General features: G+C 38.0%; 4 protein-coding genes, 1 long non-coding RNA gene and 1 other non-coding gene across 9 annotated transcripts in view; 2 read left to right on the top strand and 4 right to left on the bottom strand.

The window, feature by feature from the left end:
- The window catches only part of LOC113073204 (kynurenine/alpha-aminoadipate aminotransferase, mitochondrial-like), a 10,121-nt gene extending 1,426 nt beyond the window's left edge, over positions 1 to 8,695 (bottom strand). The window contains exons 1-12 of one of the 3 annotated variants that reach the window (XM_026246085.1): positions 8,541 to 8,695; positions 7,164 to 7,244; positions 6,913 to 7,081; positions 5,724 to 5,856; positions 3,915 to 3,989; positions 3,546 to 3,755; positions 2,635 to 2,700; positions 2,383 to 2,465; positions 1,194 to 1,290; positions 712 to 773; positions 510 to 574; positions 13 to 119 (exon numbers count right to left, since the gene is read on the bottom strand). In XM_026246085.1, the coding sequence (XP_026101870.1) occupies positions 13 to 119; positions 510 to 574; positions 712 to 773; positions 1,194 to 1,290; positions 2,383 to 2,465; positions 2,635 to 2,700; positions 3,546 to 3,755; positions 3,915 to 3,989; positions 5,724 to 5,856; positions 6,913 to 7,081; positions 7,164 to 7,230 (1,134 nt within the window). In that variant the 5' untranslated portion in view covers positions 7,231 to 7,244; positions 8,541 to 8,695. Of the gene's footprint in view, positions 1 to 12; positions 120 to 509; positions 575 to 711; positions 774 to 1,193; positions 1,291 to 2,382; positions 2,466 to 2,634; positions 2,701 to 3,545; positions 3,756 to 3,914; positions 3,990 to 5,723; positions 5,857 to 6,912; positions 7,082 to 7,163; positions 7,245 to 8,267; positions 8,290 to 8,520 lie in introns of those variants that run through there. The other 2 variants (XM_026246084.1, XM_026246086.1) reach the window with 2 other exon arrangements.
- Positions 8,696 to 9,292: 597 nt separating this feature from the next.
- Positions 9,293 to 13,424, top strand: LOC113073202 (INO80 complex subunit B-like). Of its 2 annotated transcripts, none has more exons than XM_026246083.1 (5): positions 9,293 to 9,575; positions 9,837 to 10,035; positions 10,913 to 11,064; positions 11,162 to 11,334; positions 12,231 to 13,424. In XM_026246083.1, the coding sequence occupies exons 2-5, from the start codon at positions 9,965 to 9,967 to the stop codon at positions 12,693 to 12,695; spliced, it is 861 nt and encodes a 286-aa protein (XP_026101868.1). In that variant the 5' UTR covers positions 9,293 to 9,575; positions 9,837 to 9,964; the 3' UTR covers positions 12,696 to 13,424. The 2 variants fall into 2 exon arrangements, with proteins under 2 accessions (XP_026101868.1, XP_026101867.1); XM_026246082.1 differs by having other exon boundaries at positions 9,293 to 9,652.
- A 5,731-nt stretch (positions 13,425 to 19,155) lies between these two features.
- On the top strand, positions 19,156 to 19,368 carry LOC113073206 (small nucleolar RNA U3). Its single transcript, XR_003280459.1, has one exon. It is a non-coding gene; the product is annotated as a small nucleolar RNA U3 (small nucleolar RNA).
- A 25,879-nt stretch (positions 19,369 to 45,247) lies between these two features.
- LOC113073200 (uncharacterized) lies at positions 45,248 to 45,876 on the bottom strand. Its single transcript, XR_003280458.1, has 4 exons — positions 45,763 to 45,876; positions 45,663 to 45,688; positions 45,414 to 45,507; positions 45,248 to 45,290 (listed from the first exon to the last, which is right to left on the bottom strand). It is a non-coding gene; the product is annotated as an uncharacterized LOC113073200 (long non-coding RNA).
- A 6,788-nt stretch (positions 45,877 to 52,664) lies between these two features.
- On the bottom strand, positions 52,665 to 54,789 carry LOC113073199 (permeability factor 2-like). The gene is made up of 3 exons (XM_026246080.1): positions 54,665 to 54,789; positions 53,740 to 53,875; positions 52,665 to 53,110 (listed from the first exon to the last, which is right to left on the bottom strand). Exons 1-3 carry the CDS (start codon positions 54,717 to 54,719, stop codon positions 53,002 to 53,004), a joined length of 300 nt encoding a protein of 99 aa, XP_026101865.1. The 5' UTR covers positions 54,720 to 54,789; the 3' UTR covers positions 52,665 to 53,001.
- Positions 54,790 to 68,000: 13,211 nt separating this feature from the next.
- LOC113073201 (interleukin-8-like) lies at positions 68,001 to 69,343 on the bottom strand. Its single transcript, XM_026246081.1, has 3 exons — positions 69,184 to 69,343; positions 68,889 to 69,027; positions 68,001 to 68,775 (listed from the first exon to the last, which is right to left on the bottom strand). The coding sequence occupies exons 1-3, from the start codon at positions 69,245 to 69,247 to the stop codon at positions 68,703 to 68,705; spliced, it is 276 nt and encodes a 91-aa protein (XP_026101866.1). The 5' UTR covers positions 69,248 to 69,343; the 3' UTR covers positions 68,001 to 68,702.
- Positions 69,344 to 71,642: the final 2,299 nt, after the last annotated feature.

Raw genomic sequence — 71,642 nt, 5'->3', positions numbered from 1 at the left:
GTGTGTGTGAACCTCTTTCTCTAACGCTCTCTCCATTATCAGCTGCTGCGTGTCTTTAATGCCCTTGAGTTTAATCCACAGGAACATGCCGGCCATGGGAGGATGCCATTCAGCTACATCTACAAAACACACAGGAGAGAAAGCCATCCAAGGTGTAGATGAGTTTGTTTCTTCATCAGATGTGGAGAAATGTAGCATTGCATCACTGCAGTGAATGGGTGCCGTCAGAATGAGAGTCCAAACAGCTGATAAAAACATCACAGTAATCCACACCACTCCAGTCCATCAGTTAATGTGAAGTGAAAGCCTCTCATTCTGACGGCACCCATTCACTGCAGAGCATCCAGTGGTGAGCGAGTGATGCAATGCTACATTTCTCCACATCTGATGAAGAAACAAACTCATCTACATCTGGGATGACCTGAGGGTACCTTCCCAGCATTTCTCATTTTTGGGTGAACTGCTGCTTTAAATACTAGACTAGAGTCAGTAATAGATGCGAGTCAAACCTTTGAGCCATTTGTCTGCGGAGGAGAGCATGCTGTTCCTCTGAGATCTGTAAAAGTCAATCACCCTGAGGAAGAGCCCAAACAAATGTCAGCCATATGCACATCTCAACAACGAGTGAATCATACTAAGCACAGAACCCTGTGGTAATTTCTAAAACGACACACAATTATTTGACTGATTTGTTAAAATCATAAATCTCACCCGTCAATGTGCTTGAGAAAACCACCTGGACCCCAGTTATGAAGCAGCTGCGAGACCATGAGCTGAAAACACCAAGAGAGAGGAGAAAAACAAACATATCTGAGACTTTGAGTATCATTAATCATTCGGTTATTGTACTTCAGCTTCAGTTTGATTCAGATGCTAGAGACACAATGTGTGTCTGTGAATCTTTTCCTCGCTGATCTCTTCTCCTGAGATTCACGCTTGTGAGAAAAATCAAAGTTCGAATTCATCTGCTCTCCGCTGGGAGCCGAAACACGCGTCCTGTACAAACACACCTCCTCCTGCTCATAAGAGCCTGTCCCACACGCAGACACACATCTCTGTGCTTTTACTGCACGTGTTTAGCAGCTGTGCATTAAAACCAGAACACAAGGCCTGTGATTCAGGGATTACAGCTGGAACGAGGAAGAGCAGATTCAGGACAGGAGAGTGAATGAGCGATGAATGAGACGTCTGACCTGTGTGAAGGTGCTGGTGTGCATCGTGGAGGCCTGGATGTGCAGCACCACTCGCTCCACCAGAGGCTTCGGTCCGGTGACGAACCCTATCCGCAAGCTGTCAGGAAAAACACAAATCATTCAAGAAACACATAAAATAAAATAAAAAAATAAGTTTTATGAGTGATTTTATTTTTTGGTACAATATAACAACTATTGAATAAAATTATACTTAATTATAATTTACATAATAATTAATCTAAATAATAAATTATTTATAAATATATAGTTAATTCAAAATAAAAAAATCATTGCATGTGTATATATATATATATATATATATATATATATATATATATATATATATATATATATATATATATATATATATATATATATTTATACACACACACACACACACACACATTTAATTATCTATATATAGATAATGTTATTAAATTATATTTATATATATATAAATGATTAATATAAATAAAAATGACAATTTCTTAAAGTATAATGAAATAATATCTAATTATATTTAATATTGAATAAAATGATAATAAATAAATAAATATATATATATATATAAATGAATAATATATTAATATTATAAATTATATGTATTAATATAAATGATTAGTGATTATATAAATAAATAAATATATATGTTTAACATACTAATATACTGTATTCTGCATAACTGCATTGTGAATATCTTTTTTTGTACGTAGTTATTTGTCACATTTTAAATACCTACCATTAATACCTACAAATAATTCATACAGATCTATTTTAATAACTATTTTATATATATATATATATATATATATATATATATATATATATATATATATATATATATATATATATATATATATATATACACACACACACACACATATCATACAGTCATACAGTGTACACAAATTATATTCAAATGTCATTTTCCCAAAAAATAATAATATATAAATAAAATGAAAGAAAACATTATTATTACCATGGTTAAAAAGTGTGGTAATAACATAAGAGGACATAAGTAACTGACAGGGTTTCTGGTGTATACCTCAGTGTTTCCATACACTTCCCTTACACAAGACTTTCTCACTCCCTGAGGAAAACACAGGCTTTTCCACACTTTTCTCTTTGAGTCAATACCATGAGTGTGTCTCGTAACAAGAACAGCACTGTCCCGCTGACAAACACCCACCCCGACGACAGGATCTTAGAGAAGGAATCCGTTCGTAGGACGCGGCCGTCTACGTCCATGGACAGAAACGTCGGAGCCCACGGCTGGAGGACAGCAGAGCAACAGAAGAAGAGAGGATTACTGAGTGTTATCTTATCACAGCAGCAATTCAGAGGCTATCAGAGAGGTCACAGTATGACTACTGCTACATGATTATAAATCACACAATACAAACATACGCCGTGAATAAAGCGATTAATCAGAGGAACTTACTTTTTGGAACTGCAGGAAATAGTATGGGTCATCTTCAATGATAAGAAAATCATATTTCCTGGCAAGCTGCAAATTAAGAACACAATAGTAAGCACATGCGACATTAGTCAACTGCCATTGGTCGAGAAAAAACTAACAGCCCCGCCCCTAAACTCACGCTATTGGTTGAGAATAAACAGCAATATTTACACTTTAAATACAAACTTTAATAGTTGTCTTTTTTTTTACATTAAACATGTAAAAATAATATTAAAAACAATATAGTAGGTTAGTAAACTATTACTAGAATAGTAAATTAATATTTTTAATTAGATTTCATTTGTATATTTTCATTTTAGTTTAGTATTATTTATATAATTGCATATCATATATTAACATTTTGAATTCACTTTTGTTTTTATATTTTCAGTTTTCATTGTAGTTTATCATATATATATATATATATATATATATATATTATATACACATACACACACACATGAGTATAGTATACACTAATATTTTAGTTTAGGTTTTATTTTAAGATTTTAGTTTAAGTAATACGTTTTGTGCTTTTGTAATCTTTTTCATTTTGGGGATTAAGTTTTCTATATAGTTTTAATTTATTTTTAGGAATTTTTGTACATCAACTTTATTTCAGTTAGTTGTCAAAGCAACATTTCTAATTTTAATTAACAATTTTTATTATTATTATTTATTTTTGTATTTTATTTCACCTTTGTTTCAATTGGCAACAACTGAAATAAAGCTGAATATTTTATGTATATATATTTAGTATAATATTATATATATATTTTTTAAATAACATAATAGAAAGAGCTGGTAAATGTCACACAAAACATCTGAATACACTGGTAAGGTTGTACAGGGAGCATTTAGGCCAGATGTACGTTGTGTGCAACTCTGCTTGCCTCATAGACTTCCTGTTTCCTCTCATGGGTCATGGACGCTCCAGTGGGATTTCCTCCATTTGGGATGGTGTACAGGACTCTCGGGATGCTGCTTCCTGGTTTCTGTGCCTCTGCGGGGTCCCACTGCCCCAGAATCTTCCTCAGGTCTGCAGGGATCATCCCGTGATGATCGCTCGGCACGTTAATGAGGTTACAGCCCAGCGGCTGCAGCTGGTGATCAAAGAGTTAATGTTTACATTTAATGGGTCGAGACAGAGATAGAGAGAGAGAGAGAGAGAGAGAGGGAGAGGGAGAGGGAGGGAGAGAGAGAGAAAGAGAGATCACAAGTAAATTATAAAACATGGTGAAAATGTGAAATGTGTTGCGTACGGCCGCCAGCGTTCCTGAGTATGTGGGAGCGTCGAGGAGGACGTTGTCTCCAGAACTGACCAGCATCTCAAAGATCTGATGAACAGAGGGAAAGAGAAAATTACCATGTGATATGATCTTCAATTATGGCACATATTTCTATATTCATATCACTAATAATATCAAGCACTAATAATATTCTCAGTTTATCAGGAACTTTATGCTCTTCTTATGTATCCACAAAAACATATTATTATATTATTAGCATATTACATATGTTATTTTAGTACCATTGAGATGTAGTTTTTGGTATATATTTATTTATTTTTACATTTTCTGCGTAAGTTAAAGTTTTAGTATTTTTGGATGGGTTGTCATTTTTTCAAAGATTTTGTTTATTTTATTTCAGCTGTAGTTATTTTAGTACATCAAGTTGAATGGAAACTAAATGAAACCAAACTTCAGTTCATATTTATAACGCTAAATTCTCGCGTTACAAACATTCAGAGGAACAAGAGCATTTATTAGAGACAGTGTTCTTTTAGTGTCATTATCAGTGTTGGGGAAAGTTACTTTTAAAAGTAATGCATTACAATAATGCGTTACTCCCTAAAAAAGTAACTAATTACGTTACTTAGTTACTTTTTATGGAAAGTAATGAATTATGTTACTTTTGCGTGACGTTCACGTTACTTTTTAAATATGAGCAGGGCTTGATTATTTTTAATAAAAGAAGTTATATTTATAAAAATATAAAAACCTTTCACACCAAAAAGTGTTATGAATAAACCTCAGACTGAAGGAAAAGTAAATTCACGTCTGCACAGATCGCAGGAGAAGCGCACAACGCCTCTGTACTTCCCATTTCTCCCAATATGGGGACAGGAGACTTGTCAGTCAATAAATGGGAAAACAAAGTAACTGGTGTTACGTAAAAAATTAAATGTAAATTAAAAAGTAACGCGTTAATTTACTAGTTACTTGAAAAAATTAATTGATTACATAATTTGCGTTACTTGTAATGCATTACCCCCAACACTGGAGACTGTTCTTATATTTTTATAACTATCATAGTTTTGAATTTATACTTTACTTTTTTTTTTTAAGTTCTAGTAATTTTGTGTATTTGTTTCATGTCTATTTAGTGTTTTCATTAAATTTATTCCAGTTTTAGTTATTTCAGTACACCAACTCAAACTTAATTAAAATCAGAAATGGTGCCTCGGCAGCAAGTTAAAATAAAACATTTAAGATAATGTTTATTTTAAATATAGTAAAAAAAAATTAATACATTTACATTTATGGTATTGTGTGTCTTTCAGTATAATTTATGTACTATTACATTATTTATAAATATATAAACGGGATTAGTTTTTACACTTTATATTTTCATTTTAGCTCTTTTTTGGAAGCTTTTATCTACATAAATGTAATTTATTTTATTTTAGTTTTTGTCATTTCAGTGTGTCAAATTCAACCTATTTTAGTAAGTCGTTAATTAGTTAGTTATTTAGTTAGTTTTTAACTTTTAAGGTAATTTTCAAATTATTTCACATTTATAAAAACAATGTTTTTTTATGGTTTCAGTTTACACTTATGCATGTGAGAAATAATTTTATCCACATCCACAACCCATTACGTTTGCGTTTCTACTGCAATGCTCTACTGTTTGCGCTACAGTTAATTATAATAACCCTGAATAGGGATGCATATGTATATTATATTAGGTGACCATATTATTATTAGCCACAAGTAGCACTTTAAATCATCTGATTAGTTCAAGATTGTAAAGGGATGATCTGATGTGAGATGTTAACGGTGTGGGTGTACTTTGCAGAGCCCCTCCTGACTGCCGGTGGTGACACACATCTCCATCTGTCCTCTCTCCGGACTGAAGCCGGCGGTGGGAGGATTGTGGAGGCTTTTCTGAAGATCCTTCATCCACGAGAGCAGCTCAGGAATACTGCGAACACAAGGACGCGCATACAAGCCATCTAGTGTTGTCGATACTTTTTAAAGGGATCATATGATGCTTTTTTAAAGTTCATTATTAGGTGTATTTGGTGTAACAATGTTGACATGCTTTAATGTCCAAAAAACACGTTATATTTAAAATACTGTGAATTAAAGTAGGTCCTCTAGGCTCCGCCTCTCTCAAACGCGTCGTTTTCTACAAAGTCTACGTCACTATGTGGGAAGATTTACATAATAGCCCAATCGCGAGTCAATGGTAAAAGTTGCTTTCCATGGGGGGCAAATACACGTTTTATGGCGGTTAATTAGCATTTTAGGGAATAAATATCATGTTCTTGTGGTCACTTAAACCAGCGGACATGAAAAACAAACTGTAAAAGTATCCCAAAACTGCAGACTTGGCAACACTGGACCGCTCCTGTATTTGCGCAAGCGCTCTGTGAATATAAATAGCATCAAAGATTTCTATGTCCAATGTGTTTACGCAGCGTTGAGCGCTGTAGCCAATCACAGACATGTTTGTTGAGCACATGAATGCAACAGCCAATCACACGCATCTGCACTGAATCATTGCGTTACCAACAAAAAAACCCCCAAACAAACAAAGTATGAACACTAATAAGATTCATTGTGGCGTATAGACCATTTTAGTATTAAATATTTTATAGACTTATTTTATAGAAACTTATTATAAGAGCTGGGTAGTGACTTATTACATGTAATCAGGATCTAAAAATTAGGTACTTCTCATTAGATTATATTACATTTTAAAATCTTCATAATCACACTTGCTTTTTTATTGATTACATGATAAGATATTATTCAAACAATCGCAATAAATTATTCAGAATTTATTGAGTCTCCCAAATTCGTCTTTTTTCATCTTTTAAATGTTCCTTTCTGAAATAGCCTACTGTTTATATACACTTCCAGTTCTGTGGACATCCACACAGGGATCAATATGCTGTAGTTCAGGTGTTTCAACATTTCTTCATCTACTGATGAACACATGCATTTTTTCAAGCCAGTGTGTGTTGTGTGGTACCCGTATGAGCCGGAGTACTGTAGCGCTCTCTTCATCAGCGGCTCGTCCAGCACCAGCGCTTCGCCTCCCTTCACTTTAATGGTAGCCGACTGGAACGGGAAGGTGTTGGGATTGGGAGCTCCTCCGGCCAGAGAGATCAGAGACGGAGGAGATCGCTGCTGAAGCTCCGCTGGAACACAACGACGCCACAAATCAGGCCACACCGCGGGTTACAAACAGTAAAATAATAAAACTGTATAAATCAGACTCACTCAGTATGCGAATAGGGGACGGTCTTCTCGCCGCGCTCACAGCTGTCAGAAAGCGAGCGTAATTCATGCTTCTGATGGGACCTAGGTGGAGAACATTTTATAAATTAGACATTAGAAATTGTGATTTTCATTTCTTTACGTCTGTATTACAGGGTTTGTTATACAGGAATGCAAGTTTGAAAATTCAGAATTTGGAAGCAATAAAAAAAAAAACTAATTAATTTAGAAGTTTTGAAACGCTGTAAAAAGCCCAAAGATCTTTGTTAGATATTAAATGGTTCCAAATTAAACTAAAAGTATTATTTAGATTTACTGGATTGAATGATATGAGCGTAACAGCAATTAATCACTTAGAAATTGTATTTGTAAAAGCCTAATAATGTGTCCCTCATTAGATAGAAATTGGGTCTAAATTATGATATAAACTCCAGAAAAAGAGAACAATGTTATGCAGCACATATTCATGAATAGAAAAGGCAGAGAAAAGTGATTGTAATCTTTGTAATCTTTTAATGGTGTCATGATGATAATAAAAGAAAGTAAACTTTCACTGCAGTCGCTAAGAAATAACAAAAATCCCATTAAAAGATCTATATGGATAAGTAGAAATTGGTTCCAAATGATGACAAACTCCAATATACATATATGATTAATATTTTGCAATCGCAATTCCTTTAATCCAAGTCCTTTAAATGATATTATTCAGATTTAATGGATTGAATAGTATAAATAGAAGAAACTGAAGCAATGCAATCAATTAGAAAGAAGTTAAAGGCCAATTAAAGAATCCTTGAAAGATAGGAATTGATTCCAGATAAAAAATAAAAAAAATGTAATAAAAATAAAAAAGAGAGAAAATGGGAATGTTGCACATATTCATAAACAGACAAAGTAAAGCGATTTATTGTGCAACAGAAGGCATTCAAGGAACATAAATTTGCTAATCTAAAAAAATACTGAGCCCTATTCTTGCTGATGAAAAGTTTAACCATGAGCTTTTACATTGTGGCCCATCAAAAAAGTATATGTTGCACACATTCTTATGTAAACAAGCAAATAAACGTGATTAAGAAAAAAAAAAACGATTATGAAAGTTTGGCTCACTTAAAACAGAATTGGTGTGCAGCAGGTTTTTCTAATTCTATTCTGTGTTGAAATCTCGTTATGTTGACAGCTCGTTATGAGTGAAACCATAGCACATGTGAATGGAAAACATAAGTGAATGTTCTGCCGCCTGGAGTTCATCTCAACTCAGACATGCGTCAACCCACGCAAATTATCATTCATATACTACAATACACAACACGAATCATCCGAAGAAATTCAAACTTTGCAAAACGAGGCGATAAAGCCTAACCTCTAAAGAACATTACTGACCCGTAACTTCCCGTACCGCAGATTGTCTGGCGCAATGCTTTCTGGGCCGTGTAGTTTTCTTTCTTTAGCGTGCGAAAACTGAATCCTACTTTGGACTATATTTATATTTAATTTATATTCGCTAAAAGCGTATTCGTTTACGTTTATTAATTACAGATGTACTTAAGATGCAAATGAACACCAACCCTTGACGCTTACCCGGTAATCACAAACGATTCTGATTGGTCCAGCCCCCAGCGGCGCAGAGAAAAGTAACAGCGAAAACGTGACATCGACACTATCTTTACATTTAGTCGTTTAGCAGATGCTTTTATCCAAAGCTACTTACAAATGAGGTCAATAGAAGCAATCAAAACCAACAAAAGGGCAATAATATGAAAGTGCTGTGACAAGTCTTAGTTGGTCTGACGCAGTACACGTAGCAAGGTTTATTTTTTCGTTTTTATAATAAATAAAAATAAAACAAGTAGAACAGAAAAAGAATAGGGAAAACTAGTGTTAGAGGGTCTTTTTAAATAATAATAAAAATAAAACAATTCAAAAGAATGTAAAAAGAACAAAGAATGGTTAGTGTTAGTGGGACATTTTTATAATAAATAATAACATATAATTTACAATGAGTAACAACTATTTGGTTTTTTATTCTATTTATTCATTGAATAACAATATAGAAACATTATTTAAGAAAGAAATAACGTATTAATGAAAACCCCGACAACTCCATGTGATGCGAACTACATTACCCACAATGCTCTGCCGCGAGGAAGCACATTTTGTAAACAATGCTAGAAAGCTAAGGGAGTAAAATAGAGACATTAACGGGAGGCTTTTCCATATTAGTAGTGTGTCATAGTTGATATTTTATTTTAATACAGGAGGTATAATTCTTTCAATAGTAGGTTTAGTTCATTAACAGAACTGTTTTATTCCGTTAATGGGCGGTTTGCACAGGAATTAGCATGTTAGCGTTCATCTGATGATCTGTGCTCTGCAGTTGAAGAAAAAGTCGTATATGTATTCGACATGCTTATTGAGGTGATTAATTAAGGTCAAGCTCTTTTTCGTGTCAATGGGGAAACGGAAAGAAATGATTCACCCCAGATTTCTCGCTGGTAAGAGTAGAAATGCGTTAGAATTTAGTTTTATTCACCCACGTGTCTCTTTGTGTGTTAAAACCGTATTCCCTAACATTCGCGGATGTAAAACCGTATTCCCTAACATTCGCGGATGACTTTGAGTTATTTAATTCCGTTTTTCTCATATGAAATGTGTGGTTGTTGATGTTTTTTTCTGCAGGGAGCGGGGATGATTATAACCTGCACAAGAAGAAACACAAGAAGCATAAGAAGCACAAGAAGAAGCACCATCATCACCGTGAAGACGGCCACAGTGTGTCCTCCGAGGCGCTGGAGTCAGACTCGGGGATGCTGCTGCTCAAACCTCCTCAGCTCAAGCTCAAGATCAAACTGGGAGGACAGACTCTGGGCACCAAGAGGTCCGGCACTCTGCCTGTTTCTGACTGAGACTTCTGAACATCAGCTTTCGTATTCCTAATGATCTTCACTGAGAAGAAAACGATTTTCTAAATGGTTATGATCAATATTGGCAGAAACAATCTACTACACGTCATCTTATTTATAGTTCAGACTTTTTTTGAGCAAATAAAAAGGCCTTTTATTGTAAATGTACAAACGTCCATCTTAAGCTCCTGCTTTTCTGTACTGATTTATATAGTAAACATATAAATAACTTTAATATTTGTATATAATATTTCAAGATGAACACTTGCTAGACTGAAGCAGCTTAGGTTCCCTTGGTTATCCAGACATCGTTATCCAAAATCACGTTCAAATGTGAGCATATAACTTCAAATAACTTAAAAATGGACTTCACGTGTAAAAAGATGCTCCTAAAATCACTTTTGCATTGAAAACCTTCCTTTATTTATTTCGTTTATTAAAAAAAAAAAACCTGTGTGCATTGAAAGCATCATCTAATTTGGTAAGAAATAAATTAGATTGAGACTTGTAAACACGAGCATCATTTGATATCAATTAATGCACAGTACAACGATTCACAGGTGTCATTTTCTTACTGAAATAATGGAGTGAAAACCAGAACCAATCTCTTATACACTGTAGATAATAATGCAACCAGTCAAATTAAATGCATTGAATGAATAGTTCACCCCGAAAAAATAACACATATTCAACATTCAACAGTGCAGTTTGGAAGAAAACTGCAGAGTAGATGATGACGGTGTTTGTTTTTGGGTGAACTGTTTGAAATGCATGCTCTGGTCTAAAGATCAAGACATCTGAGTGTTTGAACAGTGCATGAATGATCTGATCAAGTGTAATGTCTTGTTTCAGTGTACCCACGTTCACAGTGATCCCGGACTCTCTGCGCTCAGTGTCGCCTGTGAACGTGGAGAGCGATGATGATGAAGACCATGATGAAGACGACTCTGATGACGACGTGCCGTCAGAGGGAGTTCCTATCGAGCAGTACAGAGCCTGGCTGGGTGACTGCAGCACTTGGATATAGCCAACACACACATGTTTCAGTGAGTAGCAGCCGGTGTTAATGTGCATGAGTGTGTTTGTGTTGGTCATACCCAGATGAAGACAGTAACCTGGACCCGTCTCCTGTGCCCGACCTGGACACGGACTCGCTGCTGGGAGGCCCGATGGATGATGAGGAGCGCTGGCTGGACGCGCTGGAGAAAGGAGAGCTGGATGATAACGGAGAGCTGAAGAAAGAGATCGACGAGTCTCTGCTCACAGCCAGACAGGTGCCATAGAAAACACTATCAAACACCACACAGCCTTAATCATACAAAAACTGCACAAAACCTCCAAATGGAGATGTGCAAACCTCAGCATAACCAGACATGATGCAGGGTTATTGTTGTTAACTTTAAAGGTGAAATAACAGAAGATGGAAAAACGTAAATGTTACTTCGGTTATTTTTATTTCTAATTTTCATCTGAAGCATTAAGATAACTAACTGGAAAAACTGAAGGTATAAAAGCAAATTCAAATTATTAAAGCCGTAATAGTTTATTAATATTATTAAAGTAACACCAACATAATGCATCAGTTCTACAGTACCGTTCAAAAGTTGGGTGTAAATGCAAGTTTTTTTTAAAGAGATTATTGCTTTTATTTAGCAAAGACACATTAAAATGGTCCAAAATGACAGTAAAAACATTTATAATGTTACAAATTTTTTAAATAAATGCTGTTCTTTTGAACTTTCTATTCATCAAAGAATCCTGAAAATTAAAATGTATCAGTTTCCACATAAATATGAAGCAGCATGACTGTTTTCGACATTGATAGTATTCGGAAATGTTTCTTGAGCAGCAAATCATTATATTAGAGTGATTTCTGAAGATCATGTGACACTGAAGACTGGAGTAATGATGCTGAAAATACAGCTTTGATCAGAGGAATAAATTACAGTTTAATAAATATTCACATAGAGAACAGTTATGTTAAATAGTAATAATATTTCATTATTTTACTGTACCTTGATTTTTTTTTTTTTTTAAATAAATGTAGCCTTGTTGAGCAGAAGAAACAGTCCTTGTAGGTTTTATCTCCCTCAATATGATTTGATGAGCTAAAAATGTAAGTATTTGACATTCAACTGATCTGACCAAAGTTTCTTCTCCATGTAAACAGAAAGCGCTCTTACATAAGCAGCAGATCCAGCCATTACTGGAGCTCCCCATGGGATACAAAGAGAAGGAGCTGACGGCCGAGATGATGCAGAAGCGAGAGGAGCGCGCCCGAAAAAGACGCCTGCAGGCCGCCAAGAAGGCCGAGGAGAACAAGAACCAGACCATCGAGAGACTGACCAAGACCAGCAAGGCCAAGATCAAGAGCATGAGGGAGCGCAAGTCCAAGCAGGCGCAGCTGCCCATGGTGAGGTACAGCAGTAACGCTCAGGGCGCCGCCGTCTCGTACCCCGCCGGGATCCCCGTCCCGACGCCCGCGGCCCCGCGACTGCCTCCTCCCGCTCCCGTGAGCTGCGGCGTGTCCGGATGCTCCAACCTGAAGAAATACTCCTGCTCCAAGACGGGGACGCCGCTGTGCAGCCTGCAGTGCTACAGGAAGAACCTGACGCTGGTGCAGGAAGTGGCTTGAAGAGGTCTTTGTCAAATAGTGTACTTAAAAATAGTAGGTCGATGCAATTATGTTGAACAAAGATTATTTGATTAATGAGTGTAAAATCATGCTGAAGTTGATTCATTTGAGGAAACACAAGCAATAACACTTTACAGTACGGTCAAATTTTTTTAATATTAGGTTTTCTGAACTAACAATGAACATTTTTTACTGCTATTATTATTCAAAATTAATGTATAAATGCACACACACGTTGTTAACTCATTGTTAGTTTATTCATAACAAACTAATTAATATTAAATTACACATCATAAGCCATTTAAAATGTATTAGCAGTTAATAAATGCTGTAGACATATTTTCAATTGTTAATTTATGATGTCTAATATGTTAACAAATTTAACCTACTGTAAAGTGTTACCCAGTCATTTTTAGTTTATTTTGTGTTTGATTCAATTCAATGTGACAATTAAGAATTGCAAATTATTTACAAAGGGATTCTTGAATAATGAGGATGAGTTTCTGTGTTAAATGGTTGACAGAAACTACTTTGAATTGAATATATTTCCACGTAAATCATTCTGTAAAAACATTGTTGCATTGAATTTGAGTAAAGAGATGTTTTGTAGCACGCTCATGCTTGCATTTAATTATGTAACAGACATATTGTTGAAACTACCCAGACTTAAGCCTTATTTTTGTAAAAAGACTGAAATAAAGAACAGTTGAAGTAAATCTGTGTTCATTTATTTGAAAAATGAGGCACATTTGTTGGTTGAACAATGTATTACAAAACTTGCCTTCAAGAAATTACAAAAACATTTTCATTTCACAAAGTTCAAAAGTGTTGTTAAGGCTTTGGTTATAAATACTGCTTTTAAAAAAAAATCTTTCACTTGTTCCAGCAAGGAGAAGTCACATTAAAACCATCATATCATGATCAGTTTTTTACTGCTGCTTAAGTGTTCATGAGAAAGTCAGTTGTGCCTGTCAAATAAATCCTGCATAGTTTTAGATATTAAAGTTGTCTTCTCGGCTCATTCGTTTATTGCTACAGGCATTGGGTAAAAGCCCACAAAAACATTAAAAACAATCATTTTATTTCAAAGGTATATTTCAGCCAAAAATGAAAATGTACTCTCAGGTCATCCAAGATGTAGATGAGTTTGTTTCTTCATCATATTTGGAGAAATGTAGCATTATATCACTTGCTCAGCAATGGATCCTCTGCAGTGAATGGGTGCCGTCAGAATGAGATAAAAACATCACAATAATCCACATCACTCCAGTCCATCAGTTAAAACAAAAAAGCTGCGTGTTTGTAAAAAAAGCCAGAATCCCTAACAACACTTGCTCCAGTGAAGATGTGGTCTCGTCTGAATCAGGAGAGAAATATCAACAGATCAAGCACCGTTTACAAGGGAATCAGTCCAAAACAGATTTTGATGTGAGAGACTATCAACGCTTAATGGACATTGACAGTCCGTTTGTTTTATGAAAAGATTACAGACAATTAACCAAATTAGGTTTAACGCTTAAAAAAACTGCAGAATAATTTGTTAATGTAAAAACTATTGTAAGTCTGGAGGTTTTTCAGGAAAATAATCAAATCAGTCTGGCCGAGCGTTTAATCACGAGCCCCAGAGGCACAGAGCAGAAACCTTCTCAGTCATCTCAAGCCAATTAAGTCAAATTAAAACAGACTACAGCTCCCAAAATAGTTGACCTAATGTGACCCCAGCGTCTGTGAGTTTACTGGAGGTCAGCGGGCAGGAAAACTGAGCAACTGTCTGAGCTTTTCTCAGCTTTCATCCTCTAATGTACCTCCGGGTTAAACTATTTTATTGCTGTAGATGACTACGGAGCAAAATATAAATCATTTTATTCAGTTGAACTTAAAAAAATTCCTTTTGGCTCGGTTTTACAATTTCAAGCATTTCAAGCATTTAGACCTCAACTGTAGGGGAAAGATACAACATGATACAACATCTCACACTTACCTAACAGCTTAGATAGATTGTATCTAAAAACGAAAGCACATCAAACATCACCTCCACCTGCCTTCGGTAGATTTATACACTCTTCCCTTCAGGGCATGCAATTTCCCTCAGTTATTTCAGATAAATGGTCTAATTGCTTTAGTATGGAGGGGTGTTTGAGGAATAATCGTAAAAAGCTGCTCGGGAAAGAGTTTGGAATTTCTCTGGTCTGTCTCGGGAAGAAAATGCCTGCGGGTTCCTCTTAAATGTCCCTTTAGGACAATCACTGTAAATATGCTGCACAATCGAAAGAACAGCTTCCAATCATGGAACATAAAACAAGAGTGTTTGAAAAGCAGTTGTGAGAGAGAATATGAGTAAAACCAACCACAAAACCAAGCTGTAACTTGACTTAACAGTTTAATTTGACTTTAATTCATTGTTAATTAATTGTTCTGCTTGACAGTCAAGTTGGCACGTATCTGCTAAATGAAATATTCAAACATAATGAAACTTGAAACACGTGAACAACAGGACATTCTGGAGACCCCCACCAAATTACGTCCAATTCCACCCATAGGGGGTGCTACAACTGAAAAACTAGTGATGGAAGCTTTTGAAGTGCATATTAAAGGTGCCAAAAAAAAATCAAGTCATACTCCACATTCCATACCAGATGGGGGCAGTATGCCTCAATAAAGTGAATTGGTCTACTCTAGAGTAACAAACGAGAAACGGCATAGTCTCTGTGCTCCGCCCCTACTTTCACAACAACACTACAGCCATAGCCGAAGCCTAACTGTGCGTTCACACCGCCGGCGTCGAGAGCGTCAAAAATCGCTCTTGCCGCTCTGCTCACGACGCTGCAGAAAGATTTGTGAGTGCTCAGACGCTGTAACGTAGATCGAATGCTTATTTTGTATTTAAAGCGGCCGCAAAGCAACAAGCTTGTTGATCTCGTGCAGACTAACCACAAGGAGTTATAAGTTTACCTCATTAAAGGGGGGGTGAAATGCTATTTCATGCATACTGAGTTTTTTACACTGTTAAAGAGTTGGATTCCCATGCTAAACATGGACAAAGTTTCAAAAATTAAGTTGTACATTTGAAGGAGTATTTCTGTTCCAAAAATACTCCTTCCGGTTTGTCACAAGTTTCGGAAAGTTTTTTTTCGAGTATGGCTCTGTGTGACGTTAGATGGAGCGGAATTTCCTTATATGGGTCCTGAGGGCACTTCTGCCGGAAGAGCGCGCGCTCCCGTATAGCAGAGCAGAGAGAGGCTGTGCACAGACAATCACTGATCAGAGCGAGAGCGTCGCGAAATGTCACAAAAGGAGTGTGTTTTTGGTTGCCAGGGCAAGACAACCCTGCACAGATTACCAAAAAAAAAAAAAAACAGCATTAAAGGACCAGTGGATGGAGTTTATTTTTACAGAGCATCAAAGGAGTTGTGCAAGTGTTTGTGTTTGTTCCCTGCATTTCGAAGATGTTTGTTTTACAAACAAGGACCAGTTTGACCCATTCTTTGTCTAGCTGTGCTTACCGATAAGAATTTCTGCACACTTACTGTACTAGAGGGACTATGTGGGACCAGGCCAAGGATGATGAGTTTTCCCCCTTTTTTTCCCAGCATTTCCTCTTGAATGGTGAACGACACCCAGCAATGCCTTTAACAAACCGTCTCTTTCAGGAGACGGCGGTGATGAACCACCGAGACGTTTGGGCTCTAGGTCACTGTGATTCAAAACAAAGAGAGCAATCGAGAAACATGCAATAATACCCAATATACAGTGGCCTCAAAAAGTATCTGGACATGTAAAATGTCTGAATGTCATTATTCGCAGAACTACCTTTTTTTGAGTCAGCCCAGCTTCTTTTGCTAAAACCTACAACACATAACTACGTTGATAAATAAGAACTAAGAAAATGAAATCAGCTTCATAAGGTTGAAATCAACAGCAGGTTTTATTTAAGTATTGCTTATATACAATTACAGACTGTAAAAATGACTTAAAGTTGTAAATAAACAAAGATTAATGGAATAGGTTTTTACCATTTACATTTCTTAATTCACTGTATTTCCTGCTGTAAATGACTGTAAAATAGCAATTTCTATGTTATTATTGTTTTATTTTTAGTCTAGTTTATTAATATTTTAAATGCATTTAATATTTGTTTTCATTTAAATGTGAAAGTTTTGGTCATTTTTTGTTATGAGCTAAATTATTTCTATTTAGCTTAATTTATTTTTATTTCAGTTTTATTAATTTTAGCACTCCATCTTAAACTTATTTTTATTTGTTAGTGGCCAAGGCAAACATCTCATTTGCGTAAAAAAACGGGACATTCATTTTTCAACATCACAATTTTAGGTTCCAATTTAGAAGAAAAGAAAAGTTTACTAACTGTTTTTTTTTTTGTATGTAGTTTCTCAATTGATAAAAGCTGAAACTGCATGTAGACATAATAATTATACAACATTTTGGAAAACAGTGAATGATCTACTAGTCACTACTCACAAACACAATATTCCAGATAAGAAGACATTTGTTGTTTCTGTGGAAACATTGCAGTCTCTCACTTTTTGCTACAGACTACATTTCAGCACCACTAAGTAAGCAATAAATTATACAAGAGTAAGTACTGGGAAAAGCCAAAAATCCCAAAGCTTTGAAACCCAATCCTCTCCTTCAGTCCAGAAAAGCTCTGTTCTGTATTAAGCCAGTCATTGTTTTCTTCCCCATTTCTAAATTAAGCCACACTATTTCTGGTGGTCAGCTCTTGGCAACCACATCAATAAATTCACTAAATATGGTGAATATAATTTTTTATGATGGCTGACTTTCCAAATTGGAAACAGAAAATCCTCTTAACAAATGAGAGAGGGCTGAAAATTTTCCACGAGGCTAAATGTGGGTCAGAAGAGAACACTCAAACGAAATAAACCAAACCAGCTCCAGTACATGTATCCATTTCATTAGATTTATATATTAATAGAACAAAAGTATAGACATGACGTAGGCTGTTTACATACATACTGAATACAAATGCATGCAGATTGACAGCGAACAACAAAACGAATTTTTTATAGCAAAGTAACTTGAAGATATCTAATTGGCATTCCAGTTATTATTAATAATAATTGTAACTTGATGCATCAGAATCAGTTTCTCTCCCTCTATCTTCCTCCTTATTTTCGCGGATTTCGGTCTCGAAATCTGTTCCGGTTCCGTCTTTATAAACGAGTCCAAAATCTTGTTTTATTTATTTCTATATAAAAAAAAATGAATAGCCTAGCCTAAATGTCATATCACTTTCTTCGATCAAATAAAAACTATCTAAAACTAGTTTTGTGTTTTATATGTATATGTATATATATATATATATATATATATATATATATATATATATGTGTGTGTGTGTGTGTGTGTGTGTGTGTGTGTGTGTGTGTGTGTGTGTGTGTGTGTGTGTGTGTGTGTGTGTGTATATATATATATATATATATAGCCTATTTATTTACTTCTAAAAGTTGCCTGCCGTACGTTTATGTAAATATGCTTGTTTGTATGCCATATTTAATATTTATTTTACTTCAGTAAAAAATAAAATAAAATATTAATTCCAGTAAGTTCACACAGCCAAAACCTTAAAAAAAATTGACTTTGGTGACATCTGGTGACATATAATGACATAAAAAAAATATTAAAATGGTACGAAACAGATAAGAATAAACAATAAAGCTAGCAATCGCATGTTGTATGACTTAACTTTATTGAATCGAGTCTATTTGTGTGCGTGTGTGTGTGTTCAGGTTATTTGCTCTGTATAACTCTCCTACAGATATAATTCATACAGCAGACCAAACACCTAGCAGTGGGTAAAACATGTAACTGCAGCTTGATTTCCATCCCGGAGCGATGCTGGAAGTTGCATGACAGGACTTACTTATCTGAAGCACCAACATATGAAATCAACATTTATTTGTTGTTCCCTCTACAATTCAGATTTACTTTTATGTATTAACCTTAGTGTACTTGGTTTAACACCCATGACAAATACAGCCTGCTCAGCACGAAAATGAAGGTTGACACCGAGCGAGGAGGATTGTGGGTAATGACAATATGCACATCTTAAGTTGTACACTACATGCTTTATTAAACGAAATAACATTTAGTTCAGTTACAGACTGCTTAAACATATGATAATGAATGTATAGTCAATAAAAGTTAAGGGCTGATGGATTTCAACACAAGATGATTAATCACCGCTACTTCACCCAATATTACTCAAGGCCCTTTTAACGTTATCAAATTAATCCGTTTACGCCTTAATAGACTGAAGCGCCGTTCTCTACATTGATAAGCGCGAGGAGATAACGAGGGGTTTGGCGCGTTGTTTTTAGAGTCGCTTTAAAGTCGCCGCTGTGACGTCATTGCGCGCCACCGTCTTTGAGCCTCATGTACGCGCTGACGGGCTCTCCATGGAGCAACTTGAGAAATTAAGACTATACTTTCAGGGATCATTTCTATAGTTATTAACTAGGAAATGTGTTTCGAAAGAGTTTTGTCTTCCAAACCACGATGATGAGTGAGAATGTGCTTCTCTGAGCGTGAATCGGGTAGTGAACCGTGATATAATCACAGGAAACTACTATTGATGAACGTTCATGATTCATTTTTGGATCAATGAGGAGAAGTGCATGATCCGAGTGGTTTTATATATACAGATGTAATAACAAGAGATATCAATGAAAAACTAATGAAGTATTTAAGTCAAGTATGTGTTTCAGGATTTATATGAATGTATGTCTAATAATAGCTGATACTTTAATAAGTTTAAAATGTCATTCATTTAAAGTCATAATCGTGGTCTTAGAAATACTTCTAATCTTCGAATTGTACATAAAAATAAGTGGAAATTTAATTATGACAAAAAGCTTTATTTATGTAAAATTATCTTTAATTCATATATCACTTTAAAAAGGACACGAAAACTCGGGTTTCCTTTAAAATAAATGTCATAAACACACATGAAAAGGCAGTTGTAAAAAAAGATATCACCAATTAATTTTCAGGCTTCAGGATTTTTTTTTTTATGTACCATACTTTGTGTAAGGTTGATTCTCAACTGTATTATTAAAGATCTAACAAAAATATTTGATACACTATATTACTTTATGCAACACGTTTGTAAAATTTCCATTAACTCGTTTTCTCACTAAACACAGTGTTATCTATACAGTGAATAATCTGCATATTAGTGTGCTGTTGGGACAGTATGTTGAAACATTAAGTGTAATAACGGCCTAATTGGCCAGATTTACATGATAATTTCTAATATTTTATAATTATATATTGAAATTTTCCTATTCAATTTTTTGTATCTCCCAAAATGCATAATAAACATGCTTTTAGTCCTGGTGTCGATACAGTTATATCGTAACGAATCCTCGAAATCACTTGCCCCTGGGAGTTTGATACCTGTTTCGAAACAAATAATTGATCACATACAAGTCATAAATGAGAGTTCACGCCCTCTTGTAATTACCATATTTTACGAGATTCTGACTTGTAAAAGCGTTCACGTCCTTGTAGAACTCGTCATTACAACTTGTGATCTGGGAGTACCACGTGACCACCGCAGGCTCTGTGTAGGTGTCGATAGTGTTGCTATCCATGTGTCTATGTTGAAAAGCAATCATTCCTATTTAGAGAACGTGAACAGTTCGGAGTAGAACGTCATGTGCGTCATCTCGAAACTACCCAGGTTGTAAGATGTAATTCTACGAGGATGTGAACGCTTTTTAAACGAAACCTTGACTGAACGCACCTTATACCATCAAACATATAGTTTCTGTTTAAAATATATTTCGTTAATATGTAGCTTTTGTGCGTTATTAATCAGGACTTGGCAAGCTAAGACCCAACTTGAAGAAACTAAATATCATTCTCCTTTTCGAATTATTCATATTAAGTTTTAAACTTGATTAAATTAATAAAAAATGAATCTACATTATAAAACTGACCCCTGTTTTAAACACTTGTTCATGGGTTCACCAGATCTACTATTGTCAACTTATATTTCGGCACATTTGGATAAACTGTGAGTTTATGTTTAAATGGTAAAAAAAAAAAAAAATAAAAAAAAAAAAATAAACAAAAATCAATTCTAAATGCAAACAATCATCTTTGGTGGCAAACTAATTGTTTCCATTGGCAATTTTTGGTTACACTTTCACTACATTTCTTTTTTTAATTCACAGTATTCTTTATTTTTTACAAGAATGGTGTTTTGAAGGAATATAAGACTCAAGGTACTTAGTTCACCTAAAATAAAAATTTGCATAACTTTACAACAGTCTGATGTTAGAAACATTTTAATAATTGATTATTTTTGTGTTTTTTTTTTTTTTTTTTTTTTTTTTTTTTATACAAACATGCAGCTTTTTGTTTCACAGGACATTAACTGATGGACTGGAGTTTTTTAAAATTACTGTTATGTTTTTTTATCAGCTGTTTAGACTCTCATTCTCACGGCACCCATTCACTGCAGAGGATCCACTGTTGAGAAATTAATGCAAAGCAACATTTCTCCAAATCTGATGGAGAAACACACTCCACGTATTGGGAATTTTCGGCAAATTAATTTTTTTTTTAGTGAACTATATCTGTAAATAGTACAATCTACAGAGGGTTTTGGTGGTGGTTGCAGAAGGCAATACATTGTGCAGTTACAAACACCAGCCGAAAGGTTGTGCTGATGCTCAACTACATAACCAACACAAGTTTTCAGTCAAGAATGGTTATTACAAAGGTAACAGGCTTAATGTATTGTTGCTAATTTATTAGATTAAATAATATATACACTAAAATATTATCTAACTGCGTGTTAGACCTTTGAAAGACAAGCAAACACAGATGTAGTGGTTCATTTATCACTTATAATGTGATCCTTATCACACTGAATCATTATATTTCAAATATCACTGTTATCTAGTGGCTTTAATGCTGACAAAATATTTATCAGCTCCGTGTTTAAATGGTCTGTGGAAAGACCATCCCAGAGACAAATGAATTAGAGCATTTCAGAATAAATCAAACATGATACGCAGTTAAGTATTTTGTATATTATTGATTCAAGTAAGATAAAGTTATCCAATATAGATTAGTTAATAACACTATTACAGGCTCAAGGCTTTATAAACACTATAAAGCCAAAGCCTCTGAGTGTCTAAAGCTCTTCTGAAGGGTTTATTATATCTGTAGATGCTGCTGAAGCCACCATGTAAACTTTTCTAGGAAGGATACCAGCAACAAGTGCTTTAGTCCAATCTTTAGTTCCCCGAAATGTCAGTAGGATTTCAAACAATGAAACACATTGACACATGTTGATTATACACTCAGTTTCAAAACGATTATGAGGATTATGATTGCAGTATATAAAAGCTGAGTCACTATGAAACCTCCAAAACTCTGAAACACTGTGTGACTTTTGGACATTTTTTGTGGAGAAGGTAAACAGGTTGAGACCTCAGATTTCGCAATTTGTCTGATATCATCGAGAGATCATGAAGCTCTGAAACATTGTGTAACATTTCAACCTCTTACTATTTTTGCATGTAAAGATGCCATTGAGCATTTGAGATCCTCTATATATGTCCATATGATGTTTTGCCAGCTCACGTTTTTTAAGCAGGCTGTACACATTGTTGGTTATGATGTGTTAAATTTTGTTAATCTAAATATGAGTACCACAATAGTTTCGGATGGCCTGAAATGTGTCTTTATAACACCTATTTTTTATTGCATACTGAAACAGCCCTCTTAAAAGTTTTAGTTTTATTTTAATGTCAACAGATGCTGGAAATGCTATTGCTTTGATCTTACTAGAACAAAGCTCAGGTTTTGATTTAGTTGACTACAATTTATTATTTTATCGTTTAAAAAAAACTGTGTTGTCTGAGAGGTATTGATTTTAATTGGTTCCAGAGTTTCTTAATGAACAGAAAATATCTTGTACATACAGGACAATATACTTCCAGTGCTCCTGTTAACTAAAACGATTAAAAATGAATCGGTCATTTAGCTGAAATAAACTTATAATAGAAATAACAGATGAAAACAAACACTTTTTTCAATTCAAATAAGTTGACATACTTAAATTAGTAAAACTGTAATAAAAAAATATACGTAAACATAAAAAACTAATAAAATTACAAAAACAAATGAAAAACTTAAATTGAACTGAAATATAAATATAAAAGCAAACAAAAATATGAAAATAAAAGCAATTAAATATATTACTAAATACTATAATAATAAATAACATTTAAGTTGTTTCTTATTACATTAAATCAATATAACATTTTGTTTAAATTGCCACAAAGGCAAACATTTTAACCATTTGAAATAGTATGCACCAATAAATCATGCACAATAAACCCAGGACCGTGCAAAGTAAAGGTATGCAAATAGGGTACATTTGGATTTCATGTTAACTAATTCTTAACTTATTCTAAATCTTCCATGGGAAACAGATGAAACCAGCTCTCTTTAGTCACATCACTATCTGGGATTCAGAGACACAATAACAAAACTTGCATATGTCATTCCTATTTTTTGTTTACTATTGCAGGTTTTAAAGTCAAGATTAGACAAGCCAAATAACTGAGCAAACAGCTGACTGACCTCTTTTAACTCAGAAATGTAACTCAAGTCAGAAATATGTGAAATGACTGTAAGGCTTGTTTTATTTTATTTATAAAGGCACCTGATCTAACATGCAAGGCCGCAGATTTCCTGTGAGAAGAAAAAATAAAAAAGGTATGAATAAATAAATCTCTCATTCTATTTGCCAAGCAAGCAGGGTCAGGTATGAAGCTGCTAGACCTCCTTACATAAATGATTTGTTTGTTAAGTAAATCTCACTTCGGGAGACAGACAGTCAGTCATGCTGAGATCAACACTGACGCAGTCCTGCTCCTCTGGTCTCCTTTTGGTAATCGCTTTAATCATATGTTTACTGAGCTGCAGTTCATTGCAAGATAGATATCTAATCAGTTACGAGTCTCTGTTCCAAAACGTACTACAATAACACTATTGTTCGGAAATGGGGTCAGTTAGAAGTTTCACGAAAGGCTCACTAAAGCTGCATTTATTTGACCAAAATTACAGTTAAATATTATTACAGTTTAAAATAACTGCTTACTATTGGAATATATTAAAGTGGGGGGTCTAATGCGGTTTCATGCATTCCCAACTGAGCCTGGTTTCTCCCAAGGTTTTTTCTCCATTTCTGTCACTGACAGAGTTTTGGTTCTTTACCGCTGTTGCCTTTGGCCATCTCAGTCGGGACACAGTTTCTGACAATATTGTAATCTTGATTGCACAGACAATATTGGAAGACAGCTGAACATGATGATGACATCACTGAATCAACAAACTGACTGTGGCTGGAAAATGACTCTTTCTTATTGTGTTCCTGTCGATCAGTATTGTATAAAGTACTGTACAAATAAAGGTGACTTGACTTGGCTCATTTACCCTTGGCTCATTAAAAAGTTGGATTCAGATCGCCCCGCTTGATCCACTCGATGCCTTTTCGGCGGCATCCGTGATGTTCTTGACCGCTTTGCTGAGTTCAGTCCCTTCACTCCAAGCATCTTGAGGGCCCTGATGATGCACCTGACCTCGATGGGATTGCATTGGGTCCTCCACCCCCTTGCTTCGGCATTTGCTGACAGCTGTTCGTGCTTGCCCCTCTTCCTCTCAAATGCCTCCTCCATCTGGTCTTCACAAGGAACAGTCAACTCCAGCAGGAGCACTTGCCTTGTTATTTCGCACACCAGGACAGTGTCTGGCCTGAGTTTGGTCACTGCAATGGGAATCTGAGCTGTCTCCCTTGACCTTCAGCCGCCAGTCAGTTGTTGTTGTTTTTATACAGCTGGACATTAGATGGAGTATGTCTGTGCCAAATAAACCCCTTCAGTTTTCGTTTCTCAAGTTTCTGAAAGTTTTTTAAAACCGTCTTTTAAGACTTTTGAGACATGAAGGATGCAATACGATTAACAAGAGATTGACTTTAACTTTGCATGTCCCCTTTTAAATGTTATTTATTCCTGTGATCATAGCTGAACTTTAAGCATCATGACTCCAGTCTTCAGACGATGAGTGACGAATCTGATTACAGCATCTTAAAATGACTGCCTTAACATTTCTCTTGTGGCTTGTACATAGTGGAATAAAAAGAGAGAGGAATTGTTTTGTGTTAAACAGACTGTTTTTGAAAGCTGCTCTTAATTTTCATTGATGACTACAGTGTTAATATTTAAATATTTTAATTATAGGCCTATTATTCATTGTAGTTCACTGGAAAACATTTTCAATGGGGAGTAAGCTATTAGCCTAATCTTTTACTATCCTGATGCACTATGAAATTAATGTGGGGCAAATGAATTGTAATATTAATTTAATAATAAAAGCAACCTAATAATGAATAGAATGTAAAAGGCTTACATTAAATGGAACATTAATGCAAAATTCTCCAATAAAAACACGAATAACATATCAATTGATTTTCAGATGGTTTACTCTTTAGAATTAATTTGACCAAATTAGTGCTCAAAAAGTGTTTTTATACTTTGTGTGTGTTAGCTGCTACATACTTATATGCATATGTAGTATAAATCAGCATTACAAAACATTAAATAAAGCCATTTACAGGCAGTTCATTGCTAGTACTAATGCATTAATCAGCATTAATTAATAAAGATGTTAATGTGAAGAGCTGCATTGGTATATTTGCAAGCTAACACTAACAAAAAATAAGTAATGCTGAGCAGATGCATTGTTCATTGTTAGTTAATTTTAACTAATGCATTAACTAGCATATTCGTATGCATAAGTTAACATTAAAGTGCCCCTATTATGCCATTTCCAATATTGCCTTTCATGCAGTGTGTAAATTATGTAAACAATCTGTAAAAATGAAAAGCACAAGAAATAAAGTTAGTGTCTCCAAAAATAAATAACTGACTCTGAAGAGCCTAAATGGCTTGTTAGTACTTCTACACATCACTGGTAACACGTTTGCATAATTCCTGCCTTTTTTTCTACACTTGCCGGCCATTAACAGCTTGACCCAGCCCACAAACACTGTAGCTTGTTCATGTTGAGAACCCAGTGAAAGTAATTTAGTTTTATTTCCATTTAAAAAAGTTGAGGCTGCACAGAATCAGTGGTTAAAACCCACAACAATCCAACCCCGAATTTTTCATGTGTTGCCATCATGTTACTGATGAATGCTTCTCGATTCCTTGGAAGTTCAACCCAGGATCCAAAAATTCCTTGATCTTGAAAGATGAGCTCAGTGCCCAGTTTATTTGGACCAGCTGCTCCACTGAATCAAAGCCTGTAAGAATCCTAACTACAGGGGTTAAAGCTTTTTCGGGGCTCGAGGGTTGCATGCGGCGAACACATACACTGTGTTATTTGGCAAGCAAAAGAAGAAAACGATTTTCTTTGGAACTAGTAACTTATCTGCCATTGCCATTAGCCCTCGACAGTCTCAGACTACAGCTGGTGGGCTATTTGAAAGAGCAATACCAAAAAAGTTACTCACTAAAATATGGTGCAAACACATGTAAAATTAGGTAGTTTTTGATATCAAGTTTTGCTGGTTAGCTTTGTCCTTGACAGGGTACAAGATGACCTACAATCTAAAACATGACTAAAACATTTCTGAAATGGCTTTGTTCAAAAGAAATAATAGTAAATTTTATATTAGGAAATTAATATAAAATAGGACATATACAAACACAGTTTACTACAGAAAACTACAGTTCAGTTCAATTAACAACAACTAAAACTTTAAAATGTTCCAAGAAATGGTAACAAAAACAGGGTTTGTACAGATATTGCAAGATACAAATCCAGGACTTTCCAAGGAAATGCATTTCTTTTTTAAGATTTCAAGGATTAAAATCAGATATTACTTATTAATCAATATTGTTATAACAAAATGGTACAAATATAGTGCAGATAAAGTCTGCACACTGAAAATTACTGCTCCAGAAGAATTTAATCAATCAAGGCACAGTATCAATGTGAGGTGAAGTCAACTTTAAATAGACACAGGTGATACTCTTAATTAGGCACACCCAATAAATCTTGTTTTAAAAACTTTTGAATATGATTTAAAAATTTATTTAAAATAAATTTAACACTATTAAAAATAGAAAATTATTATACATAAAGTGTAATATCTTCATTTCATCACTACATCTACAGCGATATCATTGACTTGATTGCAAATAAATGCACATACACTATCTAACTGAACAGAGATGACATCACTGAATTCAATGATGAACGGCCTTATTATAACTATCATTTTGCATTATTGAGACACTGTTTTCCTAATGTATGTTGTTCAGTTACTTTGACACAATGTATTTTGCTTAAAGCGCTATATAAATAAAGGTGACTTTGACTTTAATAGATGTTCATATTTTCTATTGAGTGTTCAAAATACTGTACAGACCTATGTCAATGGGCGTATTGCTTCTCACACACGGTAGACCAATGAAATTGAGATGCAGCTGGCTTACTGACAAAATCAGGATATTATGTAGGTGAGAGTTAGTTCATTTGCCTCTCATTTTACACATGCTCAGGTTTATACGTCACGAAAGTTTGTTCACAGAGGAAGGTACTGCCAAACAGAGACACTTGTGACTGCTTGCACAGGAATCCACACACACAAAAAAAAATACTTAGAAACTGCCAGTGATTTTAAGTGGATGAATATCAATATTAACTCTATATTATCACTATTATGCTATATATTACTTTTTTTTCAAAGGTGAAGATATTTCAGCAGTATCAGCACTTGGACTTATCTGGAGGTAAATCAATAGCTAAACTTGAGAGGTTGTTGATCTGAATGTGAGAACTTGTCCTATTAACATTCGTATTTGTAAACTGAAATTTACACTCACAGCTCTGATGTGAAAACCTGAATCTTTCAATTTGCACACACAGACAATTATCAAAGCACCCGTGTTTTGAATTAGAAGTTGTAGATTAATAGTCAAATGTGTAAAATGACATACACAAATGTTTACGACATAGTTACTTTTGCACTTTACTTCAGTTTCGCTGCACAATGTCAAGTCGGCACTTACAACCTCTCAGATCTGGCATTACAAGTTCTGACGTTTGCTACTTATTTTGCGGTATTCCTGTTGCAAAACGCACTTGTGCACTTGTATATGCAGATGTGAGAGAGCCGAGCAATAATAATCAACATGCATAAAGCATAAAACACAAATTTCTTTCTCGGCAAGTCGTGATGGCTGGCGTTGTTCATTGGACAGGTATTGACCAATAAAATGTTTGCACCAAATCCCCGCCCCTGGCTCTGCTCTCTCATGTCTATATAAACAAGTGCACAGGTGTGAGGCAATAATAATTGGCCTCAAATAAAGTATCAAAACCAAGTACATGGTTTAATTGAACAAGACTGAGCACATTTACATTCACACCAGTAAAATTATAACTCACAAATATCAGCTTATTAAAATAACCAGTTTTCCCCGTTTACTTGCATATCTGACTCAGAGCATTCCATACATTTGTTCCCTATCATAGGTCACTTCGATGCTGCGGTGACGTCACCACGTATGGGAACACCTCTGGTGTGACGAATGTCTGAAGCCCTATACCATCCCGCCAATCCTATTGGCCAAATGGCGCATAGCACCACCCTGCGCATGCGCACGCATGATATACCTGGGTGCAGCGCGCCATTTCGCTCAGATTTCATTCCTTCAGGAATAGCGAATCATCTGTGCCCTATCGTCTCGCGTTCTCCAGCGATCTCTTCGAGCAGTGTTAACTCCTCTTCGCGGACGCGATGAGTTTTCGAAAATGTAAGGAGCCATGTACCAGGTACATCACGGCGGGGGACACTCATGACAGGTGCGTAGAATGTCTTGGTTTACATCACGCACAGGCGGCGCTTAGCGGCCTTTCTTCCTGTCCCCATTGTGATGGCCTGCGGCTCAGAGTACTGCGCTCCAGGGTGGAAGTATTCTCTAATGTCGCCCTCAAGTCTAACCCCCGTCAGGTCACCTCTGCGACTGCCGAGGCACCGCACGAGGCGAGGGCCTGGGGTGACACGTGCGACATGGATTTTGTGGACAGCGCAGCGCTGGAATATTCTCCACATCGCTCGCTCTCCCCTACCCTGCTGCAGAATAAAACTTATACTGAGCCCGTCGTCTTCTCTAATGAGGATTTACTTCCCACACCGGAGGCATGCGCCGCCATCTCCTTCGGCTGTGGACGCTATGACGACGATGTTTTATCCACCGCGGCCTCGGGGTCTGAGGACTTCGCGACTGACACTAGCCCTCTTCCTCCTAGCGGACAGGAGAGGCGTGTTTCCCCCTCCTACAGTGAGCTGTTGGATGTGGTTTCTCGTGCGGTGGGTAAATTGGGGCTAGACTGGGAGGTTGACAAGGCCGAGGCCAAACCTTCTTCCAAGCTGGACGACCGTTTTCATAACCAGTCGGACACCTACACAGCCCCGGAGGCCTTTGCCTTTTTTCCCGGACCTCCACCAGGAGGTTTCGAGGTCCTGGAAACAGCCGTTTTCGGCGCGGATTACTAACGCCGCGGCCGCGGATTTCGCCACCGTTTCTGATATGGCGAACCATGGCTATACTATGATGCCCCCGGTGGAAGAGACTCTCGCCGAACACCTTGCGCCTAGTTCGGCCGCGGCTTGGAAGTCTCGCCCCCTTCTTCCTTCGAAGGCGTGTCGAGTCACGTCTAGTTTGGTGGGTAAATCCTACATGGCGGCTGGTCAGGCGGCTGCGTCGCTCCACTCTATGGCGGTCCTTCAGGCCTACCAAGCAGAGTTATTGAAGGAATTAGATGAAGGTGAGGGCATCACACCGGAGGCAGTTAAAGAACTGCGTAGAGCTACGGATTTGGCGCTACGCACTACCAAACATACCGCTCGTGCAGTGGGCCGTACTATGGCCGGTTTGATTTCGGTTGAGCGCCACCTCTGGCTTAATCTCACCGATATTAAGGAGAAGGATAAATCTTTCCTTATGGATGCCCCTGTCTCCAGGGATGGATTGTTCGGTGAGGCTGTCACGTCAGTAGTGGAGAAGTTCAGGGCAGCGAAACAGCAATCAGCCGCTTTCCGCCAGCTGATTCCCCGCAGACCCAGGGAGGTCGAACGCCGGCAAGCGCCCGCACGTTCTCGCTCAACCTCCTCTCACCGCCAGCGAGCAGCCTCTCGAGAGGAACCCACACCCATGGCGCCTCCTCGTAAGGACTGGGGCCCTAGGGTTTTTCCTCCGGCGCACCAGCGTCAACGTAAGCGATTGAACCTGACCTCGACGGCTAAAGCCTCTCGTTCTCGGGTGCCGAATAGCAGCTCCTGATCTTTTTGCTGCTTGCCAGGGACTGTGCCCTCCGCTAGAGAGCGCTGTCGGACCGCTTTCGCGCATCCCACACTCTCATTGCAGTCCCCATGCTCAAACATTGATTGTCTCGCCGCTAACAGCGCCTCGAGCAACATTGGATCGAGCTGTAATAATAGACGCTCCCTCAGACACTCTGCGCAATCCTGCTTTTGGAGTTCGAGGGACGACTCAAGGACCCTGCACAAACGGCCCGTTTATGACGGCTCGCACAGCCGCCGCTTTTTCGCTAGCGGCAGAGCCCGATGTTCCATCTGTTGGCCTAATTCCTGCCGTGGACACGTTTCAGGATTATACTCAACGGAACGCAACGACTCTGGCGCATACGCTTCCCCGGTGCACGAACACCACGAGTTTTTCGTGTCCGGTCGTTTTAACGCGTATGACGGCGTTGCAGGGAGCGGAAGTTTTGAAACCGCTAATATTGTTTCGGGCCGCGTGGGAACGCTTGCCCGGCATTCCTCAATGGGTGTTACGCACGGTTTGTCACGGATACACCATTCAGTTTCGGAAAGGCCCGCCTCCTTTCCGCGGAATTCTTCCCACTACGGTGAAGTCTACGGAAATGGCGGTGCTGCGACAAGAAATGTCAGCTCTGCTGAGCAAAGGGGCTATAGAAGAAGTACACCCCTCTCAGATGGAGACAGGTTTTTACAGCCGTTATTTCGTGGTACCGAAAAAAGACGGCGGGTTACGACCCATTCTGGATTTACGCCGTCTGAATCTTGCACTCAGACCGAGCAAATTCAAGATGTTGACGGTGAAATCTATTCTGTCTCAGATCCGACCAAGCGATTGGTTTATTACGATCGATCTGAAGGATGCGTATTTCCATATTCAGATCGTCAAGAGACACAGGAAGTTCCTCAGATTCGCTTTAGAGGGCAAAGCGTATCAGTACCGCGTTCTTCCCTTTGGCTTGGCTTTAGCGCCCCGTACTTTCTCAAAATGCATGGACGCAGCTCTGGCCCCGTTGCGGCTCCAGGGCGTTCGTGTGTTGAATTATTTGGACGATTGGCTGGTGCTAGCGCAATCGCGGACTCAAGCACACTCTCACCGAGATCTTGTGCTGAATCATTTAAACAGCCTGGGCTTACGAACAAATTTCAAGAAGAGTGTTTTAACTCCCTCTCAACGGATAACTTTTCTGGGAATAGATCTGGACTCTCTCCCGCGCGCTCAGTCGATTGCGTCATGCGTGCGGCACTTCAAAGCGGGTCGCACGGTGACAGTGAGATTGTGCCTCAGGCTCTTGGGTCTAATGGCAGCAGCAGCATCCCCCGTGATTCGTCTGGGATTGCTTCAAATGCGCCCCTTTCAGTGGTGGACGAAAAGGCGGAATATTTCACCCTGTTGTCTCCCGCATCGCACGATTTCGGTGACACGGCGGTGTGTGATGTTGCTAAAAATTTGGATGTCAACCGAATTTCTCCTGTCAGGAGTTCGATTGGGAATTTATGCTTTCCGAGAGACTGTCACGACGGACGCGTCTTTGACTGGTTGGGGAGCTGTGTGTCGAGGACGACCAGCCCACGGAGTGTGGACAGCGGCTCAGCGCGGCTGGCATATAACAGACTGGAATTACTGGCAGTTTTTCTGGCTCTCCAGTATTTCGCGGATCTGCTGATCGGCCGTCATGTGCTGCTCAGATCAGACAACACAGCGGTTGTGTCTTATCTGAACCATCAAGGAGGATTGCGCTCTCGCCCCCTGTGCAGGCTGGCGAGGCGTGTTCTTCTGTGGTCTCGGGACAAGTTTCTCTCGATCCGGGCCATTCATGTCCCCGGACGATTGAATTTCGGAGCGGACCTGCTATCCAGACAGGCTCTGGAACAGGGAGAATGGCGATTACACCCCCAGACGGTGGATCTTTTATGGCGGATATTCGGCAAAGCGAAAGTGGATTTATTCGCATCGAGCATGACTACGCATTGCCCGCTATGGTTCTCCCTACGCTCCCCATCGCCCCTGGGCGTGGATGCGTTAGCTCACAGCTGGCCCAGGACCAGTCTGTATGCTTTTCCTCCGATTCGTTTGATCCCAGCGGTATTATGCAGATTACGCCGGGACAGAGTGGAACAGCTGCTGCTGGTGGCTCCGCGATGGCACACGCAGCCGTGGTTTGCGGATCTGATCAGTCTGCTAGCGGGCTCTCCGTGGGAGATTCCCATCAGACAGGATTTATTATCACAAGCACAGGGGCTGATTTGGCACACGAGGCCAGATCTGTGGAAACTGTGGGCGTGGCCATTGAGCGGAGTGCATTAGTATGTCCTGGTCTTTCTGTTGAAACTACTGAGACTATATTGAGTTCTAGAGCAGCTTCTACGAGACCCTTATATGCTTTCAAGTGGAGACTGTTTACAGCCTGGTGTGGCAATCATAATGTGGATCCAGTTTACTGCCCAGTGGCTTCAGTGCTGGAGTTCCTCCAGGAGCGTTTCTCGGATGGCGTTACACCAGCCACTTTAAAGGTTTACGTGGCAGCCATTTCAGCTTACCACGAATACATAGGCGGTGCCTCTGTGGGGCGTCATCCATTAGTTTCTCGTTTCATACAGGGTGCGCGACGGCTGAGGCCTTTCCGCCCTGTGCGAGTTCCTTCATGGGATTTATCCATTGTGTTGTTAGGTTTATCAGGGCATCCGTTTGAGCCCTTGGAGACCGTCTCAGATAAAATCCTGACACTGAAGACACTTCTTCTCATGGCTTTATCCTCCCTCAAGAGAGTTGGGGATTTACAGGCTCTTTCTGTTTCACCCTCATGCATGGAATTTGCACCAGGCTCTGTGAAGGTGCTGCTGCGGCCCAGGCCTAACTATGTTCCTAAGGTCGCATCTAACCCTTTTCGCTTTCAGCAAGTGGTTCTGGAAGCTTTTTCACCTGCTGAGGCCGGGTCAGGAGATCTAAGTCTTTGCCCTGTGAGAGCTTTAAAGACTTATGTGGATCGCACAGCCCCTTGGCGTGGATCTGACCAGCTGTTTGTCTGCTTTGGACATAAAAGTAAGGGCCATGCAGTTACAAAGCAGCACATGTCCCATTGGCTGGTGGAGGCAATTTCTTTGGCCTATGAGGCGCGCGGACTCGCTTCGCCCTTAGGGGTTAAGGCTCATTCCACTCGAGCTGTAGCTTCTTCTCAAGCTTTTCTCAGTGGCTCTTCTATGGATGATATCTGTGCTGCGGCAGGATGGTCCTCACCGAGCACTTTTATCAAGTCCTACAGTCTGGATGTGAGGATGGCCCCTGGCTCCCGGGTTCTCTCCGCTTGAGCAGTTGCTTCCTCGGATCTCAGTTATCAGGTACGTCAGGCGTTTTGGTATATCGTTCCCATACGTGGTGACGTCACCGCAGCATCGAAGTGACCTATGATAGGGAACATCTCGGTTACGTATGTAACCTTGGTTCCCTGAATAGGGAACGAGATGCTGCGGTTCTGGCCGTTCCGTACCTTGATAACTCTTCATCTTCAGTCATGAAATCTGAGCGAAATGGCGACCAATTCAGGGAACCAAGGTTACATACGTAACCGAGATGTCAGTTGTGATGTTAAATTAAGCTTGCAACATCAACTTGCAACATGTTGGGAAACTTATAGCACATATGTAATCCTCTCATGCAGTTATAAATGCAGCATTGTGACTGAACAACTTCTACTTTCACGGCACAAGATGAGAGCAATTTTTGTATCACTTTCTGAGTCATGAAAAGTTTTATTTATGATATATTTCCTTCTTTCTTTAATGCAAGATGTTTACTCGGTCTAGATGCACTTAAATCTGCACTAACTATGTGTTCCTGTCATGTATCACACATGAGCACTTCAATAAACTGACAGAAAGTGTGTTATTGCATTTACATGCTGTGCAAAATTGGAGTAAGAGGCAAAAAACTACCTCTTGTGAAAGGTTTATGCTTATGCCGTTTATGATCTTACTCTGATAAAAGAAAAGGGGTTAACACATTTACAAATACATTTTCAGCTTATTAAGCGTAATCAACCATTTCTTAAGATCGTTCATGTAAATGGGCTCACTGTTAAACACCACAGACTATATAAAAACATGGACGTAGTGTCCATGACGTCACCCGTAGATTCCTGACAAGCATTTTTGAAGCTCAAAGTGTGCAGAGCGGGCCATCGCCATCTTGGCAGTGCGTTACCGCACAACTCTCCTGGACAACCGAAAATGGGCAGAAAGGTGGGAGCTGGTTGCAGAAGCCACGCCCACCTAGTGCAACCTCACTGTCAGCAGCAGCAATCCACCTGTCAATCATGTGGCCACGCCTTAATTATGCAGAACTTTTAGGCTTAATATAATTTAAACGGATGAGTTCTAAAAAAAATTCACCCCCCTCAGAGTTATCATGAATGGCAAAATTAGCTATATAGACCAAAATAATTTTTTACACCAGGCTGTAAACATGTTTTTTCCTGCTGTAAATTTGGGCATCTATGGGACGGACTCCCTTTTGCAGCCAGCCTCAAGTGGCCAGTCAGTGAATTGCAGTTTTAGTCACTTCCTCGTTGGCTTCATGAGAGAGAGCGGGAGGTTGCCACTTGTTAAATACACAATATGCCTATATTATAACAAATAACTGCAGAGGTTGCCAACGGCCTGGTGAAGTTTCATGTGATTCAACAAGTTTTAAGGGGTCATATGATGCGATTTCAAGTTTTCTTTTTCTTTGGAGCGTTACAAAGTTCAAGTTCAAGTCTGCTTTATTGTCAATTTCCACATGTACAGTACATACAAACAGATAATCGAAATTGCATTACTCTCAGACCCCGGTGCATACAGATAACATTAACATTAAAGCCAAAAAAAATCTAGATCAAATATAAAATGTAGATACAACTACATAATAAGGGAATGTAAAAATGTAAATAAAATTTAAAATGAAGTTAAATAAAGCAGCGCAAGGCAAATGACAGATAAAGTGCAAATCAATGAAGTGAACAACAGTGCAGATAAAAGATTTTTAGTGCAAAAAAAATCCCTTATTAAAAATATCTTATTAAGTCTGATTAAAGTGACAAGTGACAAATGGCTCAAGAGCAGTTATTTTATTTAACTGACTGATGAGGTAGTGGAATGACGCCAGTTCCACTTCCTGACAGCCTGGTGGATGAAGCTGTCCTTCAGTCTGCTGGTCCTGGCCTGGAGACTCCGCAGTCTCCTCCCTGATGGTAGCAGGCTGAAGAAGCTGTGTGGTGGGTGAGTGGGATCACTTGTGCTTTGCTGGTGAGACTTGTTCCATAAATGTCCTGGAGGGAGGGGAGAGAGACACCAATGATCTTCTCAGCTGCTCTCACTATGCGTTGCAGAGTCTTTCAGCAGGACGCATTGCAGGCGCCATACCACACAGTGATGCAGCTCGACAGAATGATCTTGATGGAGCCTCTGTAGAAGGTGTACATGATGGGGGGTGGGGCTCAGGCTCTCCTCAGTTTGCGGAGGAAGTAGAGACGCTGTTGTGGTTTCAGTCCAGGAGAGGTCCTCTGTGATGTGCACGCACGTCCTGATTTTGCCAAGTCCGATGTGTTCCTAGGTCAACATATTTTGTTGACCCTGGAACAACATTTTACTCCAAAATATTCTTAACCATATCCCTACACCTAAACCTAACCTTAACCATGGAGTAATCCCTAAAATCAGAGGAAATGATAGATGAATGACACTGATGTACAAGCACCAAACACTGATTTTAAGCATAAACTTCACAAAATCTATAAACTGGTTCTTCAAATCTGATTGGTTAATCACAATGTTGTTCCAGGGTCAACAACGATGTTGTCCCAGGAACATGTCTCACTTGGTAAAATCAGGTTAGGCGATGTGCACGCACGTCCTGATCAGGAACTTGGTGCTGTTCACTCTCTCCACAGTCGCACTGTTGATGGTAAGAGGAATGTGCTGAGTGTGTGCTCTCCTGAAGTCAACAACAATCTCTGTTGTCTTCTCCACGTTCAGAGAGAGATTGTTGTCACTGCACCACTTGGCCAGGCGGCTCACCTCACTCCTGTAGTTTGTCTCATCTTTGTTGCTAATGAGACCCACCACAGTCATGTCATCTGCAAACTTAATAAAGAGGTTGGAGTTGTGTGATGGTGTGCAGTCATGGGTCAGCAGAGTGAAGAGGAGGGGGCTCAGCACACATTCTTGGGGGGCCCCAGTGTTCAGTGTGATGGTGCTGGATGTGTTGCTGCCGACCTGTACTGCCTGAGGTCTTCCAGTCAGAAAGTCCAACAGCCAGTTCCACAGCGAGGTGTTGAGCCCCAACTGAATCAGTTTGTAAATGAGCTGCTGAGGGATGATTGTGTTGAATGCTGAACTGAAGTCTATGAACAGCATTCTGACATATGAGTCCTTTTTGTCCAGATTTGTGAGTGCTAAGTGGAGGGCAGTGGCGATGGCATCATCGGTCGAGCGGTTGGACCGATATGCAAAGTGGAAGGGGTCCAGGGAGGGGGGGAGGGCAGACTTGATGTGGTGCATGACTAGCCGTTCAAAGCACTTCATGAGGATGGGGGTAAGTGCAACAGGACGGTAGTCATTGAAGCAGGATGGAGATGGCTTCTTCGGAACTGGAATGATGGTGGTAGTTTTGAAACGTGTGGGAACAACAGCCCGACTGCACAGTCTTTCAGTACACGCCCAGGGACGTTGTAAGGACCCGGAGCTTTGCGTGCATTGATCCTGCTGAAGGATCTCCTCACACTGTCTGAGGTCGGCGTCATCAACTGGTCGCCGGGAGGAGGTGGAGTCTTCTGTGCAGTGGTGCTGTTTTCTTGCTCAAAGCAAGCGAAGAAGGTGTTCAGCTCGTTCAGCAGAGAGATGTTGTTGTCACAGGTCCGTGGTGGGGGCTTGTATTCCGTAATGGTCTGTATCCCCTGCCACAGGTTCCTAGTGTCTCTGCTGTCACTGAATTGATGAGCTATCATCCTGGAGTGCTGTCTTTTAGCCTCTCTGATGCCACGGGACAGGTTGGTCATAGCTGTTCTCAGGCCCACCTCATCTCCAGCTCTGAAGGCAGCGTTCCGTGTCTTCAGGAGTCTGTAGACCTCCCCTGTCATCCACGGCTTCTGGTTGGCCCGGACAGTGATGGTTTTTGTGACCGTTACATCATCAGTACACTTATTGATGTAGGCAGTAACAGTCTCTGAGTACTCCTGGAGGTCAGTGGTGTTATTGCATGTGGCGGCCTGTTTAAACATGTCCCAGTCAGTTGTGTTGAAGCAGTCTTGAAGAACCTCTGATGATCCTTCTGGCCACACTTTAATCTGTTTGTAAACTGGTTTGGTGACTTTAATGAGCGGTCTGTATGCAGGCATTAGCATGACATTGGTTTGATCTGAGGCTCTGAGGTGGGGGAGAGAGGGGGGGGGGCTTTGAAAGCTCCTTTCTGTGTGGTGTAAACAAAGTCCAAAATGTTATTACCTCGTGGTAATTACTTCGTAGTAATCGAATGTAGTCCACTTTACTCTCCAACGAGCGTACGTTAGCCAGTACAATGGTGGGGATAGATGGCTTGTGTGGGTTAGCCTTTAGCCTAGCCCGGATACCTCCGCGCTTACCCCTCTTCTGCTTCCTCTCACACCGCTTGTGGCGCCTCCGCTGTGGGCGTGATGCAGTAGTGGGGGTCGGTGATGGTTAAGGCCTCCGTAGCAGACCGAGATCCCGCAGCTGTTCCGCGTGCGCCAAGTTTAACTGTAAAAATGCGGTTCTGCCGACATCGAGCAGAAACTCGCGACTGTATGCGTGCTTACAGACAGGTAGACACAGCGACAACATACAAAAACACTGCAACTCACAAGACAAAAAACACGAAAACACCACTTTGTCGGGACGGAGAGAAGCCGCTGCGTGTGGACGCACCGCCATCTGATTGTTCATAGATAAGATCCCTGGAATTGCAATGACTAAAATCTCAAATCGAAATTAAGACTCTCTCACAGCCTCCTAAAATGGCTCATTCACACACACCCCTCCACATGTCTATGTTACTATGTGGAAATATTTGCACAATGCTGCCCAAATGTTCCCGCAAAGAAAGAAGGTGTGGTTTCATCTAGTGTGCATGCACAGTCTTATGAGCATGTCAGGAACTTCTAATGGTAGCTGCAGTGACACGCTGATTTACCAATAAGTGCTTGCCTTTTTTTACAAAAGGCGGGGCTTCTTGTGATTGAGCGGCCATATTGAGTGTTGCATTTTTCCCTAGTGACATGTCTTAAATAAAGTTTTTGAACATTAAAGCATGTCAACATATTCTGTTACACCATTATATGACCCCTTTAAATTCATTTAATTTCAATGTTTTGACGCATGCAAAGTCAGAAACGTTTATTTTGAAATAGCGATGTACAATAAATCACATATTTAGAAATATGATGTATTCTCCTGTGTTGGCATATGTTTGAATGATTTACGTTACAAATCAAGTGAGTTTTCCCAGATGAATGTTAACCAACTCAAACTAACCGCATATGCAGAGGAAGAGATTATCCCCTTTCACACATACAGTCTGTATACTGGTAAATTACCGTTAAGGGATCACGTGTCAATGAGCCCTATTAGAAAAATTCCAGGAAATTCGTTCTGGCAATTATATCGCACTCGAGACCCAGGCTTCTTTTCCATTCATCAGGGCTGTATTCAGCCCCAACAAAAATGGTACAAAATGTTTTTAAATGGAAACGGTGGAGCATTGAACACCCTGTTCTGATGACGCAAGAGTTACAACTATGGCAGCCGAGAAGGCCTGATGAAATCATTATAAATACTTTTACTTTTAGTTTAATACTGCAAAATACGCTCTATGTTACAGCCACTGTCCTTGCCATCCAGAATAAAAGACATCCCAATCAAGTGAAGGGATTTGTGGAAACTGTGGTTCCTAATTATATATGACCTTATTATTTTTATTGTGCAAATTATGGTTATCATACTGTTGTTGTGCTATGATATTGTAATATTTACCATTATATAATCAAAGGAGTATAGAAAAGCTTATGAATGTGTCACTACACAATACAATAGCAAAATATATAAATATTTATAGTATTTTTATGTTACGTTAATCAGTGTCTAGCACACCTTCCTAATGAAAAGATATGGACCAGAAGACATTGCAATTACTAAATGATATGTAGAGAGACTTTTAAAGAAGTTCCAGATCTATAATTGTGCTTTTATTATTTTAGTTATTTTGCTTTTAATGTAAATAAACGTGCAAACAATATATTTTCTCTTGTGAATTTATTTTGATGTTAATTACATTGTGTGAGCTGTCTATTTAATACTGCCTGGTTTATATTCATGTTGCTGCTGATTGGGATGACATTTTTTACACACCCACTAAACCAGAAAAAATATCTCATGACATACACGATTGCACACCGTTTCCAGGAAACGGTGCACACGGTTTGAGCTTGAACTTGCCCCAGATGACGCATGTCTCGTGTTTATTAGAGCAGAAACTTCTGATTGGCTAGTAATGTTAGTTTGGCTGAGAGTGAAAGCTGCATTCCTCTCAAACATTGGTAGGCAAACTCATGCACTCGAACATGATATCAAAAAGTGTTTTTAAATTTAGGATGACTTTTTATTTCCTGGAGCCAAACGCCGCCTTTCAAAAATCCGGCTTGTGCCCAAGAAGGCAAGTTTAATTATATAGTACATTTCATACACAATGGTATATTAAAGTGTTTTAATATAAGAAAGTAAAATAATCATTAAAAATAACTAAAATAAAATAAGAAATTTAAAACTTGTCAATGTCAATGGGCGTATCGCTTCTCAAACAATGTAGACCAATCACAACAGACCGGGCCATCTGACCAATTAGAGCAGAGTAGGCTCACGGAAAGAAGGGGAAAGCAGAGGTGCCCAACCTTTTTCTTATGAAGGGTCAAAAATCAAATTGATTGAAAATAAACACTGCATTATACCAAACTGTATTAAATCAAAATTAAAGTTTCCATGGTTCCCATTTGTAATTGGTTCATAATATTTTAAAATAAAAATTATTCTGTAATCTTCTTAACTTCTTAATAAGTTGTATAGTTCAATTAAACTCACAGTTCAATGAAAACAGAAAAACTCCCATTTATAGCACAATACAGTTCAATGGCCAATACGAGTATTCAAGATAAAACCAACCAACTACAAAATCAGCGACCTCAAATGGAGACATGAAGCTGGTCCTTACTTTATAAAAGTTTTCCAAATTGGGATGCAGCTGGCTTACTGACAGAATCAGGATATTATGTAGGTGAGAGTTAGTTCATTTGCCTCTCATTTTACACATGCTCAGGTTTATACGTCATGAAAGTTTGTTCACAGAGGAAGGTACTGCCAAACAGAGACACTTGTGACTGCTTGCACAGGAATCCACACACAAAAAATCTTTAGAAACTGGCAGTGATTTTAAGTGGATGAATATCAATATTAACTCTATATTATCACTATTATTATGCTATATATTAATTTATTTTTTTCAAAGGTGGAGATATTTCAGCAGTATCAGCACTTGGACTTATCTGGAGGTAAATCAATAGCTAAACTTGAGAGGTTGTTGATCTGAATGTGAGAACTTGTCCTATTAACATTCGTATTTGTAAACTGAAATCTACACTCACAGCTCTGATGTCAAAACCTGAATTTTCAATTTGCACAAACAGACAATGATCAAAGCACCCGTGTTTTAAATTAAATTAGAAGTTGTAGATTAATAGTCACAAATGTATAAAATGACATTCACACAAAGAAAATGACATGCACAAATGTTTATGACATATTTACTTTTGCACTTTACTTCAGTTTCGCTGCACAATGTCAAGTCGGCACTTACAAACTCTCAGATCTGGCAGTACGAGTTCTGACTTTTGTGACTCCTTTTGAGGTATTCCTGTTGCAAAACTCACTTGTGCACTTGTACATGCAGATGTGAGAGAGCCGAGCCAGGGGCGGGGATTTGGTGCAAATGACAACATTCTATTGGTTGATGTCTGACCTATGAACAACGGCAGCCATAACAACTAACATGCATCGAGTAGAGGTAACTGCAGCCTGGAGCAATGGGCATGGCAAAAAGGTGGGCGTTCCGGAGGCTGCAGATTCAGGACCGCAGATCTGGGCCGCAGTTCTAGGACCCTAGTTTTTTTGTGACAGCGCCACCTACCGTACTGGACGATATAGCGATGGCTGCAGTTTCAGGACCACAGTTCTAGTACCCTGTTGGTTTAATTTGCAGTCATGTTACTTTGTATATAGCATCAATATATTAATCTCAGCAGTATTTGTTTTTAAATTTGAGTTTTGATTCAAAATGCAGCAGAGGTTAATTACTAAATTTGCTTTGAGTCACAATTTTAAATTTAAACATGAATTTACACAAAATATAAATGAAATATAAATTTTGTAAAATTGATGTATATCAATTTTTAAAACAATTGTTAAAATTGAAGAACCTTCATATATATATATATATATATATATATATATATATATATATATATATATATATATATATATATATATATATGAAAAATGAAAGTCCTTGCAGCATGTGGTGCATCTCTTCAGTTCGGGCAGGGATCTCCATTTTTGGTTGTTATATGTATCTTGAAAAAGAGAGAGTCTACTTGTTAGAATATTTTGAGATCATGAAAATATCCCTAGTGCCTTTTTTAATCATCTGTCCTACAATGAGCCTAACCAAATCCATAAAATCACTTCATATTGGCCATGCAGAACATGACAGAAACTAACACATGATAGCAATGGACTGTATGTGGACTAGACCTGCAGATTAGGCCAAATTGTAACAAGCAATTAAAATTGCCAAACGCCTCATTCATCATTACAAAACAATGGCTAAACAACAGGCTAACACATACTGCAACTAGGCAGTCAGTGCAGTTTAATTATGAAAGATATTTTATACATAAATATGGTAAAACGATGACTATTAAGCCAGTATTCACACTAATACATTAAGCTGCAGGTAAATCTTACAAACCTTACATCAAACATGCTCTTGTCATCTGATAAGTTTAATTAATGTGCAGGCTAGATTCACTTATAATACTTCGTCATTAAAACTCAACAAGGATTTATGAAATCATGGCCACCAATTAACGTCGTAGTAATTAATAAAACTAGCTCACAAATTCTTAATTTGGGGGGAATTAATTATTAATTCATAGTTAGCAGTTCTCACTATGTAAACTTCGCACCGTTTAAATGTTATAAAATAAAACTTAATTAAATATCGGTACTCACCGTCTGATTGCTGTTCATGTCATCCATCTTTAATTAGTTTTGATCCAGTACAGTAGGTGGCGCTGTCACAAAAAAAACTAGTGTCTTAAAGCTGCTGTCCAAGAGTTGCGGTCCTGAAACTGCAGCCTCCGGTTGTGCAGGAATACCCTTCCCGCCTAAAGGTGAGCCATACTCTTAATCGCTATTGGCCTATAGATTAATAGAAAGCGATAAATTAAACACATAATCCTATAAAACCAATTGAAATTCATCCAGTGTAAAAACAAGCTTAATGATGTAAATAATTTTATTTTAAATTACTTTCGAAAATACCTTCAAAATGGCTTACTGACGTAATCACCACCGCACTTTTAGGTCTTAGTTATCAATAATCAAAAACAGATTATAATTATTTTTGAGAATACAAACGTCTCTTAACATGGTTAGTCGCACTTGCTGCTCTTAAGTTAAAGTCATTTAAAGTCAGTTGTATTTGTTAACATGAGTGAACTAACAAGAACAAACAACATACAGGTGTATTTTTATTAACTAACAAAGTTTAATAAATACCGTATCAAATGTATTGCTCATAGTTAATGTTAGTTAATACATCAGTCAACAAAAGAAAACTTTATTGTAAAGTGTTACACTAGAAAACCAGGTTTTGCCTGATAGAGAAAAATTTGTAAAACGTTTAAAAACTAATAAATTTATTTTAAATTTAAAAATTAAATTTTTACATTTATTAGTCAGAAGAGTTTAGTAACCTTTTAAGTGACATTAACCAATTCAGCAAACAGACAGGTTTATCCACTAAAACATTTATTTAGCTTTCAGTTTCAGTCACCAATTCAAGTAAAAAGATATAAGTAGAATAAAATATAAAATAAAAAAGACTGCATGTGTTGTCACTAACAGAAGTGCAAGTGTCTGAGAGTCCACGTCTGTAGCCAGACCCTTCTCCATTATATTTTAATACAACTGTACTACTGACTCTTCACTGAGTAACAAAAGTACATATGCTTCCTGTGCATGGTTTCTAACAGAATGGAATCAGAAAAAAGTTGACTGGCATTCATCTATACAACAGCTTATACTAATATTTACATTTACATTTATTCATTTAGCAGACGCTTTTATTCAAATCGACTTACAATCGAGGACAGAGTTGAAGCAATCAAATACAACAAAAAGAGCAATGATATATGAGCTATAACAAGTCTCAGTTAGCTTAACAGTGCATGTACCACTCCAACATGTTGGATTAACTTCCAAAGAGTGAATGTCCTTCGAGTGCACTTTGGGCAATGGTACAGTCAAGGCATGAGGATGTAATACAAGAGGCAAATCATTCAGAGTAAAATTACTGACAGTGCTTGTCTCCATCTTCTAATGTTGAAATGTCCCTCTGAATGAAAGTCAGTGTCTTTCTCAGGTGTGGTGGATATGCAATGTTGAAAGCAGAATACATCCAGAAGGCTGTTATGAAGCTTCATCAAGGCTGGTGCACGGACACACATCTGTTCCATCTTCTGTCACCACACTGAGCCCTCGGACTATGATTGCCATTTTACAGTCAGTATCCATCAGGTGTATGGTAGGAAAGGTGTAGCCGGGTCCCCGTTTCATAAAATAAAAAATTAAAAGAATAACAACAACAACAACAATAATAATAATAATAATAATAATAATAAAGAGAAAAAAAGAAAACACTTTTCAGATTCATCAGATTCTGTTGCATCCTCTTTGGCTCAGACAGTGTAGCTACATACACTGCAGAACTGCAGAAACAATCAGAAGCTAATGTATAAGGTTCACAATATACGATGCATTTCATGTTCTTGTCTAGACTGATAAATCTTACATTGTTTTCTAAAACTAATGCTTTACATTTTTAACAGATGGGCTAAGAAGGTACAGAAGAATATTACCTGAAAAGATTTGAAACCAGATATTTTACAGTTGATGAGTTTTTTTCTTTAATATACTCACTCAAGCAGGTGTCCTTAAGTAGGTGTATTTTTTTTGTACATCCTCCTCAGACATTCCTTCCGTGCTTTCTCAGCGTCTCCAGGAGAATGTTCCTGTCGTGTGGTCTTTGACAGTCCATGTGTCTGGATGTGTTTTCTGATACTCACTTTATAACACATTCACATGTGCCTCAACAGACATTGAATCCTCCCCAACACAAGCTTCCTTCATCAGAACAACAGAACAGATCATGTTTAGACCGTGACAGATATGATGTTTTAGATATAAAAAATAATAAAAACATTGAACTTCATAAACATTAAGATGATGGTCAGGCAGTGAAGAAGTGGTGTACATACAAAAAAGATTTAAATATCTGTAGTACAGTATCTTCCGTACATTAACCTTCACTAAGTGAAAATGTAAAATTGATTAACAGTGAAATAATAAATTATGCATATGGCAGTGTGCTTCTACAATAACCTGCAAGTGGAGCACGTTCTGCTTTACATTTCAGGTTTAGGGATGTGTCAGATGTGCTTCTACTACTAAATATTGTAGAAACAATATTTATGTTATGTTTCTACTACTAAACATTGTAGAAACATAATTTTCTGTAAAGTTGCTTTGTAACGATTTGTTTTGTAAAAAGCGCTATACAAATAAACTTGAATTGAATTGAAATTGAAAACACAAACTTGACTGATTGTCATTTTCCAGCAAATAAAGATTACAACATCTTGTTACTACAATATTGTGTATGATTATGTTGATAGAGATAAATCAATGGTTAAAAAACAATTTAACTTACACATTCATTTCTTTCTATATTTCTCTGGAAAGGGTTCTTCACAACCAGTGTGTTGGCATCTTGAATATACTCTGCATTAGTTGCACACCTGGCAGAAAGGTAGAAACAAACTCTAAATTAGAGTTTTTTTATTTTGTCTAATCGTCTTCAGATTGTGAATTGATCATAGTACAGTTGTAATAGCAGAGGTGGTAATAATTATTATACTTACAGGATGTATTCTGTACTCTATTGTACAAAAAGGACGTAGATATAAACTATCATCTCTGAAAGATTCGCCGTCGATGCGGTCATCGTTTGTCTCACTGTACATATGTTTTTCAACAACAATAAACTAATTACTAAAGCTGCAAGATATAACGCAAAGGAAAAATAATGATCGTATTGTAACAAACTTATCTTAATATACATATTTGTGGTATATAAAGTATAGATAAACGTATAAACGATGGATAATTACCTCACGTCTTATCGCCGCCACCTTGTCTAAGGAAATTACGTAAATGTATATTTACTGCTGATTGGCCAGCACAGTAAAACTCTTTTCACCAATGAGAAACCTTTTGACACGCATATTGCTCCAGGCTGCAGCTGCCCCTGTCTCACATGCATAAAGCATAAACCACAAATTTCTTTCTTGGCAAGTCGTGATGGCTGGCATTGTTCATTGCACCAAATCCCTGCCCCTGGCTCTGCTCTCACATGTCTACATAAACAAGTGCACAAGTGTGTTTTGCAACAGGAATACTGCAAAAGAAGTAGCAAAAGTCAGAACTTGTACTGCCAGATCTGAGAGTTTGTAAGTGCCGACTTGATGTTGTGCAGCAAAACTGAAGTAAAGTGCAAAAGTAAATATGTTGTAAACATTTGTGTATGTCATTTTCTTTATGTGTATGTCATTCTACACATTTGTGTTTTGATCATTGTCAGTGTGTAAAAAATTGAAAGATTCAGGTTTTCACATCAGAGCTGAGTTTAAATTTCAACTTATAAATATGAATGTTACTAGAACAAGTTCTCACATTCAGATCAACAACCTCTCAAGTTTTGCTACTGATTTACCTCCATACTTTTCTTTGTGTGCTAGACAGGCTGTCAGTCAATGTAGTTAAATTTTTGCACCAGTAGGTGGTGACAAGGAACTGTCTTGAGTCATCAGTAAACCAGTCTGTTCATTCAACTAATGCAAATAAAAAAGTGGATTCATTCATGAATTTAACTTTGAGTGCCACTTTATAACTCTCAATTGACAATCAACATGTGCTGAAGCAGGTGTATCATTTCATAGTGACTAACTCAGGTTGCTCATCTCAATCTGCTCTGTGTGTGTGTGTGTATGGAGAAGCTTCCTGAGCTCAGCTTTAAAAACAGATATAGAGCAGACCATATGTCGGAGGCAGCTAAAAAAATGTTTGAAATATTTTTTTTTTCTCTGAAACATACATGCATGTAAAAAAAACAACCAAAACGTATCGCAGTCACTTCCATATGTAAAAAAGTAATTATCACAAAAGCAGAAACTTCTGATTTTTTTTTTTTGTCATAATATTGAGATAAATTCATTTCCTAGCATGTTACCTGATTTACTTCTTCTGCAGAAGAATATCAATCATGCACAAGCAGCTGAACTGGGAGAGGAGACTAGAGAAAAAAAAAAAAACACAAAAGAGGATAAATGGAAAAAGAAGCTCAAGAGACAAAATAAAGGGGATATTGGTATGGAGTGAAAACAGTATCAAATCCTCCCACAAATGCACGTGAGAGATTTACACTTGTGCACACAATCAACAAAAGCACGGAAGAAATCTTATTGTTCAAAAACTTTTGACTGGTAGTGTATTCAGATGTAACTCTCCTTTGTAACCATTAACATTTCATAAGGTCCTGTAATTTAAATAAAAAACAATTCTCAATAACTGTAACAGATTACAGTTAGCCTACATTTATTTTGTAATTAAATTACATAACTCCATTACATGTAACTAGTCACTCCCCAACACTGTGAAGGGGACATGAGAATGTATTGCACAGAAAGACTGACCTGCCAGGTAACACGTCAAAAGCCAGATCACCTTAATGTTGTCTGTTTAGCTTCTATCTCTGTTTTTGCTCTTTTCTTTTGCTCTTTTTTCACCTCCAGCCTCCTTTCCCAGTTCCTCTGCTTGTGCAGGAGCAGTAAATCAGGAAATTAATTTATCTTGCCATTTTGAATCACTGTCTAGGCTTACAGAACACACCGTTTCCCTTCGGTCACACACAGGATCGAGCTCCACATCGATGTGGAGAAAGTCCAATTAAAGCCACACTTTCTCCACAACAGCAGCTCTCTCATTCCATTTGGTTTTATGTCTTAAGTGAGATGGATGTATATTCCTCACAAAGCACCAAAAATCACCAAAAAAATGAGATATAAGTTCAAGTCTGCTTTATTGTCAATTCTTCCACATGTACAGTACATACATACAGAGAATCGAAATTGCGTTACTCTCAGACCCCCGGTGCACACAGATAACACTAACATTAAAGCCTAAAAATCTAGATCAAAATATAAAATGTAGATACAACTATACAATAAGGGAATGTTAAAAAAGACATATAATAAAATTAAAAATAAAGTTAAATAAAGCAGCGCAAGGCAAAAGACAGATAGAGTGCAAATCAATGAAGTGAACAACAGTGCAGATAAAAGATTATTTAGTGCAAAAACAAAAGCTTATTAAGTCTGATTAAAGTGGCAAAGGGCTCAAGAGCAGTTATTTATTTAACTGACTGATGATGTAGTGAATGATGTCAGTTCCATGGAGAATGATGTAGTGAGCAGACCAATGCTGCACAAAGTGACTGGTGCATGTCATCGTATATTAGTGGACATAAGAGGGGAGTGGGGGCAAGTTCGGGAGTGAGTTCAGCTTCCTGACAGCCTGGTGGATGAAGCTGTCCTTCAGTCTGCTGGTCCTGGCCTGGAGACTCTACAGTCTCCTCCCTGATGGCAGCAGGCTGAAGAAGCTGTGTGATGGGTGGGTGGGATACCTGTGATGCAGAGGGCTTTGCGGGTGAGACTTGTTCCATAAATGTCCTGGAGGGAGGGGAGAGAGACACCAATGATCTTCTCAGCTGCTCTCACTATGCGTTGCAGAGTCTTTCGGCAGGACGCGTTGCAGGCGCCATACCACACAGTGATGCAGCTCGACAGAATGATTTCGATGGAGCCTCTGTAGAAGGTGTACATGATGGGGGGCGGGGCTCTGGCTTTCCTCAGCTTGCGGAGGAAGTAGAGACGCTGATTTGATTTCTTGGCCAGTGCTGCTGTGTTTTCAGTCCAGGAGAGGACTGCGTAAAGCTTTGCGTGCATTGATCCTCTTGAAGGATCTCCTCACGTTGTCTGGGGTCAGTGTCATCACCTGATCGCCGGGAGGAGGTGGAGTCTTCTGTGCAGTGGTGCTGTTTTGTTGCTCAAAGCGAGCAAAGAAGGTGTTCAGCTCGTTCAGCAGAGAGATGTTGTTGTCACAGGTCCGTGGTGGGGGCTTGTATTCCGTAATGGTCTGTATCCCCTGCCACAGGTTCCTAGTGTCTCTGCTGTCACTGAATTGAAGAGCTATCATCCTGGAGTGCTGTCTTTTAGCCTCTCTGATGCCACGGGACAGGTTGGTCATAGCTGTTCTCAGGCCCACCTCATCTCCAGCTCTTAAGGCAGCGTTCCGTGTCTTCAGGAGTCTGTAGACCTCCCCTGTCATCCACGGCTTCTGGTTGGCCCGGACAGTGATGGTATACATACAGTAAATGTATGTGTGTCACTATGAAATGAGAACCACAGATCCTGATAAAGTGGAAGCAAGTTTTGACGTTTGCTAAAGATCATTTCCTTTGACAAACTGAAAGAGGAAGAAAAGAATAACTGAAAACACATTAGATTTATACTGGACAAAAAGAAAATAAAGCCACTGTAAAAATCTTTCATAAAATGACACAAACACCAACTGTGGTGAGTATTTTTAAGGTGTATTTTATTAGTTTTTTTCACCTGTGACATGTCTTTAAATAAATAATATTATTGGATTAATTTACTTTCAATGGCAAAATTTTATATACATAAATGCAATTATGCCGATAATAAATCATTATAATTTTGAGCTAGAAGTTCAGGAATATCTAAAATCTATGTATAATCTGATAAACAAGAAGTTGTTAAGTGTTGATGTAGCCTATGCTATCATTTCCATGTTTTTATTTAATTATTATTATTTTATATATATATTTTAATTATTATATATATATATATATATATATATATATATATATATATATATATATATATATATATATATATATATATATATATTTATTTTATTTTTTTCTTATTTCTATAATAAATTCCAGCTTATCTACATTGTTTAACCAGACACTTTTGTGATCCAAAGTGGTTAACAAAACAGGAGTACAGTATAAGTGATTTATAATCATAATGGGATTATAACATCAATGTGTTTTAGTACAAATATATATTCCAGATGAGGCAGTTGAGTTCAGAGACGTATATATGATAAGTGTCTCTATTAGGAAATCCCATATGCATGTGACAAGGGAAGTTTTCATGTGTTTGACTGTTGATTTCTCTTTCACACAAAATATAAACCATAACTATAAACCAGCATCATACACTGGATGATGCATCACACAAAGAATCATACCCTCTTTAAAATAATCATATTTTTGTTGCTTTGCAGGCTAAAAAGAACCAAAATTTTGTTTTATACAGCTGTATGTTCTCAGTGGAGCATATAACATCCAAGTAAAAGTCAGAACACCCACAGAAAAAAAAGAAGATTCACTGAGTTGGAAAAAACAACTTTTGTTTTAATTCCTGCCTTAAGTCTGTTGGGATTTGTCTCTAACTAGATTTTGCAATATTTGCACTCTTCTTTGCAGAACTGCCGAAGTTCAGTTTAATGTTATGGTGAGTGTTTGTGGACTGTGGTCTTCCAGTCATTCCACAGATTTTCAGTGGGGTTTAAGTCTGGGCTCCGACTGGATCCTGCAGGGACATTCACCTTTTTCTCATTCAACTGCTGTGTGCTCAGTTTTACTGTGTGATTTTGGGTCATTGTCATGTAGGAAGGTAAACCTTCTTCCCATTGACTTCCATTTCCATTTCCATTTAGATTTACATTTAGGCATTTAGCAGATGCTTTTATCCAAAGTGACTTACAAATGAGGACAGTGGAAGCAATCAAAAACAACAAGAGCAATGATATATAAGTGCTATAGTTAGCTTAAACACAGTAGCAAGGGCTTTTAAATAATAAAATAAAAAGAAAACAGATAGAATAGAAAAAGGTTAAGAATAGAATTAGAATAGTGAGTGCTAAAGTTAGAGGGACAGATAAAGATGGAAGAGATGTGTTTTGAGACGATTCTTGAAGATGGCTAAGGACTCAGCTGCTCGGATTCAGTTGGGGAGGTCATTCCACCAGGAGGGAACATTTCATTTAAAAGTCTGTAAAAGTGACTTTGTGCTTCTTTGGGATGGCACAATCAAGCAATGTTCACTTCCAGAATGCAGGCTTCTGAAGTCTGAAGTAACAAATTTAGGTAAATGGGTGCAGAGCCAGTGGTGGTAGACTAAAACCCAAGCATGTAATGCGGTTAATTAAACTCTTGTAAAACCTGTAAAATAAAAAAATCTATATATAAAATTAGCTTTAGATGTAGGGCATTCGATTAACCTATGATTGTGTTATTATTTCCAAATAATGTTCAGTGTCTCTACAGGCCAGGCCATCCTGCTCTACTGATGAAACCAAAGCTGATTAATGTCATATTTTCCGGTGCAATATGCATCATAACTGAAACCGATATAAAATGTGAATGCTGTCCTGGAAGACAAGTTTCGATCAATATCTTTCATATAAGCAAAGATTAATTTGTGCCTTTAAATCATGCTTTAAATACAACTCATTTACTTACAGCAATTGTAGCAATAATAAAGCGTAATACAATATTGTGCAGTAGCAATTACAACAGACAACACAGTGATGAGTATAAATATAATGCTTAAGATCATAACTATAAAACATTATGAACTTGAGCATGTAACAGGGGTGAGGGAATCACTCACAGTCACAGTGTTTATCTTGATTCTTGAAGGACTCAGCTGCTCGGATTGGATTGACTTCCCAACTTTCTGGCAGAGGGTAGCATATTTTCCTCAAGAATTTGACTGTGTCTTGATTGCCCTGTCCATTTTTTCTTCTATCGTGATAAGTGCTCCAGCGAAACAGGATATTAGCACCTCCATGCATTACTGGAGGAATGTTGTTACTGGGATGGTGAGCTGTGTAGGATTTCTGATTTCTGAGGCCAGATAATACAATTTTAATCTCATTTCCCTTAGGATATTTAAGGTATGTTTTGGTAAAGCTCAGTCTGACTCGATGTGGCATTTCTTGAGGAGGGGCTTTTTTCTTGCAACCCTCCTATACAAGCCACATTTGTGGAGAATCTGTGATGATATCACATGCACACAATGACTACTCTTTGTGATTAATTCCTGTAACTGCTTCAGAGTTGCTGTAGGCCTCTTGGTGGCCTCTCTGACCAGACTGACTTGTGTGTCCTGATCCAGAGAGGGTCTGTGTTGTACCAAATACCTTCCAACAATCAACTTCACTATTCAATGCATTGATGTCCAGACTTGTGCCTGGGTAACCCCCTAGGATAAAACAGAAACTGTGTCCGTCTTCATTTCAGGATGCAAAGAAACAAAATGCGATTATTTTAAAGGGGGGGGGGGGGTGAATATTTTCGGCTTATCCGGCTAGACAAGGTTATCTTGCCAACAATATCTGTCTGTCTTATTGTCTATGGTATAATTAACTGATGAAGACATAAAACAAACAATGCTGACAAAGGCATATCTTGTTTTAATGAATGGGTTTTTTGTGAATGGGGAGCTGTGGCAGTTTTTTGCAGGATAAAGTCTGGAAATACTCATTTCTCCTGAATTATCTTTTATCTTCACATTCAAATGCAATCAAACGGTTAGCATTTTGTGACTCACAAATTTCCTGCACAATGTACAGATAAGAAATGAGCCTGTTGTGAGTAATCTTTGGTTTTCATATGGAGGTTCATTCTCAGAGGCATGAGATTTTAATGTGATAAGTAAAATCCCAAGAGAGCAGGTCGATTTCTTTAGAAAACAGACTGTCGTAATTCTCACACATGTTCTCAATAAAAACTTTTTGTATAATGAATGATGTTCGCGATAGATTGAAGTGGTCGCATAAAGCTCTCATTTAAATGTATGGTTGTTTAACCACTTCTAAACCATCTGGACTGAAACCACAATGTGAAATGCAGAATGCAAGAACAACTCGTGTTGAAAATGATTTCTTGAAAAAATTGTACTTAGCCGTTTAATGTTAAGTGAACAGAACTGATGTTATTGAAGAAATTATTTATTATAAAACATCATCCATACATTCCAGTTTTTTTTCCAGTGAAACGGCAATTACAAGCTATACCAAAAACTTTGATTGTATCAGTGTAAAATGAAAATCAATGTACAAGACGGTAATTGTAGTGTATAGCATACACATCATTTTGGTTCATCTTGAAGTAATTGTCAGGACAAACACGTATCAGTCAAAATGAGAGGCTCAAGATAAAAAGACAATATTTAACAGGAACCAAAAATCTGTCAGTGATGACAAAAGTAGCATACAAGTGTTAAAAACTCTTCAAATGAGTCTTGTGAGTAGTGAGAATTAAAGAAATAGAAGTTACAACATCAGTGTCATCTAAACTTTCTTGATCACACGATCCTTTCTCTCAATGAACTGAATGAGTTTTTTAACCCATGGTGTCCTGGGGTTCAGACAGATCCTCTCTCCACTCGACAAACCAGCACTGAAAAGATACAAAATATAATTTATGTAGAAGATACTGTTGAAAAAAAATTCTCTTTTAAAAAATGTTGTTCTTTTGAACCTTCTATTCATCAAAGAATCCTGTAAAAATATATATGAAGCAGCACAACTGTTTTCACATTAATAATAATCAGAAATGTGTCTTGAGCAGCAAATCAGCACATCAGAATGATTTCTGAAGATCATGTGACACTGAAGACTGGAGGAATGATGCTGTGATCACAGGAATAGATTACATTTTTACATTCACACAGAAAGCAGTTATTTTAAATTATTATAATCTCGGCAGTGCTTTCAGGGTTTTGCTTCAAAATACAAATGTTTTATTAGAACCTCAGGGTGTGTGTTTACTGTATGTAAATTATGATCAACTGGCGGAATTCATGCTTGCTAAGTTTTGTTGTAAGACATATTATAGCCTTACACTGCAAAACTCATTCTCAGACATTCACATTTACAACATCTGGTCTCATAAACGGGATACCAGAATGTTATTTCGAGGAGGCCTCAAAGCAAATTCAGTGTACAGTGCCCAGAATTCCTGGTTGCTAAAAGTACAATCAAAATACTTAAGAAAGACACGTGACTGGTTTGAGGAAACAGCCTTACATAACCTCAGTAGTCTTGCAGTGCGGGCCTCTGGGCAGGATCTCCACGCGTCGCAGGTTCTGTTGCGGGATGATACGTGACTCCAGTTTGAGACACACGCATCGGCTGTTGTAACCCGCACCCAGAGGCTGCACGGCTGAGGGAGGAACGACACGACCGTTAGCAGGCAGTGAAAGTGTGTTACACAACTGTAAACTAACATGTGATTTAATCACTTGTGCAACAGGGGTTTGTGAACGGACATGTGATCTAATCACTTGTGCAAAAAGGGGTTTGTAAAATAGTAGCGTGCATCGGTTTTGAGGAAATGTGTTCTATGTAAGGTCATCACGGTTCTGTGGAAGATGCTGAAATCCAGATGGTGTACACAGGCACTCAGATGAGAGTCACCGGCCACATTTAGAATACAACTGCCATGTAAATAAACTTAAAAAGACTAATTTCAATTTCAATTTTGACCGTGCATATCAAATGCTTCATTCACACCATGTCACTGTGGTTTCGAGTTACTTGTAGCTGTTCACACCTCTGCGCTATCAATCCCTAGCTCCTATTGAATCTGAGGTGGTCAGGTGGTACAAGCTTTAGCTCTCAGAAAACTCACAGTTCACAAGTTGTAATTACGAGTTCTGCCAGGACATGAATGCTTTTCAGTTGGTATCTCGTAATCACTGTAATAACGACATGGCATGAACACCTAAACTTCCAAAGTCACATGATTTCAGTGAACAAGGCTTCTTTATGGTGTAATTTTCAAAATGTTTCTAGATGGTGATGTATTTACTATATATGGCTGCTTTAAAAATATATGCACTGTTTAAAATATTTTTTAAATATATTTCACCCTGGTAAACCATCAACAAACCAGCTAATTACTAGAAATTTAAGCTAAATATAACGCACATATAGTGAAGATGAAGCTTACCATCAGACAGAATGATGCTGACGCCAATAATGGTTAACATCAGAAAAGCGTTCATGATTTTTGAAGTTTCTGCAGTGGATTTCTGTGTACAAACTCTGAAGATCAGATGCTGTTAGTTGAGCTGCTGCATAACCTTATATATTATGATTTCAAAGGGCTCGTGACCTCTGAAGTAGTGATTTTATTTCACTTCCCTTATTGTTCTGTGTGTGTTTGTGTCTCTTCTTGTGCGTGTGAAGGCTTGTGTGTAAATATGTGGTTTGGATCTGTTCACATGTTCATCAGCAGTGTGTCATATGGATGCATCTCATGTTCGGCCGGTTCCCACGTTTAAAATCCCCTTACAGACTGTTTTAACCAAAAAATGATACCTCAAGTGCATGATTTTCATTTGACTGCTTACCACAGTTGGAAGATTTCTTTAATAGCAAAAATTTCAAATGCAACATGAATCAAATAAAAAACTTATAATGTATGATATTCATATAGATCCCATCAATCTCCCAAACTGGGCTCAGATTTACCAGGAGTTCAGTTTGCAATCAAACGCCCGAGATCTCAAACACTTATCTTCCAACTCTTCCCAAATGTAATGGCCTGAGCTGCACCTTAATTCGCTAACTATTCACAGCTGCTGACTTTTTTGTGATTGCTATTCATCTCTTCCTCAGAATTTTAAACTTCTGAGACAACAGTGGTTGAAAATTAAGATGTCTTTTAAGTCTCTAGAGCTTATAAGAGGCAATAAACTTTGGATGTGTGTAATTGTTTGAACAGCCTGTTGTACTTCTCATAGTGTCACATTCACAAACCTCAATCGGGACAGGAATTTCCCAGAGAGCTGAAAATAAATGAGGGTATCACATTCAGCTCCTTTTATCTACAGAAAATGTCTTAACTTGTAAATATTTGGATTAAAATGTTACTCAGCTGGGGCACAAACAGAACAAGTTTCACAAGAATTTTAGATAAATAGGAACAGAATAATGGGTTCCACAAGGAGTGGGTCAGCATTAAATGTAGCAGTGAATATTTTGTGCTTCCACCAGCTGCTTTTACTTGCTGTTCCTTTGTAATCACTTGTGAAAATGAGTGGAAATTTCTTGAGTGGAAATTGTTTCACCACCATTGCACCTTGTTTACCGATATTTTAGAACTTGCAACAAAATACTGTTTACTGTACAGATGCCAACAGATGCCAGAAACAAAAAGGAAGCATTTCCCCTCCCTTTTAAAACTTATTATAGTAGTCCAATTTATTTAGTTGTCCTATACCATATGCTCAATAAAAAGGTTGCATTTTATAAAATTAAAATTAAAAATGGTGCAATAATTTGTTCAGCAGTCTTGCTACACCACACAAGAGAAGCACACCTGCTGAGTGAATTATGTTTTCAGAAACGATAAATCTGGCAGAAAATTAAGTGAGTTGATCAAAAAACCTTGTGACAAGTTACAGCTAATGTGCATTTAAATACAATATGCTACTATGACTTGCAAATAAAGAGAAGAGCATTTGATATGGAAACTTCTGCAGAAGTGTCGCAGACAGCAACATAATGTTGGCCGAGAGCCGACCCACATCTGGGCTGGATTTAGCCCAACACTGTGTTGCTGTCTGGGATATTAACCATTTTTATACCATTATGCACTTTAAAGAGAAGATCAGTGGCATTATCATGTCTTATGAAATCACCATTAGGATCTTTTCCCACACAAAATATAATCTCACAAACCTTCTTTTAAACATGTTTAAGCAATAGTTTACCACAAAATAAACTGTGATCATTTGCATGTTACTAACTGCAGATGGCCTTCCTTCTGTGGAATGTATTACCTTTTTTAATGCAATATTCTTAAGTTTCTTATAGCTAGAAAATAAAACACATCAGTGCCTTGATTTTCAGTTATGCTGCAAATGTTTAACTCTAATATAAAATCATCTAAAATATGTAGAAAAATAAAACCGTTTGTCTCATATTGTCAGACTCTGTCCTTGTTTTGTGTGTGCTTGCTCCACATCTGCTCCGTGACCCAGTTTCCGTTTCACATATTGTTTGTGTTAATTTGATTCCCAGGTGTTCCTCGTTTAATTTCCATTGATCCCAGGTGTGTCCTGTCATCACAATAGACAGCATCCGAAAACTCTAAATGCCTTCAGATGCAGCATTCCAAAAGAGGAAGCCATCAATGCACGTGCGGATACAAATTCTGCTTTACTTCCTGCTCCGGCTGTACCTATTGATCGAATTTTGAAGACAGTAAAGATGTAGGCCTCGCTGCCTTTGATATCCCACAATCCTGTGCGTTCAATTCCGTGATGGTTGAGTAAAAAAAAAAAACTATCAAAAACATGGTGTCTGAAAGTTGTGTTTGGTAGTCAGTTTGTATATAATTGTATTTAACTGCTTAACTTTTTGGACTTTTGATGTAACTTCTAAGAAGAAATAAGTATTATAGTAATTAAATATTAGTTTAGTTATCACAAAAACTTGTTCTATTTTGTTGTACATCATTAAACCATTATTCTGCCTCAGAAGTCTTTCCAATATCAGTTTCATGAGGTGCTTTTGTGCAAAAACGCTGTCTGCAAAGTTATTGCAACAGCAGCAAATCAACTGCCTTTTTCGGATCCCAGTTTTCGGATGTAGCCATAGTGTTTCCTGATTTGAGTTCCTTTTGTCAGATTTTATAGTCATTTCTGTTCTCATAATGTCTTCAGTCCTGTGATCCACATCAGTGATGCAAAGTCCGATTCGTTTCCGCAAACTGGCTCATTGAATCGGATCAAAAAGCAGTTTCATCGGTTCGTGACTTCATCAAGCAATAACGTTTTAACGCCTTTCTTTTTTTTTTTTTTTACAATTCAGTGCAATGGTTTATCAAGTTAAAATTTCAAATATGTCATTTGTGTCAACGCCACTGTGGGGAACGTTACTTTAAAAAAGTAATTAGTTATAGTTACTCACTACTTGTTCCAAAAAGTAACTGAGTTAGTAACTGAATTACTCTACAATAAAAGTAACTCGTTACCAGGGAAAGTAACTATTTGCGTTGCTGTAAAAAAAAAAAAAAAAAGTTGTCAAACTATTTTTTTTTTTTTAGCAGTTTTCACAAGTCAGTTGAAATTAGTAGAACAGACAGGTGTTCATACATAACTTTCAATATTTATTGCACGTCAACAGATAGCAAGAGTTTTATCCTGCACTTCAAGTATTATCTTTGTAAGAAAAGTGGTTTTGGCCACCAGCTTTGTAGATGCGTGTCACACATTGCATGTACACATTACATGCACGTTCTTGGCTTTGACCACAATGAATTTGAAGTAGTGCTTATATCTCCACCTTGAAAATGCCAAATTTTTATCGGATTGCTCCTGACTCGCCATTTCTGCTGCTGCTGCGAATCTCTGTGTAGCTGTTGCGTGTGTGTGTGTATGTGTTTGGCGCCGCTGGCGCTGGCGCATGTGCTGGCATGTGTGTAAAAACACTGGCTCTGGTTGGCTACCATGAAACACATGACTCTGCCTTAGCCAATCATAATCGCTTATCTCGTCTTTAACCCACCTCCACACTCGCTGTGTGAGCCAGGGTGGCGTTCAGATTACATATGCTGAGTCCCAATTCGACTACTTTTACTACGACCTAAAAGTATGTACTTTTTTGTGAGGAAAAAGTACATACTTTTGAGTGTGTAGCAAAAGAGTATGCACGTTCTGGGACATACTTCGATGACGTCATGCAACATGAACGACAACGTGGTTGCCTAGTTATGCACACCACAACTGTTAACGTTTCATTCATTCTTTATGTCCAGTAAAATTTTATTTACTATTCCCATCTTTTTTTCTCAGCGGTTTTTTTTTCCACTGCTGCATCCGACTGCCATGTTTACATCACCGCAAAGCTATCGCAAAGTTCCTCCCTCCCGTACGCAATGGGTTGTGGGCAATATTAGCACTTAGAGTGTGCATTGATCTGCACTTTGAATTCTAACCGGAAGTAGTAGACCATTCGGGTATCTTTGGAATACTCTTTTCAACAAACTACGATTTGGGACGTACTAATTCTAGTTTCGCATACATAGGAGGGATAGTATGCGAATTGGGACTCAGCAATAGTTTATTAAATAAATGCATAGTAACACACCGCATTTAACTTTCAGTAATTAAGTTAAACGCCGTTATTCCAAACACTGGTCAACGCATATTGAAACATTAAATAAAGGAAGTTATTTGTGTGAAAGCATATTGCTGATTATATAATTCTCATAAGTTAATGGTGTTTGTGGTCACGGTTTCATTCGCAGATCATTATGTTAGATACTGCCAGTGTTGGGGTAGTTACTCAAAAATGTAATAGTTACTAGTTACTTCTGTAAATTGTAATGAGATTACTTTACTAGTTACTGCATTTGAAAAGTAACTTCATTACTTATTACTTTACTTTCCTTTTTTAGGGCCCTATAAAATCCGTTTTATTTTTCCAAATTCCATTTTCCGTTAAATTTTTCTGGATTCCATTTTTTCTGTTTTATTTCTTCTCAACTCCTTTTTAATTGTATTGTATTCATCAAAAGCATGTCTAATTAATTTAAATCATAACACTTATACATTGTAAGGGAAACAGGTCAATTTAGCTCAAAGGGAATCATTTAAGATTTTAAAGAATCACTGTTTCACGGCTGGTCACGGAGACGCGCCTGCGGTTCAGTGAACGAGCCGTTTAACATCAAATCTGCGCTGGATACTAATATCCAAACTATAGTGAAACACTATCAATTAGCACAGTAACAAGATCGGCAGTTTAAGACATTAACTTGTAAGCACAAAACACAAGATACTTCTCTTTTCAATATGAATGAGGCTTTATTAGATAAATCTAAGACATATAAACTAATCTAACACATAAACGCACGCACACACACATTCACACAAGTTGCAGGAAGATCGAAAGTTAGGAAAAGATGAGTTTAAGAGAATGGAAATATGGAATCCCAAGTTTACAGCAATACGTTAAATTGCATAAACATGAACAACCATCAATCACGTAATTAGCGCTCGCATTGAGTTCCTCAATGAGGTTAAAATTATATTAGATAAGGGTCACACCAGTAAAGGTCACAGCCTGGAGGTAAAGTTACTTGCATCTCCTGTGAAGAAGGAGCCTCGGTGAAAGGGCTATCCCGAGGTCATTGATTGGCTGGAAGTTCAGTCTCTTAAGTGATGTCTTGGGAAGCCCGTGGTTGTTGGGCCTTGGCTGAAAGTGCAGAGTCGTGTGCGCTGGTCGAATTGAACGGGCATCCGAGGTCAGGCGTCGGAGACTCGATGTTACAAAACTTAACTCAGAACACGAAACTCTCAAACGAAAAGAAAAGAAATAAAGTTTGACGAGACTAGGTTGTGTTCCTTCTCATCGTGGCATAGTAGCAGCAGGCAGGCACGCTGGAACCGCACTCAAAGAACAGTGATGACTACACAGCATGGCTAGGAGCTACAAGCTAGCAGAAGCATAGCTAGAGACTAGAAACAGACATGGCTAATAGCAGCAGCTAGGGACTAAAAGCCGACTAAAAGCAAGGCATGACTGATAGTACAAGCAATGCTAGAACTAAAAGCCAAATTTCATGGTGTCCAAAGTATTTAAACTTCCCTGTTGGCCACCCCTCAAATGTTGCCTTGACCAATCAGATATGGTCTTGGCTCGGGGGTATCATAAATCATTTGTTTATCTTACCAAGCATGTGTTTCCTGCCTTGCAGGATCTAATTTTGGACATGATTCCTATAACACGATTATGATATATTTTACAAATAAATGATTGTCAGGATAATATCAAGCAAGAAAATTTGATTATATCAATACTAGACATGACTAAGTATCCTATAGTTATCAAAAGACATACACAATAAGTGATTATACATGATAGTCAAATGTGTGGGTTACACATAATTGATTATGGAGTCTTTTTGAGTTCATTCTGGTCCATATATAATGTACAAAAAGCAGTTTCTTTGCCATTCTCTGGCAAAGGGACTTTTCTGTGAAGACAAAGGTTTAAAGCCCTTCCCCCTTAGGAATTTCGGTCTGGTTCTGCTGGGTGAGGGAAGTCAATGCAAGTATTTAACTTGATCTCCTGGGTTTACATGTGATGTCCAGCGTTGCATTTCAATCACGAACAATAAATTTGACAATCTCTTCTTCGAATTAAAATTGTTAAAAATTGTTCTATTGGTGTTAATGTTGAAAGCTGTTGTGTGAACAAGTTGGTTGGTTGGTTATCTTGCTTGGTTCTTGTGGCACTAGAACTGATTTATGACTTCCTGAGGAGTTTGGCTCTCGTTTCAATGCACACAGCTCTGATAGACTCTTTAATTTGTCTGGTTCGACTCATTTCTGCTACAACATTTTCACAGCAATTTATTAATGGTTTAACAAAAATTACATGTTTAGGGCCCTATGAAATGTTTTATTTTTTCTTCACCATATGTTTTATTTTTTAGCATGTGTAATTATTTAAATGCATAAAAACAACTTCATTTATTAAATTGCACAAATTGTCTTCAACAAAACAGTGCAAAAACAGTGCAAATGATTCACAAATTACACATAAAATGAGTGAGAAATATTCAGAGTGCAACAGAAAAAAAATTGTGCAACTATCTTTATGAACTGTATAATTATATAAGGATTTACTTAGTATACATAATATACATGATATAAATGATCGATCCGTTGGCTGTAATCTGTGTCAGAATAAATTTTACCTGGACATCGCCTAGCGACCCAATACATAAATTCCACTGCTTCATCAGATATGTACCGCTATTTCGTCCTTGTTTTTTATTTGTTTTATATCAAAGTACTTTGTCGAGCGTTTTTTGTGCTTTTTCGGAGAGTTTTCTCATGCAAATGTGTTATTGTGTGTTTGTATTCATGCATTCACAACAGACTTTACTTTCACTTTGTTTTCATTCGTTTTCCAAAGCAATATGTTAAGTAGTAGTTCAAAAGACTACTTATTGGTTTAATATGGGACAGTTTGAACCAATCTGAGTACGGGGGTTGAACTAAGCGTCTACAATCATTTCTACAATCATACAATCATTTCTGTTTTGATATTGGTTTCTTCTGATGAATCAGTGTTCCCTTTCATAGGTTCACTTCAATGCTGCGATGCGTCATCGCTTTGGGAACACCTCTGGTGTGACGAATGTCTGAAGCCCTTTTACCATCACGCCAATTTATTGGCCAATACCGCTTAGCATTGCCCATACGTACGTATGCTATATATGCGTGCTGTGCGCCATTTCATCAGATTTTAATTCCTTCAGGAAGTGAATCATCTATTGCCCATCGGAAAGAGATTATTGTGTTCTAAGCCATCTATTTATATAGAGCAGTTTACTCCTCTAAGGCGGACACAATGAGTTTTCCGGTATGTATGGATCACGTTACATGGACTCACGAGGAAACCGGTAGGAAGACCACTTTGCGGCCTTTATCTATTGTTGTATCCGTGATATCTGTGTTTGAAAATAAGTAAGTTGCACTCTGGGCTCGCTCTCTTTCTGAGGAAGGAGAGATGTTCGTTCAACCCCTGCGGTTCTAGTTCTGTGCAGCATGAGCTCGACGCTTGGGTTGACGGCTAATATATATATATATATATGAGAGGCACTGATTTGAGGATGTTAAGTCATGCACTACGGTCTTGGCGCTTAGAGCTACCAAGCATTCGTTTGCCCGACTAATTACTATTTATTTCAGAAAGTGGAAGAGCTCATATGTTTCAGAAGTATAGCAAGCTACAACAGTGAGCAGGCATTTTGCCCCTTTTCTCACTGTTTTCTGATAGCTGTACTAATGCAGACACATTCATTTGATTTTGTGCTTATGCTTCCAACTCTTGTTTTGTGTACTGTTTTTAAATGCAGACTCTGAGGAGTTCTGCAGCAGGTATTTGTACATGATTTGATTTTGGCGCTTCAAGCTACCAAACATTTACCTGACTACTTACTATTTATTTCAGCTCCGCTGCTGCATTTAGCTGAAACAAATAAGTAAAAAATAATAATAATAAATAAATCACGTGCTTTAGATTATTCTTATAGCAAGCTATAACGGTGAGTAGACAGGTGGTTAAAAATTCACCTTTCTCCCTAACGTTAACTGCTGCACTGTACTAATGCAGACATGTTCATTTGGTTTGGCGCTTATGCTTTCAAATCTTGTTTGTGTACTGTTTTTTGACGCAGACTCCAAGGAGTCCCTGCAGCAGGTGTGTGTTATGCGCTATTATTTTGGCGCTTCGTGCTACCAATAATAGTTGCCTGACTACTTCTTTCAGCTCTGCTGCTGCGTCGAGCTGAAACAAATGGACGAGCTCACGTGATTATAGCAAGATATAACAGTGAGATGGTGGGTTTTTCTCTCTCTCTGTTATTGGCTGAGCTAAACTGATGCAGACATGTTCATTTGATTTGGCGCTTACGCTTCCAACTCTTGTTGGTGTACTGTTTTAGATGCAGTCTCTGTGGAGTCCCACACAGACGTGTTGTGCACTGTGATTTTTGGCGCTTCAAGCTACCAAACATTATTTTGCTTGGCTAATTACTATTTATTCCACCTACGGTGCTGAAACAAATAAGTGGAAAAATTCACGTGCTTCAGAATATTTCTTATAGCAAGCTATAAAGGTGAGTAGGTGGCTAAAATTCCCCTTTCTCCCTTACGTTACCTGCTGCACTGCACTAATGCAGACTAGAGCTGCAACTAACGATTATTTATTCTGTCTTGTAATCTAACGATAATTTTTTTCGATTAGTCGACTACTCTAACGATTATTTTTATTACAATAAATAATTAATCTAATGTTCTTTTTTTAATTAGCTAATGAATCCTTTGGATAACTTTACAAAAAAATAAGTACAACTTCTAATATAATATTTCAACCTTTATTCATTTTCAACCAATGTGGTTGAAGTTTTTACAGTATAAAAAAATAAAGAGGCAAATAAAATTATTTTACTATGGTAAATATTAGTTTATGATAGCGTTTATATTTAAACCACAGTAGCCATAAATTTCCAGTTGTCTGAGACGTCATGAAATGTTCTTTAGCATCACAAAGCATAAAATGTAGTCAGGGTTCTGCTATGGTTTAGCATGGTTTTCAGAGATCTGGAGCTGATTCGCGGTAGCTCGGTGGTTTGTGACTTGTCTCACAGAGCGCTGTCTTTTAAGGGTCCATTTACATCTCATGTCTTTTGCGTGCTCAAGTTCGTTATTTCCAATGTAGTAGTGATGGGTCATGCGCAAAAGATGCGGCTCTGAGAGCCGATGCATTGTAGTGAATCAGAAGAGCCGGCTCGCATCGAGTTTTTTTCCTTGGGCTGCTTAAATCAAGGCAGAACTTTGTTTTGATTGGTCAGCAATCGCATCGTGGCCGATCAGATGCATATACAGTAAAAGAATCAGATCAGATGTGGGTATATGGGATCATACCATTATGTAAAAACAGAGAGGGTGTGAAGTGAAGCGGCACTCCACTGCAAGTTATGCATACTGAGTTTTTTACACTGTTAAAGAGTTGGATTCCCATGCTAAACATGGACAAAGTTTCAAAAATTAAGTTGTACGTTTGAAGGAGTATTTCTGTTCCAAAAATACTCCTTCCGGTTTGTCACAAGTTTCGGAAAGTTTTTTCCGAGTATGGCTCTTTGTGACGTTAGATGGAGCGGAATTTCCTTATATGGGTCCTGAGGGCACTTCTCCCGGAAGAGCGTGCGATCCCGTATAGCAGAGCACTGAGAGCACAACAGACTTCACTGATCAGAGCGAGAGCGTCGCGAAAAGTCACAAAAGGAGTGTATTTTTGGTTGCCAGAAAACACAACCCTGCACAGATTACCAAAAAAAAAAACAGCATTAAGGGACCAGTGGATGGAGTTTATTTTTACAGAGCATCAACGAAGTTGTGCAAGTGTTTGTGTTTGTTCCTTCCCTGCATTTCGAAGATGCTTGTTTTACAAACAAGGCCCAGTTTGTCGACGGATTTGCGTATCGTTTATTTCTTAAGGAAGATGCAATCCCAACGAAAAAGGGTCACGATCGTGTGTTGGAACCGCAGGCGGTGAGTAAAACTGCTTCAAATATCTCTGCCTTATTGTTAGTGCGTCCCCTCCCATGCCGCGACCCGGGTTCGAGCCCCGCACGGAGCGAGTCGTTGCTGCTGCTGCTCTCGTTCAGTTTCAGCCTCGGGATCTGATTCTGGATCATAAATAAACGGCTGAATCTGACTGTAAGCCATGGTTTGTTTTGGATGATGGTTTTTTCCTCAAGGTAATGTCACAGCTTCCAAACGCTTTCAAGCCTACTGGCGCTTGTGATTCTTTAGCTCCGCCCACACATCACGCCTCCAGCGGCTCGTGTTTTTCCGGGATAAATCGGAACTATCTTTCTCTTATGAATATAATAAAACTAAAGACCTTTTGGAGTTATGAAGGATGCAGTACTACTCTATAAATACTCAAGATTAACAGGATATTGAGTGAAAACAAGCATTTCACCCCCCCTTTAATGAGTTGTGACTGTGTATTGTGGCAACATCGGTTCGTTCAGCGATAATCTTCTCAAAAACAGGGCAGATAATCACAGAAAGAAGAAATATGATCAGTCCAACAAAGCTGAGGCATCTGATTTTTTTTTTAATTAAAATTAAAAAATGTTTGATAAAACATATAAAATGTTTGATTAAATATCAAACATAAAAATGGTTTTGTAACAAAATAAGTGCACAAAATTAGGCCATTATTCTCATAAAAAACACTGCACATGAAAGGATTTTCAACACACAAACCATTAATTTTTGCAAAGTTATGGTAAAACAAAGGCCTACGAAAAATCCTAAATTAAGAGCCATTCAGGAGTCAAAAGAGTCGGCTCTTCTTTGGGAGCTGAGCCAAAAGAGCCGAACTTCTCATCACTACAATGTAGGCGCGCGATAAGCAGTGCGACGCGCTCGTTTTTTCCAGGCGTTTTTTTGTTGCCTGACTACTTCCTTCAGCTCCGCTGCTGCGTCGAGCTGAAACAAGTTGAAAAGCTCACGTGTTTATAGCAAGTTATAACAGTGAGCTGGCGGGTTTTGCTCCCTCTCCCATATTGGCTGCGCTGCACTGATGCAGACATGTTCATTTAATTTGCCGCTTAGTTTCCAACTCTGGTTCGTGTACTGTTTTTAGACGCAGACTCTGAGGAGTTCCTGCAGCAGATATTTTATTGTGCACCATGGTCTTGGCGCTTCATGCTACCGAGCGTTGGACTGCCAGAGTAATATAATATTTTTTCAGCTCTGCTGCTGTATTGAGCTGAAATATTAAGTGGCAAGCTGTTGTAACATTAATGTTATAATGGCTCAAGTTGTAAAGTTGAGCAGACGGGTTTTCCTATCTCTCTCTCTCTACTTCTGCACTGCACTGATGCAGGCACGTGCGTTGAAATGGTGCTTACACTTCCAGCACTTATTTCATGTACTGCTTTTAGGTGCAGAATTCTGCAGCCAATGTTTGTCTTGCATTATGGTCTTGGCGCCTCGTGCTACCAAGAATAAGTCTACCCAGCTATTAATTTGTCTTTCAGCTCCGCTGATGCTTGAGCTGGTACAAATCAGTGGGGGAGCTCACATCTGAGTAGATTCCTATGGCAGGCTGTTTTTACGAAAAACCTAATGCCATAGTGACTGGAGATGCAGAGTGAGCAGGGGGTTCTTTTCTCTGTTCCTGCACTGCATGAATGCATGCACATTGATTTGGCACTTATGCTTCCAACTCTAGTTACATGTGACCCGTTTTTATCATGGATTCCACAGCTAGACATTGCAGTGCACATTAGTTTTTGGCAATTCATGTTACCAAATACTGTCCAGCTAGTAATAATTCTTCAGCTCAACTGCTAAGCTCTATTGGCCAATAAATTGGCCAATAAATTGGCGTGATGGTGTAAGGGCTTCAGACATTCGTCACACCAGAGGTATTCCCAAAGCGATGACGTCATCGCAGCATCTCGTTCCCTATTCAGGGAACCTAGGATACATACCTAACTGAGATGTTGTCAAAATGCCATGAAACGTACACTACAGCGCCTCTGAATATCCAAATGAGATAAATACATGTATCTCTGCGTTACATCACTTTTTAAAGCATTCAGATTGGATTAGCGGTTCAAAAGTTATTAAACATTAAAGAATAACAGTTATTTTTAGCCGCGGGCGGCTGTCTCGGTCTTTGAGGGTTTAGCGCTATAAGATCAAACGTTATTGGGAAACCCGGCCCAGAACTTTACACACAGGCAAACACGGCATGTGTAACGCAGAAAAGCGTGTTACTATAGTCTAGTAAAGTAGTGCAGTTATCAATATTATTAGTGTTATGCGTTACTTTACTTACCCAAAAAGGTAATATAGTTAATGTAATCCGTTACTTTGTAACTCATTACCCCCAACACTGCTTAAGTTTCACACCTACAGCTCACATTACAGCTACGTTTACATGCAACCATATAATACATTTCTAATTGGATTGATGGCTTAATCGGACCGAAAAGCCTTCATGTACACACCTTAATCGATCTGATTGAGCTCAATTGGAATGAAATTTCGTTCTAATTGAAGGGGGTGGTTTATTCCTCTTCTAATATGATTCATTTGTGCATGAGCAGTGATGCAGAAATAATGTAATGATGTGAAGCAAGGAATGAGCGTCTCTTCTTTTTGAATAAAGTGATGTATAAATGTGTGTCCTATCATTATAAAACTCTCCTTTCACTCGGCAACTGTGAAGTGGAGCAGGACAACCTTGTTTTGGAGACTCTTCCATAGGCAACCAGTTTTGGGGCAGGGAAGGTCTTTTATTTTTGCCTGATAAATGAGCAGCACAACTCAGTGGTTCATATGTACGTTTATCCATAAATTGATAAATATTAACTCTGTTGTTAAACACAAATAAAGAAACCTCATAGGAGAGTGGTTATAATGTGCAAACAGTGAGAAACCCTAGATTATCTATATGTCACTTTCACATTTCACTTTCACTATTCGTGCAGCTGTGCGCATGTAAAAAAATATTTCCAATTTGAAGCTTGTGACACATAAACACGCACATCAATCCGATCAATTTATTTAGCGTTCATGTAAACACTACATCCAGATTGATAAATCAGAATTAATTCAGGCCTGACTGAACCAAATTTTTTGCATGTAAATGTAGCCTCAAGCAGGGATATGTTTTACATGCCTACAGTATAAACAATGAATGAACCAGTCTTAACTCATGCATGCACAATAAACTATTGTTCAATTTATTTTTCATCACACAAAGTTTTAATAAGTGCACATGCCTCAGGCTTGCACACAGAATCGTCAACTCACTCACAGAATATTCGGTAATCCTCGGCAAACGTTGCAACAGCTCATTCGGTTCTCGTTGAGTCCTCAGTAATCCTTGGCAAATGTGGCAACAGCTCATTTGGTTCTTGATGAGTCCTCAGTAATCCTCTGCAAACTTCGACAGTTGGTTGAACGATTCGTTCAAGAACCGAACAGCACTAATCCCCGGCGTTCTGTTGTTAAAAAAACCTTTTTGGTTTATTTACTTCTCTTCTCCTTCGTTCCGTGTTCCTCATGTGTGCATCGCGACGCATATTTAGTTAAAAAATAACTTTTATGAAGATTGTTGAAATACAACAATAAAAAAGTTTATTTTTATGTATTTTCTACATTGCAAAATTTTCCATATTCATGCAAAGTGTTAGTCAGCAGTGTTTCTTTAAGCTAAATTGACAATACGCTTTTTTGTTATACAAATGTTACATTTGCTTTGTCAGAAATTGTTTCTGTAATGAGCAAGTCTGCATTCAAACTGTGTGCAATGGGTATGATACAATGTTTGCATTTAACAGCTCTGCAGAAATATGTAGAAGAAAAATGTGAGCTACAAAATTCAGCAAGAAAACTCGTAAAATACTGCATGCAAACACAGATGGGGAATCATGCTTTGAGGATATTTTTCACCCACTCATCACTGGGATTGAGGCACGTCTGTCCATTTTTCAGAGTAGCACTGTGTGAGACAAGAAAAGTTTGTTCAGCACTTTCATCACATGCTTTAAATACGAATCCACCATGCATTCAGACATCTGCATTGCATTGATCTTCGGTTTATCTCACACCCACATGATCTCCACATTTTTGCAATGTGCTCCAGCAGGAAACATTTGTACTTTCTGTATTATTTTTGGGCTGAATGGTTTTCCAGCATACATTTGAACACACTGGCAGCGTAGCTGTTGGACAGGCGGTCCAACAGCCATGGCTAAATGAAACAAGAGAAATAAGATTATTAGGCTCTTTGTAAGCACTTACAAAAGCTTTTCAACACATGCTAGCATTTCTAAGCCTTTCAATAATAACAAATACATTAAAATACTATCTAAAACAAAGGACATGTTCCAGAAGTGACTCTGCTTACCGTCTGTTATGGACAGCAGAGTCATGCAGATCAGAAAAACAAAGGTTGATGTGCACTTCTTCATTGTGAAATTTCCAACTGAGTGTTTAATGCAAATGATCAGTAAAGCTGCAGACGTTTCTCCAAGAAATGGACTTTGTGTGTACTTTGGTGGGACTTTCTCTTTTAAAGAACCCCACTGCTGACATCACACTTATCAAAACCAATTGTGCAACAGGTCCTCCTTCAGTGAACCAGGATTCCAGTGAAGGAACCCAAGGGGGAACCTTTTTAATATAATGCATGTTTTTGTAAACAGTTTGAATTTATGTTTTTGTAAACAGTGTTAATTGATGAAAAGCACTGTTACTGCAAAGATGACTACTTAACCTTTGTACGAAGTTGGATGGAAATAGTATATGCATATTTGGTGAGATGCTAGTTGAACATGTTCTAACAAAGCTGCAAACACTTGCTGAGACAGTCCTCTGGTGTTTACAGCAAAAAGCCAAATCCAAAACTCATACAACTGATGAGCTTCTAATGCTACACCTATGAGAAACTATGTTTGAAAATCTTAAATGTGGAAGAATACCATCCACCCAGATTTTTCTAGATGTTTAAGCACAGCTGATGTATCAAAGCTTGTCATTAGAAATGAACATGTGCTGATTTGGGAAGTCATGCACAATTGCTAGATTTTATTTGCAAATGTAATAGAGTTTAACTCATGAAGTGAAATGCAGTAAAGTATAGAAAAAGATTTAAAATAAATAAATTGGAAACAAATGGCAAGGATTTAGTACATGATTTGTTGTGAGATGTTTTCTTATTTTTGTTGCAACTTAAAAATAGGATTTATTTGCATGTAATGCAAGTAATTTGAGGTAATTAGAAGTACAAGGGGAGCACACAAGTTTTTAAAAAAGAGCTTTAAAATAATACAGTTAAACTCAACACAATAATATTGCAAATAAAAATGACAAAAATGAAAATGACCACCAGGAAGGCTGATTATAAGGAGATGTCTACTAAAACTTTAATTTAATAAATAATTTACCGCACCTAAACAAACATGAACTGTGCCAAGTTTACGCACACCCATTTAATAAGCGTCTTAAGTAGACCAGAACAGTTCCAGACTCTCTCAGATAAACTATACGCTGGCCAGAAACTGTCCGCTCTTTGACTGGCTGCAAGCTGCGCAACTTTTGCAGGTTCACACACAAACAAAACTGTAGTTTGTATAATAAAAAAGAGTGCTTCTTGAGGAAAATAAATAAATAAATGCATCAGATTTGCATAACAAGCCCACTGTGTTATATATGATACATACATTTTTGCGGCCTCTAAATCATCAACATGTTCAGAATTAACATATTGCACATAGTCTACTACATTCTTCTGTTGTCTAAATGATAGTTCATATTAAAGGGCAAGAACATTTTTAAATAACAAATGCCCCCCTTCAGGTTGTGGTACACTTTTTCTTTTCTTTTATTTTTTTGTTTTGTTTTGTTTTCTTTTTTGTTTGATGAAATCATTGTTTATGTAAAATAAACAGAAGAACATTTTTTGAAGATTTCGACATTTGGGATGAAGCAACCTAAGTTTACTTAATTGTCCATAAGTCATGTTAAGTTTGAAATACACTTCAAAACATACTTAACAAATATACTATTTTCCCTTGTTGTTATATAACTGCATATGAACTTTTGAACTACACAAAATGTGACAAGATGACTGACATGAATGCATGTAACTAAGTGGTCCATTAAATATGCAGTTATGATGAAGTAGTATGTCCCAAAGCTTTCCTACTATTCTATCAAAAGTATGTACTTATTATTCACAAAAAGAGTACATACTTTTAGGGCATAGTATAGTTAGCAAATTGGGATGCAGCATCAGTGTCCTGACATGTGCATGCTTGACTGCACATGTGCATTGGCTTTACCAACCTGTAATATGTACCTGAACTGCAGAAGGTAACAGGCTTTTATTTGATGCAGGCTTTTATTAGAGGCAATTAATTTATTTAAGACTGGCCTTTATTTGTCCGTGTTGACCATGCCCCCGGCCACTATAGCCCCCTTCACACTGCACTGGGTCGCCTTCTGTGTGAAAGCAAACACGTCCCAGGATTGATTCCAGCATTGAACCCGGGTCGAGGACCTAGTAACATTTCAGGGTTCATTACCGGAAAGAGCGCTGTGTGAACAAAAGCCAGATCTAATGGCGTGTCGTAGTGATGATGCACGTTATCGCGCAACACTTTTATCGGCTTTATAGGAAGATCAACGTTTGCGACAAATAAAATATGTGCAAACTGTAACGAAGCAGAGATCACGCCGAGATCGTTCACCAGCTTCAGTGAAAGTATAACGTTTTTGACTCGTATATTACACGACATGCCCTGATGTCACGTGTCGTTTCGGGATCTTTACGTGTTGTGTGTGAAAGCATACACATATCCCGGG

This window comes from Carassius auratus, unplaced genomic scaffold (assembly GCF_003368295.1).
Source record: "Carassius auratus strain Wakin unplaced genomic scaffold, ASM336829v1 scaf_tig00011615, whole genome shotgun sequence".
NCBI lineage: Eukaryota > Metazoa > Chordata > Actinopteri > Cypriniformes > Cyprinidae > Carassius > Carassius auratus.
This window is presented reverse-complemented; position numbering and strand designations above follow the sequence as displayed.

What these genes read in the sequence shown, in the direction of transcription:
- LOC113073202 (XM_026246082.1), top strand. Translation starts at nt 9,610, where the DNA reads ATGGGGAAACGGAAAGAAATGATTCACCCCAGATTTCTCGCTG. An exon ending in GCAGTACAGAGCCTGGCTGG is followed by an intron (nt 11,065 to 11,161) that starts GTGACTGCAGCA and finishes GGTCATACCCAG; the next exon opens with ATGAAGACAGTAACCTGGAC. An exon ending in CTCTGCTCACAGCCAGACAG is followed by an intron (nt 11,335 to 12,230) that starts GTGCCATAGAAA and finishes CCATGTAAACAG; the next exon opens with AAAGCGCTCTTACATAAGCA.
- LOC113073199 (XM_026246080.1), bottom strand. Translation starts at nt 54,719, where the DNA reads ATGAACGCTTTTCTGATGTTAACCATTATTGGCGTCAGCATCATTCTG. An exon ending in CAGCATCATTCTGTCTGATG is followed by an intron (nt 53,876 to 54,664) that starts GTAAGCTTCATC and finishes TTCCTCCCTCAG; the next exon opens with CCGTGCAGCCTCTGGGTGCG. An exon ending in TGCAAGACTACTGAGGTTAT is followed by an intron (nt 53,111 to 53,739) that starts GTAAGGCTGTTT and finishes GTATCTTTTCAG; the next exon opens with TGCTGGTTTGTCGAGTGGAG.
- LOC113073201 (XM_026246081.1), bottom strand. Translation starts at nt 69,247, where the DNA reads ATGAAGAAGTGCACATCAACCTTTGTTTTTCTGATCTGCATGACTCTG. An exon ending in TCTGCTGTCCATAACAGACG is followed by an intron (nt 69,028 to 69,183) that starts GTAAGCAGAGTC and finishes TGTTTCATTTAG; the next exon opens with CCATGGCTGTTGGACCGCCT. An exon ending in TGCAAAAATGTGGAGATCAT is followed by an intron (nt 68,776 to 68,888) that starts GTGGGTGTGAGA and finishes TGTCTCACACAG; the next exon opens with TGCTACTCTGAAAAATGGAC.